The sequence below is a fragment of the Urtica dioica genome, chromosome 1 (assembly GCF_054948205.1).
Source record: "Urtica dioica subsp. dioica isolate 48M chromosome 1, U.dioica_male_clone48M_v1_H2, whole genome shotgun sequence".
Taxonomy (NCBI): Eukaryota; Viridiplantae; Streptophyta; class Magnoliopsida; order Rosales; family Urticaceae; genus Urtica; species Urtica dioica.
In genome coordinates, this window is record NC_142756.1 from 16,113,324 (window position 1) to 16,176,970 (window position 63,647).

At 39.7% G+C, this 63,647-nt stretch overlaps 4 protein-coding genes and 2 non-coding genes across 6 annotated transcripts; 3 read left to right on the forward strand and 3 right to left on the reverse strand.

Annotated features, from left to right (window-relative positions):
• The first annotated feature begins 17,499 nt into the window (after positions 1-17,499).
• LOC149407518 (small nucleolar RNA snoR2/U65) lies at positions 17,500-17,650 on the forward strand. Its single transcript, XR_016301880.1, has one exon. It is a non-coding gene; the product is annotated as a small nucleolar RNA snoR2/U65 (small nucleolar RNA).
• A 32-nt stretch (positions 17,651-17,682) lies between these two features.
• On the forward strand, positions 17,683-17,767 carry LOC149407519 (small nucleolar RNA snoR77Y). The gene has a single exon (XR_016301828.1). It is a non-coding gene; the product is annotated as a small nucleolar RNA snoR77Y (small nucleolar RNA).
• A 13,936-nt stretch (positions 17,768-31,703) lies between these two features.
• Positions 31,704-35,768, reverse strand: LOC149407520 (Xanthine/uracil permease family protein). The gene is made up of 14 exons (XM_089614289.1): positions 35,360-35,768; positions 34,566-34,663; positions 34,273-34,449; positions 34,001-34,101; positions 33,838-33,913; positions 33,698-33,757; positions 33,422-33,609; positions 33,254-33,350; positions 33,072-33,158; positions 32,933-32,991; positions 32,763-32,854; positions 32,585-32,662; positions 32,335-32,498; positions 31,704-32,244 (listed from the first exon to the last, which is right to left on the reverse strand). Exons 1-14 carry the CDS (start codon positions 35,433-35,435, stop codon positions 32,032-32,034), a joined length of 1,566 nt encoding a protein of 521 aa, XP_089470415.1. The 5' UTR covers positions 35,436-35,768; the 3' UTR covers positions 31,704-32,031.
• A 3,200-nt stretch (positions 35,769-38,968) lies between these two features.
• On the reverse strand, positions 38,969-42,833 carry LOC149407521 (Nodulin MtN21 /EamA-like transporter family protein). Its single transcript, XM_089614296.1, has 10 exons — positions 42,582-42,833; positions 42,187-42,340; positions 41,769-41,943; positions 41,573-41,688; positions 41,128-41,187; positions 40,828-40,978; positions 40,337-40,403; positions 39,971-40,042; positions 39,777-39,842; positions 38,969-39,414 (listed from the first exon to the last, which is right to left on the reverse strand). The coding sequence occupies exons 1-10, from the start codon at positions 42,735-42,737 to the stop codon at positions 39,280-39,282; spliced, it is 1,152 nt and encodes a 383-aa protein (XP_089470422.1). The 5' UTR covers positions 42,738-42,833; the 3' UTR covers positions 38,969-39,279.
• A 407-nt stretch (positions 42,834-43,240) lies between these two features.
• LOC149407522 (uncharacterized) lies at positions 43,241-47,437 on the forward strand. The gene is made up of 8 exons (XM_089620544.1): positions 43,241-43,252; positions 44,258-45,106; positions 45,189-45,458; positions 45,543-45,830; positions 45,921-46,511; positions 46,605-47,003; positions 47,070-47,218; positions 47,296-47,437. The coding sequence occupies exons 1-8, from the start codon at positions 43,241-43,243 to the stop codon at positions 47,435-47,437; spliced, it is 2,700 nt and encodes an 899-aa protein (XP_089476670.1).
• Positions 47,438-47,694: 257 nt separating this feature from the next.
• Positions 47,695-50,194, reverse strand: LOC149407523 (uncharacterized). The gene is made up of 5 exons (XM_089620556.1): positions 50,063-50,194; positions 49,606-50,005; positions 48,464-49,526; positions 47,892-48,387; positions 47,695-47,745 (listed from the first exon to the last, which is right to left on the reverse strand). The coding sequence occupies exons 1-5, from the start codon at positions 50,192-50,194 to the stop codon at positions 47,695-47,697; spliced, it is 2,142 nt and encodes a 713-aa protein (XP_089476682.1).
• Between the last annotated feature and the right edge of the window lie 13,453 nt (positions 50,195-63,647).

Genomic DNA, 63,647 nt, shown 5'->3' on the forward strand with positions numbered 1-63,647 from the left:
ATAACTGGACCGAGCTCACCTGGAAAAGACATGGACGTGTTCTTACAACCAGTAGTTGAAGAGTTGAAAGAATTGTAGGATACTGGGTTTCAAGTGCGAGATGGGGCGAACAATGAAGTGTTTTGGTTACGTGTCGTGCTTCTATGGACGATAAACGTCTTTCTGGCTCGATCGTATTTGTCGGATGGAGTGGCCAAGGGTATCTTACGTGCCCCACGTGCAACCTTGAGACTGTTGTCAATGGTGCCCACAAGAAGAGTAGTAGTGTCTATTTATGTACATTTGATGTCATATAGTCTTACGAAGACTCTTGCTTGTAATTGCTTATTCGTTAATAAAAAGTTGAAACGTTCATTCAATCTTCCTTGTCTGAAACTTTATGATAAAACCTTAGTCTTTTAGTCCATAAACAAACTTAATAACTTACGAAGAGACAAATGTAGATTTGCATGAACAAACTCTTCGTAGTTTGCTTAAAACGATATATTCGCAATCTTAGGGTCAAAGGACTATTGACCTCAGTATGATTGTTAGAAGAATCTATGATGTCTGGTTATGAGGCATTGAGAGTTGGGGACTCTATAGTTCTTCTAGGTATCTTCCGAAGGTACTGAATTGACCAGTGCACTTCTAGAGACAAAATAAGAACAAACCATTTAACCTCTTATGTCTCGAAGTCACTATGTATGAATTGCATCATGCTTACCTTAATCCTGAAATGAGACATGCCATTTCACACCTTAGTATTCTCATTTGAGAAAGTCAAAGTTCGGACTCACTATGTGATTCCGAACAAGGCCTATTGGTGAATTACTAAGTTGTGAGTATGTCATAAGTAACTTTGTGAAGTTCTCATAGATATGGAATTCATGTACAAGATTGCTGAAATGCAATGTATGTCACCTCATGCTTTGTTCCTTGGAGTGTGAATAAATGAACTGGCCAGTGTCCAAATTGAGTCCTGACTCTTTTGGATGAAACAATGTGACTTGTTAGCTCCTCGTCAATACATTGTTTCTAACTTATTCACAAGCGACAAAAGAGATGAGGAAATAACAGCTAGAAGGGTAAAATGGTAATTTAGTAAATCCCGACTAGCTGATGACATTCATGAAGGGTAAACATAGATAATATTCAGTGGATCCGCTCATCATAATTAGGTCGAATTCTTGAGTAGAAAATAAATTCATTTGAACCGAGAGATTTTCAGTGTCAGCTCTTTAGTGGAGTCAGTTGGCATTAAGCTAAACTTGGAAAAGGTTTGTGAACTTTTGAGTCCATGTGTTTAGCTCAAGCTTTGTTCATTTGGGTCCATGAGGTCACTGTCACGAATCACATCGATAGGAATAGTTAAACTGGAAGCTAAGTCAGAACAAGAACGAAAATTATCAAAAGGGTATTTTTGTCTTTTGAGACATAGGATGAAATGAATGTCAATAAATTTTTTGACAAGTTCATTTGATGACTTAATGTCACTCGGCCATGACTTGATTATTGGGCCTTGTGAATTAATTTCATTTCATAAGAATTTTATTGAAAATTCTTAATGGGCTTTTCTCATGTTGTCATGAACAAATGAAGAAGCTTCTAGAAGCTCCTTCTAGATGAGAGATGGGCGCCCAAAATACCCAAGAGAAAGAGAATATTTTGTGCATAAATGTATCAAGATACTTGCCAAAAGAAAAAGAGGAAACAAATTTGCATATGGATGCACATGGGATTTCGGCCAAACAAGCTTAGAGAGAGCAAGGAATAAAAGAGGAAACAAATCCAAGGTGTCATTAAGGCACATGTTGGCCGTGTGACTTGGATGGGAATGGGCAATAAAGATTGCTCATAAAGGCTTGGAAAATAAGAGGAAACTACTTCTTTCCAAGGCCAACCCTTCTCCTATAAATAGGACCCTCATTCCTCTCATTCTATTGATTCCACACAAGTTAGAGATTGAGAGCTTCTCTCTCTAGAACTTGTGGTTGCCGCCCCTCTTCTCTCTCTCTCTAAGTTTATTTTCGATTTTTCTTGTTTTGGCACCTAGGTCCTCACTCGACCTAGTGTTTAGCTCTGCGACTTCAAGACTCGTTCTTAAGTCGTAGTGTTTAAAAGTGCCCACTCACTAATTCCTTTATTTCGAGTGATTTAGTGATAGAAACTTTCGTGGTTGCTCGAGGTGCCGAGGAAAGGAAGAGAGACGTGCTGCGAGGGGAGACGAGCGTTGCAAACTTTCCAAAAGCTTCTTCATTGTTCAAGCTTCAAGAAAGGTTAGTAAACTCTTAGCTCATATTGGTTTTTAATTACATGTACTTGCTTCTTTGTCTAGGTTAGTAAAAACTGTTTTTACTTGAAAAGAAATTTTTTAAAATCCCGCCGCTTCCCGAAGCGTTTAATCTTTTTCTTAAACCCTAGATCAATTCCAACAGAGACGTCATCTACGAAAGTTAGAAACAAGATCATCTACTATGACCATCGTCGATTCTTGCCTATGTCTCACCGATTGAGAAAAAGCATTGATCACTACGTAGATTGCCACGAGAAGCACCGTAAACCTGTCAAGTTGACCGCGCAAGACATACTCGATTAGTTGGCTAGTGTTTCTTGCACGACAACTGGCGAAAATGCCGGTAAACAAAAACGTGCTGAGTGCGAATTGAATTGGACCAAAAAGAGCATCTTCTATGAGTTGTCTTACTAGTCAGAGTTGGAGTTGAAGCGCAACATGGACGTCATGCATATAGAGAAGAACGTGTGCGAGAATCTTCTCGGGCCGATGCTCAGCTTGAAAAAGAAGAACTATGATACGGAGAAGTCGAGATTTGACTTGATGGACTTGAAAATCAAGTCTTCTCTGCACTTGAGACACCAAAGGAATGGGTGGTACAAACCGCCAGCAGCGTACACGTTAACCCTTGAGCAGAGACAATGGTTTACCGAGTTCCTCCAATCTGTTAAATTCCCAGACGGGCTCGCTGGAAATTTGAAGAAAAATGTGACTGCTGACGGGAAGCTCACAGGTTTGAAGTCGCACGATTGTCACGTGATCATGCAGAGGCTGTTGGCTGATGGTATTCCCCATTTTGTGCCAAAACCGATACAGGAGACGATCTCCATTGACAATAGAATTGTCAAATATCGACCGTCTTAATCATCGACACGAAACTGCAACGGCCGAGCTTGTTACTGTTGTTGAAGATGATGAAGAAGTGGATGAAGAAGATGAGGCACGCGCCATTTTTTAGGGAGACGACATTGATGTCGATACTAACATTACATCTAGTGACGACGATGAATAACTAACACCATGTAATAACCACAGTCGTCGAATACTAATTAAATAGTAAATACTAACTACAATTCATTTTGGAGGATGTCGACTTCAGATCAGGACCCATCAGGAGGAGATCGTGATCCCCCGCAGATGCCGAAGAAGAAGCGGGGACCAACGACTGGCCTCGTTTCCGCGTGAGCTGGTGTTGGGACTCTTGGAGCGAACATGGTTCGTTACGATCAGACACAGCAGGCGTTCTACCAAGACGTCAGGGAGCAAAATCCATTGATCGAGACGTTCCAAAACCGAATAGGAAACTTGATCAAGAGTACCATTCAAGTCGACCTCGTAGACTGGAATCACGTGCCTGCTCAGAGTGTGGCGGCACTTATGAGCTCGATTCATAACGAGTACCGCTTAGTTTACGGTCATCCTGTCACTAGCGAGCTTGTGTCAGCAGATCCTATTCGCAACGAGATTGATATGGCTATCATTCGCGATGTGAAGAGGATGCGCTGTGGCCAAAAGTCGAGATTGTCATAGCTCTTCTTCAAGACGTTTTGCGGGAGTAAGGATCTTGCTGAAAATGAAACTCCTGAAGGCTATAACCAGGAAGCCTGGTTGAAGGCAATAGAGACGTTCGCCTCGCCGGAGCATAAGGTATGAGTGGAACTTCCAAGGGTTATTTGAATTTCTTAATATTGAACTTAACAAATTTATGTCTCGCAGGCGAAGTCTGTCCGCAACCGGGAAAATTCGAAGAAGAAGAAGACAAAGGCGAGACAACGGTCGCTTAATTTTTTTTTTGTCATCGCTCGAGGAACGTAAGTCACTTAATATTAAGATGCAACATATATGTGATTCATATTTTAACGTTGAAAAATTACAGCGAAAGGAAGATGGGAGTATGGGCTCGATTTTAACGATATGGTCAGAAAAACACCATGACGCTAAGAGATCGTGGACGGCGGACTTCGCAAAGTCGCAATTTGTAAGTTATTTGTTTTATTTATTATATTTAATTACTTAAATTATTCTTATCTGATAAGTTTTTGTGGTTTTTTTGTGAAGGATCAAATCACCGCCCAGACGATAGATATTTTGCGACAAGCGGAGGAGCAAAACACCGTGATCTCCCAAGATGATGCAGAGATGTACGCGATGCGCGACGTTTTAGGAGTACGCAGAGACTGGGAAGTCGGGATAGGGCCTTCGATCCCAAGGTCATCGCTGGGTGTGACCCAAGCGCTAGATAGAGGCTCGTCAAGTTCGTCATCTCAGACCGATCCATTCATTAGCGAGATGCGAGCTCAGATGGATGCCCAACAAGCCGAGCTGCAGGAGATGCGGTAACAGATCGCCTTCCTCACCCAGATACACAACCAGCCTCCCACGACTCCCCAACCTCCGCCTGCACCGCAACCAGGTGGCACAGATCAGCAGACGCCAGCTTCTACGCCGGGTTCTACGCCTGGTTCTATGGATTTCTTGCGAGATCATCCTTACGGAAGCAGCGGAACGAGCGACAGGCAGCGGCGGACGAGGATGAGGAAGCGGTTCCCGAAGTTCTGCAAACTTATTCGGTAGAGGGAATTCTACTATCGATAAGTTGTATTGGAAAAAAATTAGGAATTAACTTTTTCATTTTTGTTAGACTGTATTTGTATTTTTAATTAAGAATTCTATTTTCAGAATATTATTTATAATTTAGAAATTTGTTAATTAATTTTTATTTAATTATAGATTAATTTTGATTTACTTTTCTAATATATAAATTTGTAATTTTTTTTAATTAAAATAACATAATCAGTGCGACTTTGTCGCCGAATATATTGGCGGGAAGCTTATTCGGTGTGACAATGTCGCACCCGATATGAAATTACCCGCCAATTTATGTAATTTTGGTAGGAAAATAGGTGCGACATTAGGTGCGACATGTCACACTTAATATGGATACCTATAGGTGCGACATGTCGCACCTAATACCTTTAGCGACGGACTATGTCGCACCTAATAAACTATTAGGTGCGACTTTTGGGGCATTCGGTGCGACAATCGTCGCACCGGATGCCTCTATTTGTCCTAGTATAGTTATCGTGATTGTCAATTTTAAATTGTGTTTTTTCAACATGAATTGAATTGAATTGAAATTCAATAAAATTGAATATGATACATTATTATGATACTATAGTTATTGCGATTGTGAATCGTGATTGTCCGATATGAATTGAATTAAAATTGAAATAAAATAAAATTGAATTTAATACGTTATTATGAGACTATATGAATTATGATTGTTTGATATGAATTGTGATTCTTATCAATTTTATACTATTCATATACTATTGACTATATGTTATCATACGTTAATTGATATTTATACGAATATACTTTATTTTATTACATCATACTTTCTTGTATCAATTTTATGTTTATAATTACAATTTTATGTTTATAGTTATAAATATATAATTTTACATATATGATATTAATCGTGTTTAAATGGACCGTAATCGTGCTATTTCTCGTAATCGTGTTAATTAGATCATGTTCGTGTGGGTCGTAATCGTGTTTCGTATCGAACATTTAATAATTGTGTTAAGCGGTTTTTTATCGTGTTACCGTAATCGTGTCGTTTTAAACCATTATTTAATCGTGTTAGCGTGTTCGAAACCACCCCTTTATTAAGATCTAAATCTGCTTTAAATTGTGTCGTAACCGTTTCGTGTCCGGAATAAATTGCCACGCCTACTTGAAATATATATATATATATATATATATATATATATATATATATATATATATATATATATATATAGATAATAAAGAGGAACTCACTCCCCTCTTTCATTATGGGGCCGCCACGTTGCGTCGTCAGGAGACGACACGTGGCGGCCCCCTTTTTTTTTTTTTTTTGCTTTTTGCTTTTCGTTTTTTTTCCCTGCCTTTCAGGTTTTTTTTTTTTGCCTTTGCCTTTGCCTTTTTGGGGTTTTTTTTTCCAATCTATTTTGAAAAAAACAAATTATGTATATTGTTTTTTTTTCTCCCTCTCTCATCAATATATTTTGTATAATTTTTTATTTATTTTATAATCATAATTATTGATGCTATATTATACTATATCAATAACATACATTATCTTGAGTGTATATTAGCTCTTTCTTTTTTTCTTTGATATTTATTTCCCTTCACCTTATATGTGTCTCCATATTTCATTGGTTCGTTTTTTTTTTGTTTTTTTCCAATCTATTTTGTAATTTTTTTTTAAATATATTGTTTTTTTCCTCCCTCTCTCATCAATATATTTTGTGTAATTTTTATATGTATTTTATAATCATAATTACTAATGTTATATTATACTATGGCCCCGTTTGACATAGCTTTGTTTTTAAAAAAAGTACTTTTATTAAAAACTGTTTTTTTCAAAAAAATGACAAAGTGTTTGGTAAACTGTTTATAAAACAATTGTTGCTGGTAACAAAAACTGATTTAGCGTTTGGTAAAATAAATATATTATGGTAAAAAACTAAAATAGACATGTTCTTAATAATTAAATAATAATTATTGATATGCTTATTTATATACATATATATAAATAATATTTTGTACGATGATATTACAGTAATTTATATGCCAAACTTAAAAACACTTTTTCTAAAAGCTAAGAATCCTAGCTTTTCTACCTCATGTACAAAATCTAAAAACGTTTTTGAAATTTTTTGTAAAAACAGTTTTGCCAATCACCGGATAAACAGTTCACTACTACATATACTATTTTCCGGTGCGGAAGACATTCGGGTGCGACTTTTCGCACCCAAAATTCGCACCAAATGAGTCTTTTAGGTGCGACTTGTCGCACCCAAAACTCAAACAAGCATATAAAATTTTCGCTGATTTTTTTAAACTTTGGGTGCGACTTTTCGCACCCAAAAGTCCGTCAAAACTTTTGGGTTTGACTTAGTCGCACCCAATGCTTCATCAAAACTATTAGGTGCGACTTAGTCGCACCTATAGTCTTAAAACATTTGAGGGGTCAACTTTCCCCTTTTTTTGTGAAATACTATTAGGTGCGACTTTCCGCACCCAAAAGTACTATTAGGTGCGACGTTCCGCACCCAAAAGTACTATTGGGTGCGACTTTCCTCACCCAAAAGTCCAAAACATTTGAGCGGTCATTTAAATACCCTAGGTCATTTAAACACCCAAACTCTCTACTTTTTTTTTCTTCCTCGTTTTTCTTCTCTTCTTTCTTCCTCTTCATTTCGCTCGAGCGGCACCTGCAAGAGAGAAGAAAAAAAAAAAACAAACAGCAACAATCAACAAGAGAATCGGCCGATCATCCACCTCTCCTTCTTCATCTTCTTCTCATCCTCTCCTTCCTTGAGCGCGCGCTATCCAACCATCAAACCCGAGCACCGCGCGTCGTGGCCGAGGAGACGAGGACCGCCGCGAGCTCGCTGTGGCCGCCGCCCGAGGAAGAGACGCCGGGAAAGAGCGAGAACTCATCATGGAGGCCGAATTTCATAGCAACAAGGTGAGAGATGATCTTACCCGAGTTAGATTTGTGAATCTAGGGTTTGCAATTCATTTTGGGGGTTTTAATATTCTGGACGTGTGATTTAGTGATTTTGAGATGGTTTTGGTGTTCTTGGATTGATGGTATGCTTGAGATTATGTGTAAGATGGATTGTTTGATTTTTTTGGATAAATTGGACGTGAATTTTGGACTTGGCCGTGAGGTTGTTATTTTGGCCGTGTATGTATTCTTGGCCGTGTGTGATGTTGGTTTTAATTTCTGATGTTAAGTGGTTAATGAGTTTTGTTATCGAGGGTCTAGACTCGACTCGATTAGGACGGGCTACGCAGAGCCCACAGCGGCGGTTCGGGACGACGAAAGTCAAGACTTTTGGGTGCGACTTTTCGCACCCAAGACTTTTAGGTGCGACTTTTCGCACCCAAGACTTTTAGGTGCAGACTTTCGGGTGCGGAAAAGTCGCACTCAAAGTCGCACCTAAAGATATCTTTGGGTGCGAAAATTGACTTTTGGGTGCGAAAAAAGTCGCACCCAAAGGTCTTTTTTGTACTAGTGGTTTTGTTTTTTCTAAAAACAAAAACAAGGCTTTTTAATCCCAACCAAACGTAGCCTATATCAATAACATACATTATTTTGAGTGTATATTAGTTTTATATTTTCTTTATTAGTTTCTCTTTGATATTTATTTTCCTTCACCTTATATGTGTCTCCATATATATTTCATTGGAAAGCGAACGCAAGTCTTATTTACCTATGAAAATCTAATCAATGTACAAAATAAATTTTTTACATTTTATTATTCGTTTATGATTTTTAAGGGTTTTTTTTTCTTAATTGCTGGTTTCTTTGTTGCCTATTGTTTACAAATCTTGATAACACAAATTAACCTCTATAAATTTTACTTGTTATTATCATTTATAATATGCTAAAATCATTCGCATGTAGCGCGATGTTAAAAAACTAGTATATATATATATATATATATATATATATATATATATATATATATATATATGTGTGTGTGTGTGTAAATAAAGATGGTCATATTGGATCCACTAGACCCTATTTTCTGTTTTCTTGGTATCATCCACAAAATCATTAAAAAGGGTTTATTCTAAAAATGATTCTGGGACTGTTTTTTCCTGGTATCATACCGTACGGAAACGTGGTCTTCATTTCAACTCGTTGTTCCAGTGTCGAGTAACCATGTGATCAGCTTATAGGTGCAATGTAATACGGATTTGGTGAAAAGAAACATATTGATTTTCTAATAGTGTTACTTAAACCAATTTGACATTATACTCACGAATAAATAGATGAAAAAAGATAGGAACAATAACAAGGAGACACGTGGCATTGAGCTCAAGTTTATATATATATATAAAATAATGCCCGAACTCGATCTCGTTAAATGGGCAATAATATTTTAAAATAAAAATAACATTAGGTCAAGGGTTCTGATGTGATGTTTTGTCAGATATAAAAGCAAATATGAAATATAAGCACATATTTGTTTGTCTGTTTTGGGCAAATAATAACACCATGGCCAGAGGGGTTTAAGACAAAGGGCTTTTCTAGTCTGAGAAAATGGGTAATATTATTTTAAAATAAACAATAACATTGGGTCAAGGGTTCGTTCATCGCCCCTTCCCGTAGTCATCTCTCTCCTCTATTTGTTGAACTCCTCGCCGCGACCGAAGGACTCAAGTGGCCAAGGATCTGGGCTGCTCAAGAGTCCATATTCAATCCGATTGGGCTACAGCAGTGCAGCTGTTGAACTGGAATTGCCGTTGGATGAAAGAAGAAGGTCTCCTGGTGCATGAGGCACTGAATATCGCTCGGCAGTTTTTCTATGTTGAATTTTGCTTTTTTTTTTTTACCGAGAAAGGGTAATTCGATAGCTCATATTTTGGCCAAAAAAGCCTTCGTTTTTGTTGATCGTGCTACTTGGGTGGAGTCTGTTTCCCCAGAGGTGATGGATACTTGTTTTACAGAAGTGCCGTAATCTACTTCCTGGGTTCACCGGGTTTTCTCAAAAAAAAAAAAAAAAAAAAGCACATATTAGTTGGTCTGTTTTTGTAACAAATAGCAACCATGCTCTATTGCATAGCCATGTATATTTTTTAATTGGCATTATAATTTTAATTGATAAAAATAAATTATTAATAAAACCGTGCAGGGTATAAATAATAGTATTTATAGGTTCCGCCATTTTTTTGTGGTAACGTTACAAAACTGCGTTGGCAGAATTTGATAAAATTAGAAATCAAATTGATTTAGGACATGGTTAAATTGTTTAAATCAACATAATTAATCAATTACAATAATTATATAAATACAAAGAAACAAAATAAAATATATTACTAATTAAATATATTTATTAGTAATAAAATATATTTATTAGTAATTCTCACCCTATTAATCCGAGCACCAAAGTTACATGTGCAATAAATAACTTTTATGATCAAGAATAATAAGTTGAAGAACAAACTGCACACTATTCAATATTAAGCCAAGCATAAATCTCGCGTTTTTTTTATACTTGGAATATGTGTTTCTAGTTAATAAGCTTAGCATGAGCTTGCATTCCTCGTTTTCTATTTTTTTATGTAGTAGAAGTGGGTGATCAAGAGTTTAACTGAAAGATGCATAATAAACGCAACTTTTGGGGCTTTAAGCACGCCGTTTGTCGCGTCTAAATCCTCTTTTTGTCCTAACGTGTTAACTCCTCGTGGCCGTGAATCCTTGTAGTCGTGATCTCATAATGTCTGTGAACTCATTTTGGCTGTGAGGTCCGTGTCACCATGAACTCATTGTGGCTGTGAGCTCATTGTGGCCATGATATGGCCTTGAACTCAAGAATGATTGTGAACTCAAGATGACGTTCAACTCAAGATGGCCGTGAACTCAAGCTATGGCCTTGAACTCGAGATGGTCATGAGCTCAAGATACGATGGCTTTGAACTCAAGCTACGAACTCAAGATGGCCTCGAACTCATGGGTTGATAAAGGTTACTCGTATCGTGGACCCTTCTCCACCGTGGACTTGGTCATGTAGCCGATGATCTTACAATAATGGGCCTGTTTCATGGTCCTTATTTTTGAGCTTTGACCTTATTCTTGGACACGGGTCGTTTTTGAGTTGCGATGTCATTTTTCTTCTAAGAAAAACATGACATAACAAATGTTATAGAACTTTCATCGTCACTCATGATATGAATGACGATGTTAGGCCTCCGATATAGGTCACGTACCAGAGGCGCGCGTGACAGGTGACATGACAAGTCGAGGGTCCAGACTACTTAAGTCTTGCATTTTATTTCTTTTAGTTATCTTGGAAATTCATATGTTGAGTTTAGTTAGGAGAGAACAAGACCTCTCGAACGTCTCGTGTGTATCGAAGCTTTTGTACTTTCATGGCCGATTAGGTCAAAGCAATAAAACGTCCTCTCTTCCATATATTCAGAAATACAAAATATCATTCTTATTACAAAACACTTTCATAACCTTTGTATTACAAGACACAAGTGCATATAGAGTTAGGTTGAGAAATCCAAGTAGAGCTTGGTGTAGAACTCTTGCAAGTGGATTGATTATAGGTTTTGGCTCTCTCTTTATAAAAAAAAAAAAAAAAAACACATAATAATATATTTAACACTTAAGGCTTTGAATAATTAATGACATTGAAACAGAAATAATGACAAAATAATATTTTTTTTTAACATAATGTGCACTTAAATATAAAACCCATAAATATATCAGTCCAGCCTCATGCGTAAAAAAACAAAAACAAAAACAAAAACAAAAACAAAATAATCTTATTTTGTCATCACTTACGTTTAACAGTCATTAATTCTTCAAAGTTTTAAATGTTGATTTATTAGGCGTGTTAAATATATATATATACATATATATATATATATATATATATATATATATATATATATATATATATATACACACACACACAGACACATATATTAGACGTTAATAGTTGTTGCTGCATCTTTATTCTAATATGTGTGATAAAGTCCCACCATAAATAAAGAGAGAGCAATTTTTTTTTTTAATTTAAAAATAATTAAAATTACTTTTTTTTTTAATTTTATTTATTTATTATTTTTTTTTTAAGTTTTGAGCTGGTGACACGTGTCATTTCATCCAATTTAACGGGTCGGGTACTAATGCAGGAACAAATTCTTGACCTTGGATATTTTTTCCGCAACTTTTAAAGAATGAGTACTTAAGTGTTAAAATCCGTAAACATTGGGTCTTTTTGCCGCTATTTCCTCTTTAAAAATTAGTGATATGTGTAAAATTATACACACGAAACTGAAACGTGTACCTCAAGTGTAAGGAAAGACGTGTCGTCGGTATTTGCTTGTCTGTCCATTTTCAGATCTCAACAAAATCCGGGACCTTTCGGATTAGGTTGGCAAAGAGGTCGCTTGTGACGTAATGATAAAAACAAAATAAAAAAGGAAGTAGTATGAGTAAATGGTGATTTTGAAATGAGACCAAACTGTCAGAAACGAGTTTTTACAAGTATTTGTGAGTGTGTGTGAGGAAATTTTGAGTTTTACTGAGAAAATTTATATTTAGCTGCAAAATGAAGGGTTCTGTATCAAACTTGGACAGATAGCTAAATAGAGGGGCTAGTATGTAAATTTTTTGAATGTTTGGTCTTAAATGTAAATAGATAGCTAAATGGGCTCTATGCAGACAGGTAGACCCCCGTGCCTGTCCCCATCATCCCCGTCTCTCCTCCCATCTTAAGAGATTTTTACCATCCACATGAGACCTAACCTCGTATTCATTACCCCCTGGTTTTGAAAAATACTCATTTTATGTTGCATTAAATCAGTATAACTACGATCGTCACGTGGAGACTTATATGACTACATATGCTCATATGATGACTTTGTACGAGTATTGTCTGATGCAAGACCAATAACCTCATACATTTCAGGGCCCCGAGACTCTACCAATGAGTATCGACAATGACTATGAACTCTATTTTTTTTTTTTACTATGCTTTGGTTTGTAGTACGCTTATTATATTTTGTGTTGTTTAGCCTGATAACTCTCTACTACGTGTATCTTTATTTGTTTTCTTTATTTAGATATTAGTGTGGCTTTGTTTGAGAACTCTCTATTACATGTGTATTGATTTGTACTCTATTTAGAATTCTATGTGTGAAATGTTGAAAACTTTATTTTAAAATTTAATTTTTTGTGTATTTAGACAAAATGCTAATTAAAAAGTTATTCAAATACCCCATGGAATACCCGTTTTTGGGAGGTATAGCCCGAGGAATGCGGTTTACCACACGGTACGAGATACCCCAAACGTTCATCAATTACCATGGGATACCATGGTACGAGACGAGATACCCCAAAACTTAGAAGTCCGGTACGACCGCGAGATGCGAGATTTTAATCCTTGGTTAAAATGAAAATGGGACGGTTACATTTCTTGCGAGAAAATCTACAACACATTCGGGCTGATTTATACCAGGGTCTTGTTGATGATGTTCAACAAGGGTGCACAAGAGGTATGGAGGTTGGTAAGCGCATTGTTCTTCTAGGGACATTTATTGGTGGTTCAAGAGATATGCAGCGATGCTATCTTGACGCAAGCTCTAGTCCGTAAATTAGAAAACTCAGATATTTTTCTTACCATCACTTGTAATCCAAATTGGCCAGAAATCCAACGGTTAAAGCCATTTGAATTAGCTCACAATAGACTTGACCTGACATCTCGGATTTTCAGAGCAAAACTAGAACAATTAAAAAATATGTTGTTAAGGAAAAGTTTTTTTTGGCCCGGTTGCTGCATATGTTTACGTTGTTGAGTTTCAAAAAAGAGGCTTAATTGCCACACGCTTACTTCTTGATCATTTTAAAGGCTGGTTCGAAGATATACCGTGCTAAATAGATAGATCGTCTCGTTTGCGCAGAGATACCTCTTCAACACGAGCAACCATTTCTACATTCACTTGTCTTGAAGCACATGATGCATGGACACTGTAGGCATTTGAATCGAAAAAATGTTTTTATAAATCAAAACGGAGAGTGCAGAGATCAATACCCAAGACCGTCTCTTGATTCTTCATAATTTGGCGAAGACTCTTATCCTCTTTACAAGCGCCCTTCGAATGGACCAGTAGTAATTGTTCGAAAAAAAGAGCTCGATAATAGATGGGTTATTCCTTATAATCCATGACTATTGGCTAATATTGATTGTCATCTAAATGTCGAGATTTTCTCAACCATTAAGGCCGTGAAATAATTATACAAGTACGTGTATAAAGGTCATGATCGTATCATGTTCTCGCTTGAAAAGAGTCACGATGAAACCGATATTGACGAAACTAAACAACTTAAACAAGCAAGATGGATTGCTCCCCGTAAGCTGCTTGGAGAATTTTTCACTTCTTAACGAAATGTTTCTGCACGTCCTCCCACTTCAAATTCATTTACCGTATTCCATACAATCGTTTGGTTAAAAAAGAATGTTTTAACTTCCTGCACCATTTTAATTTATTATTTTAACACAACTATTTTTAATTAGGTCACTTTTCTAGAAAATGCAATTATTGAAGACGTTTTATCAGCTGCTCCATTATGCAAAAGTATGCTCACTGAATTCTTCAATCTAAACAAGGTAGATCAAGAAGCTAGGAAATTATTGTATAAGAAGATACCCGAACATTTTGTCTGGCACAAGGGGCAAAAATTTTGGATGAAAAGAAAAAAAAACTTGTCATTGGTAGAATGGCTTCGGTGGGCCCGACTGAAGGAGAGCTGTATTATTTGTGTTTACTATTATCTCATTGCAAATGACCTACCTCTTTGAAGATTTACGAAGTTTTAATGCAGTCACTGCTTGTATTATTGTATTATTTGCTTGTTTCCGTCCATCCCACACTCCGTATACAACATTTTTTTGTAATAGTTCTTCAAATGAGTACCATCGACGATAATAACAGGTCTTAGGTACTTCCACCTCGTTCTCCATGGGCCGAATGACATGAAAAAACTAACAAATACTCCACCCTCACCAGTGACAATGTCAAATAAAGAACCTGGATTCTTAGTCTCGATCATGTACCTTAGCTTAGGTAAGAATGCGTACGACTCTTGGGAATTGACCAAGATGGACTTTAGAGCTTGCTCTCTGGAACGCCAAGCTTTTATGTAAGACATAGACACCCCGTAATCCATTTGCATGTAGTTCATTATCTCTTTCGGTTTCCACATAGCCATGCTTGGATCAATACACTTATGCTTCACCACCTCTCCTATTAAAGAACTCGTTGCTTGCGGGTGATGTCTTTGCCTTATGTTTAGGGCACAACTGTAGTCATTGTCAAACCTAAAACATGAAAATTACAAACTTAGTTTCAAAACATTAATGTCAATTTTTGAGTTTAGATATCAACAATTACCATCATTTGTTGACATCTGCAAGTAATTAGCCCTCTGTTTGTTGACATAAGATGTCAACAATTGACATCTATTGTTGACATTAGATGTCAACAATCAGAGGGCTAATTACTCACAGATTCAATTTCATACATAATTTAATAAAGAGAATTTACCTTCTAATTTGAAAAATGAGCGTGTTAGCCTTTCTCACGCCCTGAACAGCCCAATTACAACGCTCTCCCACACAAACAACGTGCAAGGAGTTTTTCTCCGAGTTCTTTGCCTTATACGTGAAGTTGTTGTTTATGGCAAACAACATCAAGTGTTTATGTAAAGTCTTTTTATCCTTCTACAATGCATGAGCTCAATAAATACAGGGGAATGACCATCCAAAATAAGAGTGTCATCCATGTTTGCGCATTTCCTACTAGATGAGCTTGAGACGCTATGTGAATTCGACGGAGACGGTGATGGAGGATGGGAGTTCTGTGGGGGTGGATGAGGGGAGTTGCGTGGTGGAGGAGGGGATCGTGGTGGAGGACGGGGATTTATTGGTGGAGGAGAGTTGCGTTGTGGAGGATGGGATCGTGGTGAATGAAGGGATCGTGGTGAAGGAGGGGCGTTGCGTGGTGGAGGAGGGGATCGTGATGGAGGACGGGAATTTATTGGCGGAGGAGAGTTGCGTGGTGGAGGACAGGATCGTGGTGAATGAGGGGATCGTGGTGGAGGAGAGGAGTTGCGTGGTGGAGGTGAGTTGCGTGGTGGAGGAGGGGATCGTGGTGAAGGAGGGGATCGTGGTGGAGGACGAAAATTCATTGGTGGAGGAGAGTTGCGTGGTGGAGGAGGGGAATGTATTGGAGGAGGGGAGTTTCGTGGTGGAGAGCATTGTTGTTGTCGTTGTCGCTGTGTCTATAGTCTAACAACCTAATGTCATCCAATCCGAATGTACCACGAATTACTGATTCAGGAGTTGGGACCGAACCACAGCCCTCCTCGGGTATAGATGGCACGTCAGAAACTCTTTGAGGTGGATTTTCAACGCAACCACTATCACAGCTGTTGCGAATGGATCCATATTCTTGGCGAATCGAGCCCGGGTGGAATTTCTTTTACTTCCAATATCAATTGTAATTACTCCGTGTAATCTTCCATCCTCTTCCTCCAATATAAATAACCTTTCAACGTATCATCATTGATGATCTCAACAGGTTTCATGGCACCAGCCATCGCATATGCAACACCAACGGTATGAGTGGATGATGATTTGCCCAAATTTGCGTAAATGATTTGCATCAAACTAGCAAATTTAACTTCATTCGGCACCATAATTCCGAAAGATCCATTCTCATGATAATGACCAGGTTCAACCACACCACTGTGCTTAAATAATAAATAAATAGCCGCTATCACTACATACAAAAAAGCATATGCAGAGTTATTATTTGTTAACTTTAGACGTCGATGGAGTTCATTATATGTTGACTTCAGATGTCAACAGTTGACGTCCATTGTTGACATCTAAAGTCAACAAATGACGAACTCTGTTGACGATTTCAGACAAGCTAGTGAACATACCCAGACCAAACAAAACATTTTAATCTCTTTAAACAATCTATAAAATTGACATAGAACTTGTTAAACCACGAAATATTTGGAAAATGAAGAAACAAGATACGAAACTTGTGCGCAGGCTGGTCTTGGACAAACCCTCAACGCTTGGGTCTCGTAGGGGTAGAGAAGCCGAGGGTTTAGAGCGACGGAGAGAGAGAGAGAGAGAGAGAGAGAGAGAGAGAGAGAGAGAGAGAGAAAGAGAGAGAGAGAGAGAGAGAGAGAGAGAGAGAGAGAGAGAGAGAGAGAGAGAGAGAGAACTTAAATGCTCATTAACACAAGTTGGTGTGGGTTGTAAGAAAAAAATAAGTGTAGGGTAAAATGGTAATTGTACAAATGAGTTAGTGGCATTTTTGGCCAAATTATGGTTTTGGTGGGAAATTGAAAAAAGTTATTGTTTTGGCATTATATGAGGCAATTTCCCAAGAAAAAATGAAAAGAGAGAGAGAGATAGAGGAGGGATTAGGGTTTCGTGTCTATAATATGAACTTCTTCGGGAATTTACCAAATCCGTCAATCATCTGTAGTGGAACTTTCTTGGTTCGCAAATCGCATTAGGGTTAGGGTTAGGGTTGTAACTCACTATGAAGAAGCATTTCTGTGTGCTTGATTTTAAACGGGTCTCTGAGGGGCTTTTTGCTTTTATATTATTTATGTTTGGTTCCGATTGATGCCACGTCGACGGTAGCTCAGATGAGCATTGACCGGCGATGCTATGATTGGTCCAAAAACGATCTTGTGTTTCGCACCCTTGATAGGAACCTGTGGACCTCATTCCTCAATTGTCCCCGGAGCCGTCTTGTGCGATTACATCTCGATTAGTTAAATCTTAATTAATTAATTACTGAAGCCAATGAGGATTAGTAATTGTTGGAATTACCGACTCAAATCATGTTTCTGATGTCAAATTACTGGCTAAATTGAGGATTTAGTACAAAATTGTCTTTTATTAGATCATGAGTTGTGGACGAATTTAAAAAAAAAAATAATAACAAGCTCCTTACTGAAAATTTAAATCTTTCTTAAATTTTATATTCTTGACAATTTTTAAGTGTATGAACTTATGAAGACAGAATTGGAAGTTTGAAACTGAAAGAGAATGAAATATGTAAATGAAAACAGGCAAAAGGTTAAAATTCGAGTGTTACATGAACTTTATCGAAAGAAAAAGGCACTGGGTTAATTTTGGATGTCAAATCACAGTTTAAGGCGATTCACTGTAATTCAAGATTTAATTTTAGTTATACCATATACAATTCCTCAGCAATGAGAAGGTATGCATAAATATAGAAGCACAACTTCTTTTTATATTGAGATTATTCCTATTCTATGACTTATACAATGATTTTGGACCAAAATCAAATAAGTCCATTTTAATCCTAAAATATGACTACCTATTTTCTTTAAGTACAAAAATAACCTCATTTTTATTGACATTTTGTTTTCTTTTTTATTTTAGTATTTGACTTCTATTACTTTTTAATTGGGATTATTTTTTTTTATCGTATTATGATTTAGTCAGACTTCTCTCTCTCTCTCTTCCTCTTTCTCTCGCGTGTTTACAAGTACTCTCTCTTCCTCTGTTTTCATGTTCGTCTCTCTCTCTCTCTCAACTCGTGTCTCATCTCGTGTCTCTGTCTCTCATCTTCAACTCGTTTTTCAGTGGGTTCATGCTCGTGGAAAGAAGGTTTGTTATCATTTTCCTTCATCTATCACTTTGATTGTGGAAAAGCTTTGTCATGAAAAAAGTTTGTCACTTTGATTAGGGTTTAATGGTTTTCATGAAAAAAAAAGTTTATGGTCTTTGAAGTTAAAAAACAATGAAAGAACGATTCTTGGAAGCAAGGAAAATCTGGAAAAATTTCTGAAAATTTCTGGGAATCGTTGAAGATTTATTGACATTGTTGCATTTTTTTTTTAAACGTGGTCGGTGCCACGGAGATTTCATAAAAGCCCTCACGTATGGCGGAGGAAAACCGTGGTTACAAGAGATAGAGCGAAACAAACCCAAAACCACGCAACCAAAACAGGAAACCAACCGAAAACGCTATCCCAACGTGCGGGACTGGATCTCTCTATCATCGGCTCTAATAGCCTCTTCCGAGCAAGGAGGGACAAGCCCCATCCATCTCGAATTTGAACTTTGGATAACAGCAAAACGGGCTACGTTGTGAGCCGCAATATTACATAGACGAGGAATGTGCATAATTTTAAACTCAATCAAATTGCTTACCTCTCTCCTGATTTGATGCAAGATCGTCCCGAGTTCTGTCGTGGGAGTCTCCCCCCCGGCCACCGCCTTGACCACCTCCGAGCAATCCGAATGAAGCTCCAACCTCGACCCACTGATGCTACTAGCCAAAACTACGCCTTGGAGAACCGCAAACGCCTCCGCAAGCTGGGGGGTAAAACCCCGAGCTTGGGAAAATTTTTGCGAGGCTAACACCCTTCCGGTGTGGTCGCGAGCGATGCACCCCACACCGAACCCTCTCTGGTCCCGATCTAGCGCAGCATCCATAGTCACCGAGATTGTTCCTTGCGTCGAAGGGATCCATCTAGGCTTGGTCGTCCTCTTCTCTTCTCCCCGAACAGTAGTCTTGTTCACATCTCTGAACTCTTCGAGGAAACTCCCAGTCCACTGAACAAGCTCCTTCTGGTTCCAAGCTCTTTCCCCCGAGACGACATTGTTCCTGTGATTCCACAATTCCCAGATGATAGTTATATAGAATTCAAAATTACTTACCTCTAGGGAATCAGCCGTTCTGAGAATGTTGTCAAAAGCATCTCCCTCCCTGTGCGGCGTGAGGATCCCACCGAAACCCGCCTCTTTCCACACTTTCCTACTCCACTTGCAGCCCCAGAGAGGTGATGAACCGTCTCAGCCAATCCCGAACAGATAGGGCAGCGATCGTCAGTTATGATCTTCATCTTGATCAGCACGGTGCGAGTCGGGATCCGGCCCTTACAAACTCTCCAGATAAAGAGCTTCACCTTAGGAGGAACTTTAAGTTTCCAGAATTTCCTCAACCATTCCTCCATCAGGGACCGGTCGGACGCACTGGCTCCAGAGATGGCCTCCATAGCCACCCGGTACCCGCTCTTGACTGTGTACTCTCCATCTTCGGTATAGTGCTAGCATCGACGATCCGGGATCCCCCTCACCCCCGCACGGGAAACTCAGAATAACCCTGGCGTCTTCTTCAGCAAACATGGCCCGAATGAGCGTCTCGTCCCAATCACCATCTAACCTCATGAGCTCCGCAACTCTCATATCAGGGGGGATCAGGGGAGGGGGGGTCGAACCACGTGAAAGATCTAGGCCTAGGGATCCACTTATCACCCATAACCATGACCGACTCGCCATCCCCAATATTCCATCTCGTGCCAGCCAGGATGATCTCCCTTCCCCAAACCAGAATGCGCCACATAAAAGAGCTGTTCGACCCGCAATGACCACTCAAGATGTCCCCGTGTGGATAGTAACTCTCGCTGAAGACCTTGCCCACCAGACTGTCGGGCCATCTGAGGAATCTCCACACGTTCTTAGCAATCAGAGCTTGGTTGAACTTTTCCAAGTCTCTAAAACCCATGCCACCCTCTACCTTGTTCCGCACGAGGACCTCCCAAGCGACCCAGTGCGTCTTATTGGCCCCGTTGCAATTCCCTCACCAGAATTTGGCTGTAGCCGAATGAATCTCTGAGATCAGCGTCTTCGGGAGCTTGAGGCAAGAAGCCACATAACACGGGATAGCTTGAAGGATAGACTTAATAAGCACATCTTTGCTAGCCTGAGAGAAAAAAATACCGTTCCAACCCTTAATCTTCTCCCAGATGCGTTCTCTCACGTAATCGAAGAGCTCGACCTTTTTCCGACCTGTGAACGTGGAGAGGCCTAAGTAACGCTTATGGCAGGCCATCCTTCGAACTCCGAGGGTCTGGGAAAGGAGCTCATCCTCCTCTTCCATCCAAACGTCTTTACCAAAACAGACATCGGATTTATGAAAATTGACCAACTGACCAGAAGCCGTAGAGTACACCCGTATGGTCTCCGCCACAAACTCGCACTCCTCAGGACACACCTTAAAGAACATCAGGTTATCATCCACAAACAGGAGGTGAGACACACGGAGGTTTCCGAAGCGGACCCCACTAATAGAACCCGACTGCTCTCCCGCTCTAAAAAGCCTCGAAAGACCCTCAGAACAAAAAAGGAAGAGGAAGTGAGAAAGTGGGTCGCCTTGTCGAAGACCTCTCTGAGGAATAACAAGACCCCGAGTGGTTCCATTAATGTTAAAGGCAAAACGGACCGAGGAGACACATCTCATCACCTTTTCAACCTACTGGGTCGAGTACCCGAGTCTCAGCATCACCGCCTCCAAGTAGGTCCACTCGACCCGATCGTAGGCCTTCGTCATATCAAGCTTAAGGGACGCCCACCCCCCGTTCCCAAACCTGCCTCTCTTCATCGTGTGGAGCGCCTCAAAGCCCACCATAACGTTGTCAAAGATGAGCCTACCACCCACGAACGCGCTCTGATTCTCTGAAATGGCCACGCGCATAGTGCCTTTAAGACGATTCACAAGACACTTAGCGACGATCTTATAAACGACGTTGCAAAGGCTGATGGGCCGGAACTCACTCACCCTCTTAGGTTCCTTAATCTTAGGGATAAGCGTGATAAAAGTATCATTGATGCTTCCCACTTCTCTCCATTCGTTGAGGATTCCGAGACACGCCTCCGAAACAGACTCCCCTACCACATCCCAATATTTCTGATAGAAGATCACCGGGAAGCCATCCTTTCCCGGGGCCTTGATAGGGTCCGTTGCGAAGAGCGCGTTCTGTACTTCAGCAATTTCAAACGGGCGCTCGAGCTCATAATTCATCTCCTCCGAGATCCTGGGCTGGATGCTGTCAACCACTGCCCCAATATCCTGCAAAGACGGTCCCGCAGAAGTGAATAAGTCCTCAAAATATTTGGTAATCACTTCTTCAACCTCCGTCTCGCTGCATTGCCATACCTCTCTCTCATCAAAGAGGCCACTGATAGTATTCCTTTTCCTCCTTGTTGTCGCCTTACGGTGGAAGAGCTTCGTATTCTTATCTCCACACTTCATCCAAGTGGATCTGCTTCGCTGCCTCCAAAGCTGTTCTTCCTTCTCCAATAAGGCATTCAGCTGTCTCTCCTCCCGACGAAATGTATCCATACAGAAGTTCGGGCCGGACCTACCTACCATCTCAACAGACACTTTTTGTTTCTCAATCCGGTCCTTCATCCCCCTATTCTTCTGGTAGCCCCAACGGGCCAAGCCCTCTCTACACTGTCTGATCGAGTCCAGCATCATCAAACTCCGATTCCCCCCTCTGCCTCTCACCCAAGCTTCCCGAACCACCTCCTCGCACCCAGGCTCCCCACACTAAGCTTCTTCAAAGAAGAATATTTTCGGTCTCCTAGGTCGGCGCGTGGACCCTGTACCCTCCGTGCATAGTAGAAGAGGTCTGTGATCCGAGTTCCAGAACCTGAGGTGTTTGACTCTAGGCCCGGGGAAAGAGGTCCCACCAATCATGGCTAGCAAGACATCTATCAAGACGTTCCTCGATCCCCCTTCTCCGCCAAGTAAAGATATCCCCCTCAAACCCCAAGTCCTGAATATCACAATCCAAAATCATCTCTCGAAAGGCCAGCAGCTGACCAGGACCTCTATCCCGGCCCCCTCTAATCTCAGCGTTTATCGCCACCTCATTCATGTCCCCTCCTACCAACCAGGACCCCCTATGATTCCCGCGCAGCCTACGAAGCAGTTCCCAAGTATGTCTCCTCTGAGAAGTCACCAGATCGCCATAGATCCCCACAAACCTCCACATCTTTCCATTCTCACAAACCAAGTCTCCCTCAATATGAAACCTCGACGTAATCCCAAGTAGAAACTTCACCGGCTTTTTTCAAAGTAACATCAAGCCTCCGCTCCTACCAAGACATTCCACCATCACGCAACCCTCAAAACCAAGCATCACTCTCACCCTCTCAGCTCCGTCCTTCCGCAGCCTCGTTTCAGACAGAAACAGGAAATCCGGCCTATAGTCAAGAACGTGAGACCTGAGGGCTCCCTTCGTCCCGGGGTTTCCCAACCCCTGGACGTTCCAAATAACGCCTATCATTACGATCGGCGGCCCTCGTTCTTGAGGGGCGCCACTCTGTCATTCGTACCCACCTCAGTCGAATCCATCGAACCAGAAACCTCTAAGATACAATCCACCAAAACCAGTTCCCTGACCCCCTGCCCCTCACGATTATCCCCGAGAAAACTCAAACTAGGATAGGGAGAAGAAAGACTTACCTGGGCTTTCGGGGACGGGCGCATCGTCTTCTCCGGACCGTCTTTTCTACATCACTGGCTTCGAAAAGTCGCGCCATTCTTTTCACATTGCCGACTCGGAGCCGCTCGCTACACTTCCTTTTCCCCGATCCTCCTTCGCCGGTTCCCAGCTTCCCCGGCCTCGTGCCGGTGCCCATGATCCCTCCATCGCCTGAATCGAGCCCCCTGGTAACACTACCTTCGAAAATGAAAGTCCCCTCCGTAGGAATCCCCTGGTCAGGGTGGCCCAATGGATTTGGCTGATTATAGATGGGCCCATTTTTTGTAATAGCCGCGTCAGTAGAAAGCCCACCATCCACCAGAGCCCGGCCCACGTCGGCAGCAAGGGAGATTAGGCACGTGCGCCTTAGGAAAAGTCTCACTCTTCTACAGCAGTTGACTTGTTGCCACTCCTGCCTCTTTATCCTCGTGCCCCACGCCACCAAACCCATCTCCTTTTCCTTTTATTTCTCTTTTTTGATTCTGAGCTACTGAAACATAACCTACTCCCCCCAGTTCAGGATATATGTTCTCCTCAGAAACCGGGGTGGTACAGCTCATGTTTTGCCTAGAAGGGGAAGGCGCACCATGCTTTAAAGCTCCGATTCCAGGGCTCTCGGCCGTGGGTCCACTTGCCGCCCTACCCTCGCTTTTCCCCGAGAAATCCGTCTCCCCTTGGTTTGCCTCCGTTCTCACTGGCTGGGTCTTTAGCTCCGGAGACGTCTTCTCGCCGGACCGGGCTCTTCTTCGCCGGGGAATGGTGGTTCCCTTTCCCGTCGTCGGAGCCTCTCTTGGCATCGAGACCTGTTCTATTATTTCCTCAGTCGGAGTCAGGCCCTCGCCCACCGCGGAGGACGAGGCCTTGGCGAAGTCAGTTTTGCCCCCGTCAATTTCCATCTCCGCCGTACAGGGGGTCTCCGACTCCTTCGCCGCCGGGGGAGTACAGTTGTCTTTAGCCATCTCGGTTGGCGGAGTCCAAGGCGAAGCTTTTGTCGGAGGTTTCTCCGGTCGTTCCCATCCTTTCTCCATCATCGCACCAACGCCTTTGAAGCTTCTAAAACCACAAGCGGTTCGATTTGGGGCTTCCCCACGAAGCCACGTCCTAAACCTTAGTTTCCTGGTCTCCCCTGTAGACTCCTCATTTTTTTTGGCATTCAGAGCTCCCATGTCCAAGGCTTCCACATGTATAGCAGAAATCAGGGAGTTTCTCAAACTTAAACATCACCTACGTCTTCTCCACTCCGAGCATAACATGGATCCCTTTGACCAGCAGCTTCCCAATATCGATCGCCACACGAACACGTATAAACTCCTGTCTTATTCTATTTTCCTTGTCGACTTTTTCAATCCTTATCACTCTTCCAATTCTTTTACCCAGCAGTTCACCCATTTTAGCCGAACGATTCCTCAGCGGGATTCCGTGCATTTGAACCCAAAACTCCACAAATCTGAACTCTCCGCCGTCATCTTCTTTCAGCTCCGGGTCACTCAGAACCACCAACGACTTGTCAAAAGACCAGGGGACTAACTCCCAGACTCTTTTTTGTCCACCTCTAATTCGAACTTGAAGCAGAATCCTCCCCCGTCATAATCGCTAATCTCGAGCTTTCCCTTGGGCCTCCAGATTCCAGCCATGACATATTTGAGCGCGTTGCGATTGAAGGGTTTCCTCCTCAGCAGCTTCCCGAGGAGGCCTCGTGAGAGATCGACAGAGGTACTCTCGAGTTCGTCCTCTCCGAGTATTAGCACCTTACCCTCTTCATCCTCTCCAATATCTAGTTCGGACCATTTATCACATAGGTCTTCCATCGCCGGGACGTCCATGAAGAACCAGTGAGAGACTCTGACTCAGGCGAGAGGAGCAGAGAGAACTATGCACTAGTTCAATAAAAAATGTTTGGATTTTATATAGCTCTATGACATTGTTGCATTTTTATTGACATTAATGTCAATAAATCTTCAACGGCTCCGAGAAAATTCTTTGAAGATTTATTGACATCAATGTCAATAAAAATGCAATTTTATTGATACCAATGTCAATAAATCTTCACAGTTTTTTAATTTTTTTTGTTATGATTTTAAATGTTTATAAATGAATTTTAAACGTTTAAAATATGAAATTAACATCCCGATTACACTTTTTTTATGCAGTAATGGGTGATATTTTAGTGTATGTCAAACATAGTGGTACATGGGTTAAACCATGTGTATACAAGGAGGGTGCATCGTTTGTACTTGTGCTTTCGGATGGTTTTGAGTACAACCATCTCATGGACGCCTTGTACGCTGAGATGAGGCTCTTACCGTCCACTCATTCCATTGTGGTCAAATATGAGACACCATTTTCGGCATTGTCAATAAAGATTACAAACGATAGCCACGTCAAAAGTTACTTGTATTTGAGGAGCCGAGACCTTTCCATGTCAAATTATCATCTTGTTATTGAGATAGTTAAGCTAACGCCCGATGAGGCAGCAAATTAGCCGTCCTCGTCTCGCCTAGAATCAAGTCCAATGAAGGGGGAGTCTAGATTTGAAGAGTTTGCATCTCCGTCCACACTTGGATTGGAAGAATACACATTGAACAGCCTCGTGCATTGGCATCACATCCCTCTTCCCCGCCACAGAGACCGTTGTAGCCAATTCCACCGACACATAAACCATCTCCACAACCTCATTCCTCTACACAAGGACCCTCTCAACCCATTCCCTCGACACAACGACCTCCACAACCCTTTCCAAACCGTCCAGGATTGGCTGTGATCACATTGGGGAGAATGAAGTGATGGATTTGAACTCGCCTATCAGAGTCAAGCTCACTATAAGTACTTGTTCATTGTAGGTGAGACCTTCTTCTGTTTTCGAGTTTGAGATTTTAGATAAAGATGGAGAGAGATGGGCTGTGAATTTGCAGCATAAAACATGCTCATGTTTATAATTTCAAACAGATAGTTTTGTATGCGCTCATGCGATTGCGGCATGTCATATTCGTAACCTTCCACCTGTGGACTTTTGTTCTGCCTACTATACCACCGAGTACTGGAAATGGTGTTATTTAGGTAACTACCACACACAAAAGTTACCCACGTGTAACTACCATACATGTTCAGTCAAATCCTACCTAATATCATAGTTATGGGATAGCAAAATAAAAACATACATATCAATGTCGCTAATACTACACATCACATATCATTGTCGGACATGCATCTATTCTCTTGCTTCAAACTGTCGTGCCTATAAAGATCGATCACTAGCTTTTGGCGGTACATGCCCATGTTGTCTTGCTTCAAATCCGTCAATGGAAGTCCGTGCATCAAGAACTCTGCGGTCTTAATGACAAACATCCCGCAGTCTCCGCTGCCAATATAATACACAATATTAAATTTAAAAATATATTTAGTATCTAAAAGTAGACAAACATCCTTACCCGTTATGTTGTTGAGGTATATCATCGGCGAATATAATTTTGAATGGCTCGGAAGTCTGAGCCTCAATTTTCAAGCTTCCAAATGCACCAATTGAGCCTAGCAAGATGGGAAGGAATTCAGCCAAACCGGCTATACTGTCTCTAGTTCCCTTTCGATAGCTCAATGAGTCATAAACAGTGATTGACTTGGCGGGGAGGGAGATAACCAAAAGAATCCAATGATCCTTTGAGTGAAACAGGACGTAAATAATACCAACGTCTACCCATGGACAAACACAATTGCCTGCTGATTTCATCCCTAAAACGATCTTATGCGCAGTTGATTGCTTGGACCAGTCAAACTTGTCGGGATTCTCACAAGATTTCCATTCGTTGTATAGTTCTTCCACATATTTCGTGAAATGCGTGTTGGTGGTCGTGTATGCATGGCTGACTTTCGTGTACTTCCTCTTCTTCCTAAGGTAGTAGAATAGTACACTCATGTGCTGCAAACAAATCGAATTCAGATGATTTATTGAAATGAATAGATATAAATTAGATTATTTATTGACATGAATGTCAATAAACACTTCTGTTTATTGACATGAATGTCAAAAAATGATACCTCATCGGCTAGTCATTCGTCTGCCGTCCACAAGGTGTAAAACCATGTCTTCGAGCTAATGCATACGTCCCGGAAGTCCCAAGATGGAGACAACGACTCTTCAAAGTCATTGTATTTAATCTTGACATTTGTCTTCTTGTATCCGGGTTTTAGACCAACTTCCAACCACTTTTTCATCACATCAACATCATCAACGGAAGGCGGTGCCATTGGATCCGAGAGTGGATAAGGAGAGGGCATTTTCTTCGGGCCAGTGGTGAAAAGAACATATGGCCGCGACTTCGGTGTAGGAGTGTATGTTGCCGGGGGCCTCCGGGTCCAATGTTTTTCCGGCGAATCGGAAATGATGATAGCTTGCTCTTTGACCCAGTCTACAATATCCTGGGTAACAACTACATCGTCATCGTACATGCCGGCCTCTTCTTCCACTTCAATATCTCTCAGTTCTTGTGAAGTATGGTTCAAAAAACCCCATTCTCCATAAACAACTACCTGGAATTGAATAAACAAATATAAATAAATTAATAAATAAATAACTTTGGAATATTTGAGTAAAAATGACTACCTGAGATTGAGTAAAAATGTCGTTCTCTCCGTATACCCCCTTCTCTTTGTTCTCCCTGTCTCCCTCGCTGGCTTGAGTGTCATCATCTTCTTGCTCTCTTTCTTTTTCTTCTTCACGTGTCTCTCCTTTCTCGTCATCATGTGTCATTGGTCCTCTCTCATCATAATCTCGTGGGTCTTTATTCTTCGAAAAGATCAATTGGATCTTCTCGTCAAGGCCCTTGACATGTTGGCTTAACTCGTCAATTTTGCCATATATGTCCTTGAGATCAGACTTTACAGTAGCCATTTGATTCTCCAAAGCTTGCAACCGCTGCTCCTAATAGAATGAAAAAACATTTCAGTATACATCAATTATTAATACTAATGTCAATAAAGACATGTTTTTTTATTTAAATTCATGTCAATAAAAACCTGTGTTTATTGACATGAATGTCAATTTTCATGTCAATAAAAACTTGTATTTATTGACATGAATGTCAATAATTACAGGTTTTATTGACATTCATGTCAATATTCATGTCAATTATGTCAATAAAAACTTGTGTTTATTGACATGAATGTCAATAATAACAGGTTTTTATTGACATGAATGTCAATAAACACAGGTTTTTATTGACATGAATGTCAAAAAACACATGTTTTTATTGACATGAATATAATAAAAAGACGTGTGATATTTACCTGGGAATGCTTGTCAGTACTCGTCGGTAGCACCTTCGAGGCTTCTTTCGCCGCCACAGTGGATTTCATTGACTTTTTTTCACGACTTTCGACAACTCTTCCTTTCGCCGACACAGTAGATGAGCAAAGTGGAGTGTAAACAATCTGATACATTAATTCAAGAACATGATGAATAAACAATGGTGATACATTAATCAAAGGACATGTTACTAGATTTACCTGCGAGCTTGAGAAATCGATTTCTCGCATTTTCCATCGGAGCATCAGAGGAATGATGGTGTCGGAGACTTTGTGGCAGATTTTTTGCTCCGAGAGGATGGGAAAAGACTCGAATGCCCAAATTTGAAGAGGCAAAAAGAAACCTGGCAGTCTCACCTTATTCGTGTCCCTTGACCTTGACTTCTCAATGAAGGTTGTAATCTTTTCATGGAGGAAATTCCAAGACACATTTCCCCAAGGGTATCGGTTGAACTCGTCCAAGTTATCCACCAACTTGACATAGTTCATGTTCGGTACCTAAATAAAACACAATCAAGTTAGACATTAAAAAAGGTTTATCGAAATGCAATACTCATAATTATTGTCATTACCAGACAATTCGAGTTGTCGGGGATGAGCACGTTCAATAAGAAATACAGTATTTTAAACTTCGCCTTCTTCTCTGTCTGCCATTCTTCGCTCTCGGAGACCAAGGACTGCACGACGTCCCTCTTATTTAAGGCACCCTTGTGGAAGGCAGTTTCGTTGAGGTCATCCATAACAACTTCTGAATAAGAACATTTGGTGTAGTCGTCAACAAACCGCAAGCCGGTGATCTCCGCAAAATTCTCCTTACTGAATGACCGAGGTTCACCGCCAATTTCAAAAAACAAAGCGTCAGAAGATGAGTCGTATTGTCCAGCCCGCGAGATAATATGGTTGACTATCGCTGAAGAATTGGCTATCTCGGGGACGTCAAGGAAATGCCCAAAACAAGACTTCCTAAATATGTGGTCCTATTCCTTGGACATTGATTTCTTGATGACTTCATTGAACTTCTGAATACCGCCCAAAAAGTTGAACGTAACCCCGGCAATTTGGTCATCTTCCAAGACTCTGCTCCATCCCTAAATGACAAAAAAATAACTTAGAACATGATAACTTTGAAGCAACAATGTATAACCGGCCAGTTTATTGACATTGATGTCAATAAACTGTCTGGTTTATTGACATCAATGTCAATAAACCAGACAGTTTATTGACGGTTATTTCAATAAACCAGCTACTGTCAACGACACCAACAAAACACATGTTATCAAAATTGGGAAACAACAGCATTGTGTAAACACTTGTTTTTAGTAACATCTCCCTTTATATAATCAACATCAACGGATTTTTCAACAACACAATGATGGTTTTTCTTCAACAACATAAAGCTATAATCAACATCAACATTATAATCAACTTCAAAAATAATCACTAACCTTTTGTTTTTTATCGGCTGACTTTGTGATTCTGGGCTTCGCCGATGGTTTTTTTTATGACGAAATCGTCATATTCGGCTTCGGATACCACATTCGTATCTATCTTTGGTCGCTTGGCCGGAGAATTCGGCGACTTTGAGATGGTGGTCTTCCTCTTCTTCTTTGAAACAGGCGGATTCTTCTTCGCAGCGCTCGGATTCTTCTTCGCCACGCTCGGATTTGACCATCGACGCTGGGATGGGACACCCGAGGACTTCTACGCACCACTGGGGGCGATTTCTCAGGCGACGGTTTGGGTTTCTTGGCGGGGGATTTCTTCTTAGTGTTTGAGTTTGGGTCCGGTATTTGGGTTTGGGTTTCGGACAACATGGGTCTCGTTTTAGGGTTTTGGTCTCGGTGTTCGTCGATGGGGGTCTGGGTGTTTGTCATTTTGGGTGGTTTTTGCCGAAGAAATGGAGAAGAACTGGAGACAGAGAGAGAGGCGCGATGGGTTTCGGTGAAGTCTGGGTGAGAGGCGCGGTGGGTTTCGGCCGAAGAAATGTAGAAGAAGAATTGGAGAAAGAGAGAGAGGGAGAGAGAGGCGCGATGTGTTTGTTTTAGGGTTTCGGTGAGAGAGAGCACAATGGAGAGAGAGACAACGAAATGGAGAGGTGAAGAAGATGAAGAGAGGCGCGGGGGTGGGTTTGGACTCACTGTAGAAAGAGTGATTTTGGACGAAGAAGAAGATGGGAAATGATGTTGGCGGTTTCAAATTACATTCCAAATAAAATAAAAATAAAAAGGTTTTAATTTTCTTCATAATTATCTAATAAAAAAAACTAAATTGAAAGGATATAAATGTAATAACTCACTTCATGTAGTCATGTTTTAGGATTAAAATGGACTTATTTGATTTTGGTCCAAAATCATTGTACAAGTCATAGAATAAGAATAATCCCTTTTATATTCATTAAGTTGTAAGTTGTATTAAAAATGAATTGAAGGCTTTTTTAGTTAACATATTAGTATTATCGTAAGAGTTACAAATTATACTAAACGGCTATTGTATTTTAAAGGGTCAAGCGGCTATATAGCCAGATAGAACTTAAGCTTTTGCAAAATAGCCATAGTTTGTCAACTATAAGCAAACTAGCCAAAGTAAGATTAATCTAGGTTGGATTAAATTTAATTCCAACGAACTATAAAGACATAATGTAATGTTTATGAGGGCTGGATTAAAATTAATCGAGGCATGATTAAATTTAATGACAATCTGGAAATCGAGGATCTGAAGCAGAACCGAAACATCTCCTTCTTCGGCGACGCGATTCTTGCGTCCTCGACGCTTGCGATGTTCCCGATCGCTCCGTCGATCTTAACTCCCGTCGGACTCTCCATCACGGCGGCGAAGGCGAGGAGATCGACGGAGATTCGGGACTCTCCGTCACGCTACGGCGACGAGGGCTTCCTCGCTGGAAAGGTTCGTCGGACTTTGCCTCCGGCGGCGGTGCCGGCGTTCTTCTTCGGAGTGATGAGTCCGAAGTTGCAGAGAAGAGCTCTTGGAAAAACCTGGCGGTGGTGCCGGCGTTCTTCTTCGTTCTGTGGATTATTTTTTTTTCTTCCTATTAAAGGTGGCTATTTTGCCTAACCTAATGAAACTATGGCTATTTTGCAAAAATCATAGTTTGAATCGGCTAGTTCATGCCATTTTTTCTATTTTAAATGGGGTGCTAAATTATCGATAACTAACACTGTTCTTCCAAAGAAAGAGTATACTCTAAACTCTCGAGACAACCAAAATCGATCTTTTAAATAATAATCAGAAATATACAACAGTTAGTTTTTGTATTACACTTCCAACTGTCGTATATCAATTCAAAATATTTTCAAAAAAGGATACGAAGAAAATATAAATGAAAAAGGTAATTAACTAAATTATTATATATAGAGTCAATTGCATCTACCAAAAAAACATGTTGATCTCTACAAAATCCTAACCTTTTACCCAAAGATTTAACCAATCAAGCCTGTGCCTAAAAAGAGAGAAAAATGAAGTGATGTTGTTAAGTAAGAATTATGATTTGGGGTTTTTTGGGATTTAGAGTTTTGTGTGTTGGTTAAGTAGGTGGGAAAAATCTGTTGAGATTGAAAGGAAGAGTGTAAAACTCTTCATTCCTGTTGTCTCCTCTGAAAGTCCGGAACTTGACCCACCACGGCATTCCTCTGTCCTTTTTAGACTTTTCCACGTCCATTGTGTTGTCCAAAAACACCGCCACAATCAGCCCAACCGTCGCCGGAGAAGAAAACACCGTGTTCAAGAACGCGTTAAACTGTGAAAAAAAAACCCGACACATTTGGTCAATGAACATGTTTTTCTTCAAAGTCAAACTAAGTTTTAGGTTTGGGTTTTGACTTATTACCCATCCAGCGTTGGTGTGAACGAGGCCGCCCCGGTGCCCATGGATCCAATACTCGTTGAAGAACTGAGGGACCGATATGCCGAGGAAGAGCGAGAGCCCCGTGATTATCAAATTCCTCATCGAGTTCATGTTCGTGAATTGAAGGAACGAGAGTCCCACGGAAGCTGTGAATCAAAACAAAACACAAACCGTTTAACCGAGAAAAAGTACATATAATAAGAATTGCTCGTTTTTTTGTTTGGTTACATACCGACGAGGCCAAAGAGAATACAGTACAACGCTGCATATATCGGGAAGGGTATGGACGCAAAAACCGCTCCGAATTTACCTGCAGAGAAAGCAGACGAGATTTTTTAATATTATCAAACAAAGTAACTTCCTTTCTCCGGATTTTCTTGGAAAGTTTCGACCTTTTTTCGTTTACTGACCTAAAGTGGAGAAGAATATCATGAAGCCAGCTGAGATTTGAACGACTCTGCGACTTCCTACTCGGGTCAGCCCTAGAAGACCCACATTTTCCCTAACATATTTACCGAGTGAAATCAGTAATTTTACCTTCTTCGATTCCAAAAAAGTATTAAAGCTTTGCAAAGCTTACACAGAGACAGTAGAGCCAGTGCCCGTTCCGAAGAGACCATCAAGAAGAACACCGATCCCCTACAAATTCAAAATAAACAAAGTAAATAAATAAGTCTTTACAAAGTTCTAGCTTCTGCAGAGAGTAAATATTCTCTCACCTGCCAGCCGATTCCTCGGCTCAATACATAAGCCGGAGGAGGGGTTGCGATAGCCAGCCTCGATGCTGCCTTGTACGCACCCGTCGACTGTTATTTATCACAAAAATAACCAAATAATTAATCACCCACTATCGAAAGAAGAGATAAATAATAATAATAAATTTACAATACCATCAAAGTACCTCGACCATCGATACGAGAACCGCCGACATCATCGCGAACGAATGGCCTGCCGAGAATGTCGGAGGCCCCCACTGCAGAGGATACGGGAACTTGAACCTGAAAAAGTGAAAGAGAAATCAGCTAAATAAATTTATAAAAAAAAAAGAAAATGATTTTAATGACTTTACCATGGGGCGGTAGAGATGAGATTGGCTCGGTCGGTTCTACAGCTGGCTTGGGTTGGGTTAGGCTTGTCTCTGTATGCCCCGCTGGCAGTCAATATTAGGGAATATATCCACACGAGTGTCACGCATATCAAAACCGGAAACCTTTCGAATATCGGGACGTCTCTAAACGGTCTCACGTGCTTCAGATACTGCATTTGAAAAGAAAAAAATGACTTGAATATTGTTGGCCTTGGAACTATACATGATTGAGTTGATCGTGTCAATTCAAGCACTTACTTGCGATAATCCGATGACCAGCAACAGCGTTGGGATTCCAATCTCTACGCAATTTCCCAACTGTGACGGACATGGAAAGAACAAAACTTGTCGATATATTAATTAATTAGGGATTAAAGAAGAGACTCGTCGAGACTTACCGTGGGAAATCCCCGTTGAAATAATCCGAGCCCGACCAACCCGACCACCGGTGCCATTCCAAGTGGACTGAAAAATCTGAAGAGGAAAAAAAGGGAAAAAAAAGTGAGAATTCTCGGTGAAACGAATAATTACAAAAACCAGTGGTTTTTTTAAGAGTTTTACCGTGAAAAGAGACCCCAGACTTGACTGTAGCCGAGGATGATCTGAATGCTCGAAGCTACGATCAAAGCTCCTTGAATAGCTCGCATCGTCTGTATAAATCTCTGCAAACCAATGACAGGGCAACATCTCTTTCAATACCCTACCAAATAATAAAGAGAACTTTCTTAAGTGCATGACCCGAAAAAAAGGGAATATCTCATCTACACCAAGCATGAAGATACGTTATTACAAATATAGAAATAAATTAATAATTTTGAAGTTGGCTGGCTTACATCGTGGGGCTCGACGATGTGTCTCAACGAGTCGTCACTGATGATGTAAGCGATGGGAATGACATAGGCGAAAGAGCCTCCGACGACCGCGGGCAATCTAGTTCCAAAAAGTGCTTGGAGAAGCGTGTTGAGACCCGAAACGAAGAGGAGAGTCTGTATTACCCGCGCTTTGTCACCCTGTTTGTTTGTTTTTTTTTTTTTTTTTTTTTAAATAATAAAGAATGAGTAAATGGGGTTTAAAAATGCAATATCAAATCAGAGTTATATGAAGAAGACGTGGCGAGCGAGCTTACATCGGTCCCTCCCATGGCAGGCACGAGCATAGAAGGAATCATCACACTCGTCCCCAACATCAGTATGTAGTTTTGAAATGCTAATAGGATTGTTTCCGCTGCAATAATCATAAAATAAATATGAACAATGCCAATGGATTTGCAATTTTGTCACCTATGCCTTTTACTCTAAGCTCTCAGACATAAAACACTGATCTTTATACAAGGGTATACACGGCCAAGGCTAAATTTGACAATGCTCGCGAGAAAAGCATAATCACTTCTAAACATGAACCCAAAATGAAGAAAATGAAAAAAGCTATTGCTTATTCTTCTTTCTTTCTTTTGTTCTTCTTTTTCCATGATTGGTTAAAATGCTTTTATTACATACAGAGCAACTACATTACTAATATGAAGTGGAAACACAGACACCTGACATTTATAAAGATGCTTCAACACACAACAACAATATATATATATATATATATATATATATATATATATTTTTTTTTAATTTTAAAAAGCTTAAAACTTTAACCCTCACATACACTTCAATGGACCCAAGAAAAAAAAGACAGAGAGAGATAACTTGTATAATTATTTATTCTCTGTGTCGAACGAAGAAAAAGAAAGTGTGAAAAGGAAAGCCAGTTTGAGTCTTTTGTATTATTGAGTGCAATAACAATGGCCGCTCTACATTGTTACGCTAGCTCGCTGAACATCACAGCCAAATACCCCATTACTCATTCACGTAACAAATAACTTAATACATATATATACACTTATATGTATGGAGGGAGAGAGAGAGAGCGTACGCCAAGGAGGGTTCGAGTCTATGCAATATTCGAGGTCTTGAAGCTGTTCCATGGGAGGGTGACTTATGTCCGCCATTGTTGAAGACGCCTGAGAGTCTTTAGAACTCTGAAGAAGTGAAACCCCTTCAAAACCCCAGGAGGAGAGACAAAGAAAGAAGACGAATAACTGAGAGAGAGGGAACAAAGTAAAGTATAGAATAGAAGGAGAGAGAGAAGAGAGATAAAAAGGAAAGAAAGAAAATAAAAAATAAAAAGAAATAAAAAGAAAAAGAAGAGAGAGAAGAAGAAAATAAAAAAAGGAAAGCAAAAACAATGACTCTCTCTCTCTTTCTCTGAGAGACTGAGACGCTCTATTTTGCTGTCGTCGATTGTGTTTTGTGTCAACTTTGTGTTTTGTTTCTGTATCTTCTTCTTCAATCTCCTCACAAACTTCCCATTTTGCCCCCTTTCAGTCTCTCAACCACAAAACCGCCATTGCCAATAATAATACACCTACAGGCTAAATATGAATATCATATCAACGTACATATTTCTTTTATTTTTTGGATTCAGAAAATCTTCGCTTTATATCGTTTTTATTTTTGGCATCTTTTTCTTTTTCACAATTTAGGTGGCTGTAGTAGCAGCAAATAATTTTGTTATATTGATTATTTTATTATTTTATCAAAGTTCAAAATTTTCGCAGAATTAATAAATGGGCTCCAACATTAAATCTTAAATTTGAATATAAGAAATACTTTTTTAAATAGCAATGGAACCTGTTTCAAAAAAAAAAAATAGCAATGAAACCATTAAAATTCCAAGCAAGCATGATATCAATTATCAAGCATGAAGAAAAACAACAACCAGTCTAAATATTAAATGAAACACAAGAGGAAAAACTTGTATATTATTTGAAAGGAAAAAAATAGCGTATAACTGCAAAATCATTTTATAAAGCTCATTCTTGATCACCAATGTTTCCTCGTATTATTTAAATATTGATTGTATCATATTTATAGAATGTAATTCATTAACCTAGTCACACATTTAATGTTATGATTATCGGGAAATACTTGAAACTCTCTTTTTTTTTTTTTTTTAAGAAAATACTTAGAAAGTCTTGACTAAATCCGAGTCCATTGGTAAAATATGATGACTCACGAAACTAACTTAAACGTAAATTTTTTTTTAAAACGATAAAAAGTCTAATATATCCCTGAATTGGTTAAAATGTAACAAACCACGTTAATGTGGAGAGAGACGTGAAGAAAGTAAATTTAAAATATAAATATAGCTAGTCTATATTAAATGCTATGTAGTAGTGTGTATATTTTAACATATTTGAACCCAGGTGTATTTATATACAGAAACCAATTGATGAAAAGCATTTAATGAGTTATAGGATATAGTTGTCTTGTGTACATTAATTTTGGTCACAATCCCTACAACTATTTTAAAATTGATGTTCTTTCTTTTTCTCTTGGGAATAAAGGGCCAGGAATATCACGTAAAAGAAGGTTCGTATGGTTTTTTTAATTGGAAGGGCAATAATGTAAAATAAGTATTGGGATAAATAAAAAGTTAGTGCAAAAGTCAAATACCAAAGCTCTAAAAGGTGACTTGCACGTGCCATGCAAAGAGCTTTCGGCTATTTCTTTATTTACATGCATACATTGTTATATATTTATATATATTATGAACTCTTATTCCTTTCAAGAATGTGACATGAATTCCCCCACAAAATCCGATTCCCATGCGAAATAGAATAACAACACAATAAACTAAGAAACAAACTCTCTCTCTCTCTCTCTCTCTCTCTCTCTCTCTCTCTCTCTCTCTCTCTCTCACACACACACACACACTACACACACACACACACACACACACACACACACACACACACACAAGTAGACAAGTAGGCTAGTTTTCAGACTTCAGAAGATAAGAATCGCATGCATTATTTGTTATTGCACACTTCCTTTTCTTATATCTCTACCGTTTTAATTGGGACCTTGGATTTCTATGTATTTTCCAGCCTAAAAGCCAACCCTTCTTCAAACCTGATAATGTAACTCTATATACTACTCATGCTTGCTAGCTTGTTCTGTATACATATATAATACACATACACGTACGAAGTACCCAAAAAAAGCATATCCTTTACATTTTTTTTTTTTTTTTTTTTTGCATATGAGCAAAACTCTTTATTATCCACAAGCTATTACGGCTCTTTAGGGTTTTTATTTTATTTTTTTACACCTCCTTTTTTTTTTATTATTATTGTTCTTTTTCATCTCTTTCTTTTTCTGTTTTGTTTTTTTGAAATTTTTTTCTCTTTCTCACACACTCTTCCCCACGAGCGCAGCGCGTTTCTGAAATTAGTAGCACAAGACGTTTCATGAACTTTGATGAGGACTCAAGCTCACACTTGCTTCCGGTGGGATCTGAAGATTAACAAATATAATTAATGAATTTAAGCTGTTTTGAAGATAAAGTGTATTAATGGTCGAGGTAGATAATTTGTTATATATCATATAGATCCTTAACATTTCAAGGTAGAAGCAAATATATACTTTTGGAGTAAAAAAAAATCATATCTTTATTTGCTTATTTTATTTCCTGCCCTATCTTTCTTTTGTATGTAACTAGAGAGACTATAAAATCTAATAAGATATAGACAAATCAAACTTTTATCAATAATATTTTGGAGTTTATAATCTATCTTTTGTTTGTATTCAAGATCCTTATATGGTTGGCGCCTTGGCGGTGGCAACTTCGTAATAAACTCTCATATTTTAGATATTCTGGGTATATGACAACCTCGTAATCTCATATGCCAATTCTAAAATGTGTTTATGTTGTTGTTCAATGCTTCGGAATAAATGCTATGCACTCCAAATTTGGAGCTTTGTTGATAACCTTAAAAAAAAAAAGAGAATGGGATAAATGGGAATTATTTGATTATATCCATTCCTCCCATCAATATATGTAGTTTAAAGCAAATATTGACTTCCACGAAAAAAGATGAAGAAAAAAGAAAAGAAAAAGGATGATACATTCTTCTGTCCCGTGTCACAATCAATTGAATTTCTAGCCAACACAGTTAAAAAATAAGTATAACCAGTAAATTCGGCAATTTCAATACTTTCTCTATTTAGATTATTTTTTTCAATCGATTTTAATGTGATTGATTGTGCACAATTGGTTTAAAGTTCAAAATTAATTTTTGTGGAATTTAATTGTCGAGTTTTATAACGGTTTGATTACATAGGAGATACATTGTGGCATAAACTTAAATTAACTAGGAAATGGAATAAAGCCAGCTTGTTCTGCAGATTTTCAGCAGATGAACACAGCAGAAGGTTTTTGGCTATGAGTTAAATTGTGGTAGTTTTTCACCATGAGTTGTCACTCTCTAATCTCTATTATACATTAATGGATGAAAAGTGACATATCGACATTGACACCATAAACATTTTTTGGTATTGTAAGATTCTTCGCTTCTTTTGCCCTCTAAAATGATAGGATACAACGAGTTGGAGCAGAATCTAACTTTTTAAAATTATGGAATACTACTTTTCACTGGAAAATAAATTAGTCCCTAAAGGTTTAGCCAACTCAACTTGTAGAAACCAAATAATGTCTAATTCAGAGAAAAGGCATGCGTTTGTTATTTAATTTCTTTTTTACATTTCTAAAAAAATATATTTCTTACACAGAGACATCTTTCAATCTTCAAAGTTACATAATATTCCATGGCAAACTTCCAAGAAGTTGCATCAGGCAATATAAACTCAACATTTCCATATCGCCGCTTTTTCGAAAACGGATTTTTTTTCTGTGTGCGCCTCTGTGAGCTATGAAAATTGGGTGCACCAATTTTGGTGCATTTGCTTTTCAAGAAAAAGGAAGAATCGGCATAATATATCTTTTGTCCATCATTCGGTCTCTTTATCAGGTCCAATATACAAAGTGCAACACACTGAGACAAAAATTAGAAGACATCCAACGAGTCGACCGAAAGACGGAGCTAAGCTCAACCAACCAATGCCCCACAATTGCGATAGGGCTGCCTGAAAAAAATAATAAGGATAAGAGAATCGGCAATCATTTTTTTTGGGGGGTAATGTGCTACTTTTAAAGATGTCAAGTGTTACACATTGATTTTTGTGTAATTGGAAGCTTATCAGAGATCCACCGTTCATATTTTAGTGGTTCATGTTGATAAACGGGGATACCAAGCTATTTTAAGTATATATCGAACAAAGAAAAAGACAGTTTTTGCGTCTTGACCTATGACTGTAATTTGAAGACCTTCAGGCTTATTATTATTATTTATCTTTTGTTATATCATCAGACTTAGCATATTGGAAAATATCATCAGAGTTAGCATATTGGAAAAATATGCTGTATTTTCGAGAGAGTAGAGCAGTACCTCGATGAATTGAATATTTGCAACTTTACTGGTTTTCTCAAGCTGAAGTGCTCGGGCTAAAAATACCTGAAATTCAATACGGAATGCGAAAATACAAGCCTACGCATCAGGGCATGGTTAGTAATTATTATCAATGAATATATGGAAATTAATAACTCCAATACAAAAGTGTTGAATTTTGTTCAGATGGGCACCTCGGCAAGAAAAGCCATAAGTCCAAGTACAAGCATAAGCGTAAACGAATAAAAATCTGGAACAACAAATCTCTGCATAATAGGGTAAACGGGATAAAAGTAAGTAATAAGAATCAAAACAAATGCTCTGAGCTGGTTGAAGCAAAGCCTATTTAAAAGGTATCCAATTCTTATCTTTTATAAATGACTGATCGTCACACTAGTCGTGCATTCATAAGTTTCAAAGTCGCCTAATTTCCTAGTAATTAAAGTTTCATAATATACAACCAGTTCACAATTATACATCCCTTGGAGCAAGAAAGTATAACTTCTCCTCAAACTAAAAATATTGAGAAAAAAGAGTCGCAGCGGCCAAGTTTAATTTACCTCAAACACGAAAGTGAAAATTCCAGAAGCGGGACTAGATAATATCGCAAATGAAAAAACGGTTGCCCTGGACATCAGACATGAATTTTATTAAGAGACATGATAAATGTAGCTGTTTTTCAAGCCCCTTGCAATATAATAAAAACCTTTTACATAGAAAATCTATTTTGCCCTTGGAACTCTGCAATTACACACAGCGCACAAAATTTTCCAGACCTACCTATTTGAACAAACCAGATCATTGCTTAACTTTCCACATTAAGCTTTTACACGACACAAGTTTCCACTAATTTTTCTTTACAAAAATGTGTGCTTTTTATAGCTTATAACAGAAGGACCAAATGTTTAATCCCACACCTTATCAGAAGAAAAGCTGAGAAAGACAAAAAATAATGGATAGACAATGACACGAATCAATATCAACGAAATTGGTCATATAGGCCTTTCCTTGGGGAGATATTTAATAAAAAGCAATAAGAGGCAGGCCTTACATTGGTTGATCCGATGCCTTAGCTCCGGCTCTTATAAGGCAGAAGCTAACTCCTCCAGTTATGGCTGAAAACAAACCAACTAAGATCACATTTACGTGATTACTTCCCTTGATTTGTACTATGCTTAATTCTCCTTCGTTTACCAATCCACCTGCAAGCACATCAGGCTAATGGTATCAAGATTCAATTTTATGTTTCTATAATGAACTCATTCATTATGTTTGTTTGGGAGAGAATCACAAGGCCAAAAACACACCCATACCAGCATAGACGCTTTCGTTTTTACCAAGTTCAACATACCTTGTGTGGTAAGCAATTGACGGAAAATGAAGAGGAGCCCAAAGAAACTACAAGCTAAACCTGAAAGGTTAGAAATAGACATAGGCTTTAAAATGTAGCTTAAGTTACACATATCTCAAGACTGAGAGGAAACTTGTAGAATCAAGAGATCTCTAAATCTAACCTAATAACTCTTACTTCCTACTAAAACAATAAAATGATTTCTGCACAACACATAGAAGTGCTCACAAACCCTGATTGATTGATCTCCAAAAACAAAAAAATAAAAGAAAAAATTCCTGATTGGTTGAAAACGTAGAGCGTAAAGTAAAACATTTGACTGCTGATCCTCATAAAACTCTACCAACAACCACAAGTAATCAGATACTGATCGATACTCATACACAAAGTGAAGATGAAACGTTGCAAGAATAGAATTGAAATGAGTATAGGAATCAACAAATACCTCCGATATCTGAAATTCTCAATTTCTCATGTAAAATGACTCGCGCCATAATTGTAGCCATTATTGGAGTTGTAAAGCTAATAACTACAGCCTGAGATAGAGGTAACCTTTGAATGCTGAAACAAAATGGCGTATATTTTAAAGAAACTCATTTACTCGTAAGCAACGAGAGAGCCAAACAGATAAACGAACTTACCAGAAAATAAAACTCATCATCGAGAGATATCCCATGAGAGCTCTTGAAATCAGAAGAAATTTGAAATTTGTCAGCCCAGCTATTGACTGTCCACTTCTCCTTAACCAGAAATATGAAGCAATTAAGATCACTGTACATCTCACAAGTGCAGACTCAAACAGAGGGATTTTCTGAACTGCCACGAAAAAAAATGTTTATGATATAAGGAATTGACTCTTGTACACAATATCGATTCGTATTTAAGTTCACAAAGCATTCCTTCGGTAACAACTAATCACACAATCGATACTCGTGATATCGACAAGAAGTTTCTTATGTCAAACAATGCCAGCTCAATTATTATACGAGGAGAAGAAATAATCGCAAATCTCTAGTCCACTGAGTTTCGAAACAGAAAGCGAATTAGGGAGTCACTAACCACAGAAAACATCGGAAACAACTCCCATGAGGAAGTAGATAATCGACGAGACGACCATACAGAGGAGACCAGAGTATCTCGATCCACTCCAAAGCCACGAAACAAATTGCGTGACCGGCGATATCTCCAATTCCACTAACCTCACCACTCGGTCCTACAATGGATTCATTTCACACACCAAAACAAAACCACATTAAGATTCCAGTTTCCATTGTTTGGTCAAAGATTTGAAACTTTACGCGACTATCAAATTCATTTGGATTCCACAGGTAAATCCAGCTCAATTTCAAAGAAGTTGTCACAGAGTTTGATCTTTTGAAATCTCACAGCGATTAGACATGTGAAACCTCGTACACAAATTCAATTAATTCAGGAATGACAAGTCGATGTCTCACCGTGGGTTTTCTCGTTGGATAAGAGAGTTTGAAGATGTTGATTTTGGGCCTCTCGGGTTGGGGTAAGAGAGGGCTGATCTCCTCTGAAGCCGATGCCTCGCGAACGCCGAGTTCGATGACACGGTCAACAATCACACCAGTCTCCGGAGATGACATTGTTGAGTCCCTAAGCTCCTGTACGGAAACCCTAGTTTCCGAACGGAAGATCGAGGCTGGATTTCGTCAGAGACGCCATTAGAGAATAGTCAAATTTAATTTAATTTCAAGAAGAAGAAAAAACAAACACTTAAAATACATGTAAATTTAATTTTGTAAAGAGAAATTTCATTTTCTAGACCTAAAAGTTATGAAAATATCTCAATTAGACCCGTTAAGTAAAAAATATCCAAAATTGGACTTTTGTACCAATTTTGGACAAAAATACCCTCAATTCAAAATAAACCTCATCTTCTTCAATTCTCACTTCCTCACTTTCTCACTTTCTCTCACTTTCTCTCAACACAAAAAAACCTTTTCTCCATCTCCACCAAATCCGACGCCATCCTCCACCAATCCGACGCCATCCTCATCAAATCCGACGCCGACCTCGACACCTCCGACGCCCACCACCAACTCCGACGCCGACCCCGACCTCCATCAACCTCCATAGCTACCTCAAAATGACAAAAAAGGTATGTTTTTTAATGGTTTTTTTAATGGTTTTTCATGGTTTCTTAGTGTACCATAGATAAGAAATAAGATTAGAGTGGTTTCATAGTGATTTTTTTTTGTTTTAAAATCTGGAAATGTTTGGATTTTTTTTTTTTTTTTTTAAATCCTGACGGAGACGGTCGGATCCCGTCGGATCCCATCGGACTCGGTCGGAATCCGACCGAATCCGATGGGATCCGACGGGATCCGACCGTCTCCGTCTTCAAGTTATTTTTTTTTTTTAAATTTCGTCGGATCCCGTCGGATCCCATCGGATTCGGTCGGATTCCGACCGAGTCCGATGGGATCCGACGGGATCCGACCGTCTCCAGCAGGATTTTTAAAAAAAAAAAAAAATCCAAACATTGAATCCCGTCGGCTTCAAAGTGAATTTTTTTTGTTTTTTTTTTTCTAACGAGAGATGGGTTTAGATTTGAATGATATGTAATTGTGTTTTTAGTTGTGTTTTGAATGATATTTAATTTTAGTTGTGTTTTGAATGATATTTGTTTTGTTTTAAAATTTATTAGTGATTGAACTTGTTATAACTCGTGTTTTAGGAGAATGTAACGTGGTTGCTATGTGATTAAACTTGTTACAATTTTTTAATTTTTTTTTTCAGATTTTAGTTGTGTTTATTGTTGGATTGTTTTGAATGATATGTAATTGTGTTTTTAGTTGTGTTTTGAATGATATTTAGTTTTAGTTGTGTTTTGAATGATATTTAGTTTTAGTTGTGTTTTGAATGATATTTGTTTTGTTTTAAAATTTATTAGTGATTAAAGTTGTTATAACTCGTGTTTTAGGAGAATGTAACGTGGTTGCTATGTGATTAAACTTGTTATAATTTTTTTTTTTTTTTTTTCAGATTTTAGTTGTGTTTATTGTTGGATTGTTTTGAATGATATTTAGTTGTGTTTTTAGTTGTGTTTTGAATGATATTTATAATTTATTAGTGATTAAACTTGTTATAACTCGTGTTGTAGGAGAATTTGACGTTGCTATGTGAGAGTAATTTTCCGGGTCGAATCACGTATAGTGGTTCGGGAATGTTGAAGCTTGTGAAAGAAAAATTCACAGCTCTGGATCTACTTCAAAGGATAGCAGAGACTCCGTTCGCTCAATTCTTCGAGGCGACGACGTTAAATTTCTCTTCAGTACTTTTACACTCTCTGCTTCTTCGAAAGGTGGAGTCCACGAAAAGGGGTGAGATTCACTTCGGTATCGGAAATAAACGCGTGAGATTCGGTAAACTCGAATACGCGTTGATCACCGGATTCAGTATGGAAGACGGTCCGACGGCGGAGGAGCAGAACGAGCGAAGAAGTAATAGGCTCGTGACCGATCACTTAAACGGCGTGCGAAACGCCAAGTTCGAAGTCTTGACGAACGCGTTCAAGACATGTCAAGATCCGGAGGACGCGTACAAGCTCGGATTGTGCGTGTTTGTCATTGGGTATCTCCTCGGAGTAGAACACAACCGAGTCATTAACGACAAGTATCTCTACATGGTTGAGGACTTGTCATTCTTCTATTCTCTGCCGTGGGGGAACATCACGTGGACAGAGACGTTCTCCGCCCTCTCTGTGGACATGAAACGCTACTGTCTAAAACAAAAGGACAAATCCGCCAACGAGAACATTCTTCAGAAGGAGGCAAAGTATTCCTTACCGGGGAATTTGCACGCCGTGCAATATTGGGCGTTCGAGGCTATTCCGGAGATTGGTCAGCAGTTCGGGAATAATATCGGTGTTCGAGTACCGAGGATGCTTTCGTGGTCAAGCGTTCGAGTGGTGACACGCAAGGACGTCGAGAAGGTTTTCCTTAAAAAAACGGTAATTTATAATTTATATCTTTTATACATAAATTATACACTTATCTAGATGTTAAGTACTTACATTTTTTTTCCTCTTGTAGCTCGGTGTTCTTCAGATGTTGAGACCAAGGACCGGTGAGCGCGAGTTCTTTCAGCAACTAGAAACGCAACTCAGTCAATCGCTCTATCCGACTGAAGACGAAAACGTGGTTGAGCCACGTAATATCGAGGAAGAGATTGATTTAGTACAATCAATCGCGAAAGAAGCCGACGGACTCAGAGAAGCGGAAAAGGACGAAGAGGAGAACTTGTGGAGTGATGAAGACGATGATGATGATCATGTTTCAGATACACCGCGAGAACCTCGTCAGGTAAATTCTATTTAGTAATTACTAGTTTTAGAGTAGTTATTAGTTTCAATCATGTGAAGTAGTTATTAGTTTCAATCATTTCAGCCCACACTTCGCGCACCTCTCAGTCGTCCCGATCATCCCGCTCGTCCCGCTCATCCCGCTCGCCCCGATCGTCCCGGTCGTCCCGATCATCCGGCTCGTCCCGATCATCTCCCTATGTGGTCTTTGACGGAGGATATGTGGAATAATATGATCGAGACTCAGAATCAACTTCTAAAATCTAATAATGAACTTCGAAAATCTCAGAGTCAGTTGGTACGATCTCAGGCAACCGTCTTGAGGGCTCTAAGTACAAACGGTCGGAGGCTAGAGAGAATGAGGCGATCTCAGGTTAGTTTTTTTTTTTTTTTTTTTAAATAAATTAGTCATTTCTATAAAAAATTAGTTTCTTATTCAGTATTTTGTGTCATCAACTTACAGCTTGACATGTTCGAGAAGATAAACTACATTTTCTCGGACGTGACGGGTTTATGTCCCGGGCCGTTACCAACTACACAAGCATGTAAACCTCGTCCACCTCAACCTAGTCCTCCGGCCCCTCCTAATCCTCCGGCCCCTCCTAGTCCTCCTGCCCCTCCTAGTCCTCGTTCACATGCGGCGTCACAGCCGTCGTCTTCGCATCCCTCGTGTACGACGAGGAAGCCGGTTTCACCTAGTAAAAAACGTCTCCGGCGGAACGATGCATCAGATAAGACGCTCCCGTTGTCCACCCTAGCACAGAAGAAGGCGAAAGAGAAGGTACGAACACCATCTCAAAAGCGTATTCGAAAAGATACTTTCTCCGCCGATTTCACGGATCCGACGCGGCCGAAGTATGGAACAAATAAGCGGGTGTCGCCGTTCAAACCGTTGAAGGAGCCAATACTTAAAGATTGGGAAGCCGTCGTGAAGTGGAGTAAAACGCGAAAACTTGATGGTCATTTTATGCCGAGGATTTATGTGAAGATCGCTAGCGTGGAAGAAAATTTTTTCAAGCTCCTTCTCGAGAACGGAAAATGGTTAGACGACACGGTATGTATAACTACTTTACGTTTAATATGTTTTTTCATCTAAAAGTTAATTATTATGACTTAAATATATTTGTTAATCCAAATACGTTGACAGCATATTGATGCTATTATACATATGCTACGGAGACGCCAACGACAATATGACGGGTATCGTCAAGACGTCTGCATCATGGATACCCAATGGGTCCAACATGTATATGGGCGTTATACGAAAGAACAAGAGTTCAAGAAGATTGCCGACGAAACAGGCAATGAGGCGGAGATCGTAGACTGGGATCAACGACTCGTGTTTGATCCTATGACTGGATACAGGAACTCTCAAGTCTTGCCGTGGAATTGTGCCGTGGAGATTTTGTTCGTCGTGAACTTCAAACAGATGCATTGGTTCACGTTCCGAGTCGACCTCAAAGAGCTGACCATAACCGTCTTGGACTGCCAAAATGATATTGTGAAGATGAGAGAACATGCCAACAACTTCAGAACGATGATGGATGTTAGTAAACTTTAAAGTTTATAGTAAATCATATATTTATTTTCTTACATTCTCATGTTAACGTAGGATTGGTGTCAAGCGATATCGAAGGTTATGGCAATGTCGAGATTATTCAACGAGCATCCGAAGGCGGAGCGAGAGCTAGATGGCGGGGAAATTCGACTTCCACCGTTCGGATGGGTAGTTGACGATACCATCCCACAATGTGTGACAAGGTATGTAAAAAAAATTATGAAGTTTTATTTAAGAGTTATGTTATTTGTGTATAACATTTTTTGATTTTGTCTTTCAGTGGTGATTGTGGGATGTTCGCAATCAAATACATGGAGCATATCCTTGTCAACGCCAGTTTTGATACACTACGAAGCGAGAACATGAAGACGTTCAGGAAGAAATGGTCTACGGACCTATTTTTCCAATTAGAAGAGCGATGATATTTATTAATTATTAGGATATCTCTATTTTTATTTCATTAAATATTTTTGATATTTCTACTTTGATGACATTAAATATATTGGATATCTTTAGTTTCATTTTATGTTATAGTTTCATGTCATTAAATTTATATTTAATTATTTTAAAGTAATAAATAAAAATATAAACATAAACATAAACATAACCACAAACATGTTCAACTCAAAATTAAACGTCAATTTTTCAACAAAATAAGTTTAAAAAAAAAAGATAATGATCAACTTAATGAAAATAAACAAGTTTTCACTCTCTCCATGTGCATGTCTTCCTATTATGTCCCATACCACCACATTTACCACATTTCCGATGGATAACAACTTTTTCTCCTTGAGATGGGTATCGATTGACTCTTCGCCTTCCTTGTTTACTTTTCTTCGGCCGACCGGCTTGTTTCTTTTCAACTGGTGCCAACACCTTCATGTTTTTTATGTCATCCGGAACGTTCCACTGTTCTTCATTCCCAACAGGATATATAGACTCCTTGTACATCTCAATCCATATCTCTTTCGAATAGAAAGGACTGCACAACGAATAAATGTCCACACTCCTGTGTTGTGCGGATGCGATGGCATGCTCGCACGGGATTCCAAGTAGTTGTGGTAGTCCACAAGTGCATGTGTTATTCATCAAATGCACATCAAAGTCACCTCTCTCGTCTCTAACATTACATTCAAACATCCCGAGTCCGTAGGTATTCACGTATTGTGCTTTGCCGTTCAGATGTTCGAGATTATCTTGAAACTTCGGGGACAGTCTTGTATCACATTTTCTAGCAATTTCTTCTCGATTAAAAAACCATGTTTGAAGTGTGAATCTAATGAACTCAAGCAAAGTGGTGATGGGAAACGTTCTAGCATTCCTCGTCTTATTGTTGAAGCTTTCTGCATTATTGCTTGTCATTATATCATACCTATAGAAACAGTTACATATTAGCGACGTTCTGGTTAAAACACTTGTAATGATAAAGGGAAAAGTTTTAGTCTTACCGTTTTCCAGGAAAAAATGCTCTTGCCCACCGATCAAAACCGACTTCCTCGAGATACTTAGCCATCTCGACATCTTTTCTCCTCAACTGCTGAAAATGAGCTACGAAAGCCCGCTTATTGAAGGCATAAGCGGCATCATACAGTTCAATTCCACAATGATCAGTCTTGAATTTGTGTTGGACATTTAGTTTGAGATGATGGAAGCATGCTCCATGAGGGATACCGGGAAACACCACTTCGACGCCATGTATGATGCTAACATGTCGATCGGATATGAACACCAACTCTTCAACGTCTTCACCGATAGCTTCTCTCAACTTTCTCAAAAACCAAATCCACGAAGCGTGACACTCGCTATCTACTACCCCGAATGCAAGTGGATACAACTGAGAATTAGCATCCATCGCAATTGCGCATAGCAACTGTCCACCGTATTTTGTCTTCAAAAATGCACCGTCTAATGATATGACGGGTCGACAAGACTTGAACCCTCTACGACACGCCCCAATAGAAAAGAACGCGTATTTGAATCTATCGCCATCTTTCACAAACGCCGTAAGAGTCCCTGGATTCTTCTGCTCCAACATGTATAACCAAGATGGTAACTTCTGATAAGATTCTTCTGGCGTACCTCTTACGTAAGAAATTGCTTTCTCCCTTGTTCTCCACGCTTTCAAGTACGATATGCCAACACCCCATCTTGTCTTGACTTCCTCTCTTACGTTATGCGCTGAATATTCAGCCATAGAGCTAATGTTGTACTTATCTTTGAAGACGTGCCCAATAACCCAAGGTGCAACTCCTCTATGACCTTCTGTTCGAACCACACGCGCGCAAGAATGTCTACTCTCATACGACGTTATCTGCCACATGTCAGACCACTGCACAACACCCCTCAGCTTCCAAGTGCACATCTCATTTTTGCATATGACATACCATCTCTTTTTCGAAGACGATTTCACTCTAAACTCAAAATTATTTTTTAGAGCAAAAACATGAATCTGTTGCTTCATCTGTTTCTTTGACTCAAACTCTTTCCCAAGGTATATATCTTCTGTGCTACCTATTGCATGTAATCAATGGTTATAAAATATATAACATAACATTTTCCATATATAAGTAGATATCATTGTTTTTATTACCTGTGGAAGAATGTGACAATAGAGTTGGACCTTCATTACGTTCTTCTTTGACAACATCAGCCGCTGTGAAGTCAGGGGCTTCCCATGAATAACGCACGAAATCCGTTTGTGAAACATCTTTACGAGGGTCACGTGACGGTTCACCTTGTTTTGATTGTTCCCCGTGTCCTGATGGTACTGCAAAATGTTTAACAAAATCTTTATATTCTTCATGATTTACAAACTCTTCGAATTCTGTTTCTTTGTCACTGTTGAGTCCATCTTCTCCCTTGTCACTTTTATCTTCGTCAACTTTGTTATTTTGTTCTTCATCATCTTCTTCCTCGTTGTTGTGATAATTATGTCTATCATGCACGTATACTTCATCATCTCGATCGGTGATTATCAAATTCTTTCGTCTCTTGTTGAGTTCAACACGAGGCAACTCTTCATTGATAACATTTTTTCCTTTATCTACTTTGTTTGCACTGAACGCTGTGATTTCTTTCGATATCAAAGTTACACAAAGTGCATATTTTCTACGACTTTTGCACTTCGTGTAATACTTAACATCAATATCGTCCTTCAACAAAGCAGGCTCAATCGGCATATTACCCGCTTCATATGGAACTTCTAACTTTAAGTCATACTTTGATCTGTCTATATCGACTCTATTGTACACCTTGTCGACTAACCCCGTGTATGTCGTCTCTTTCGAAACTTCAAGCGGAAATGTTCTTGCATTTTTGAACACGTATAAGTGTCCATTTCTCTCCCATGTGCCGTTAACCATCAACAAAACTGCAACAAATATAACATAAAATACATTAAATAAAAAAAAAAAAGTTTTTTTTTATTTTTTCTACATACACTATCGGATCCGGCCAGATCCGGTCGGATCCGGCCAGATCCGGTCGGATCCTGCCAGATCCGGTCGGATTCTGGCAGTTTGCCAGATCCGGTCGGATCCTGCCAGATCCGGTCGGATCCGGTCGGATCCTGACCATGCCAGATCTGGTCGGATCTTGCCAGATCCGGTCGGATTTTGCCAGATCCGGTCCGAATTTTATCTTAAATTTCATCGGAAATCGTACTTAAATTTCATCCTAAATTATCGGATTTCATCGGAAATAACGTTAAATTCCCGGATATTTGACCTAAATCTACTAACTTCTTTTTTTCTACACAAACTATATAAACATAACTATAAAAGATGAATGAATGAGCATACTAACCCATTTCGACGAGATTGATTGAAGTGGATACTCAAAAATGATGAAACGAGAGGAAATGAGAGAGGATGAGAGATGAAAAGAAGTATAGAATGAAGTGAAGATGGTTATATTACCTTGAAAGTGTATTTTTGTCCGAAATTGGTACAAAAGTCTAATTTTAGATATTTATGAACTAGTGAGTCTAACTGAGATATTTTCATAACTTCGAGGTCTAGAAAATGAAATTTCTCTTTGTAAATGTAGTCTCGTGCTTGGTTAACCTTGTCCTAAATAAATTGTTAAAATAGAAATTGCTCGAACTACCACCTTATTACTAATTTTTTCCAAAAATCCATCAAAGCATAATTTTGGCCAAAAATACAAGTTGACCACTTATGAAAAACCAAATTTACCCTCCTCCTTAAATTTTCTTTTAATCTCACACTTACCCTCTCATACCTCATTTAATACCATCTTTTAATCCATTTTGAATTAAACTTTTTTTTTATATCTCTCTCTCTCTCTCTCTCTCTCTCTCTCTCTCTATATCTCGTCAGAAAAAAGCTCAAAACTCAAAACCAAAAGAGAACCAAAACCCTAGATTTGAGCTCACCCAATCCTTGCCAAAGTTGAGCTGACCCAAGCCTTTGGATTTGAGCTCCGACACGCTCAAGGAAGCACGACCAAAGCTCATAGATCCGGTCACGACGAAGAATGTAGCTCCGACCAAGCACGTAGCTCCGATCCTCGCCCAAGGTTAGTTTTGTTTTTTGTTGTATCAAACTTTTCTTTGGTTTTTTGGTATGTTTTATTCTGGGTATGTTTGAGATTGGCCAAAAAAGAGACTTTTTTTTATTCTGGGCAATTTTTATTGTTTTCTCTTGTTTTTAGGCGAAGTTCATGAGTTGTTGACATCATATGTCAACAGTTGACGCAACTGTTGACATCTGATGTCAACAACTCATGAACTTCGTGCTGTCAATGGTGCCCACAAGAAGAGTTGTAGTCTTTATTTTGTACATTTGATGTAATAAAGTCTCACGAAGACTCTTGCTTGTAATTGCTTATTCATTAATAAAAAGTTGAAACGTTCATTCATTCTTCCTTGTCTGTTTGAAGCTTTATGATAAAACATTAGTCTTTAGTCCATAAACAAACTTAACAACTTACGAAGAGACAAATGTAGATTTGCATGAACAAACTCTTCATAGTTTGCTTAAAACGATATATTCGCAATCTAAGGGTCAAAGGACTATTGACCTCAGTACGATTGTTAGGAGAATCTATGATGTCTGGTTATGGGGCACTGAGAGTTGGAGACTCTATAGTTCTTCTAGGTATCTTCCGAATGTACTGAATTGACCAATGCACTTCTAGAGACAAGATAAGAACAAACCATTTAGCCTCTTATGTCTCGAAGTCACTACGTATGAATTGCATCATGCTTACCTTAAACCTGAAATGAGACATGCCATTTCACAGCTTACGTATTCTCATTTGAGAAAGTCAGAGTTCGGACTCACTATGTGATCCGAACAGGACCTATTGGTGAAGTACTAAGTTGTGAAGATGTCATGAAGTTCTCATAGATATGGAATTCATGTACAAGATTGCTGAAATGCAATGTATATCACCTCATGCTTTGTTCCTTGGAGTGTGAATAAATGAACTGGCCAGTGTCCAAATTGAGTCTTGACTGTTTTGGATGAAACAATATGACTTGTTAGCTCCCCGTCAATATATTGTTTCTGACTTATTCACAAGCGACAAAAGAGTTGAGGAAATAACAGCTAGAAGGGTAAAATGGTAATTTCGTAAATCCCGACTAGCTGATGATATTCATGAAGGGTAAACATAGATCATATTCAGTGGATCCGCTCATCATAATTTGGTTGAATTCTTGAGTAGAAAATAAATTCATTTGAACCGAGAGATTTTCAGTGTCAACTCTTTAGTGGAGTCAGTTGACATTAAGCTAAACTTGGAAAAAGTTTGTGAACTTTTGAGTCCAAGTGTTTAGCTCAAGCTTTGTTCATTTGGATCCATGAGGTCACTATCACAAATCACATCGAGTAGGAATAGTTAAACTAGAAGCTAAGTCAAAACAAGAACGAGACAAGTTTTGTGAAAATTGTCAAAATGTGATTTTTGTCTTTTGAGACATAGGATGAAATGAATGTCAATAAATTTTTTGACATGGTCATTTGATGACATGCATCACTCGGCCAAAATTAGATTTATTGGGCCTTGTGGATTAATTTCATTTTATAAGAATTTTATTGAAAATTCTTAATGGGCCTTTTTCATGTTGTCATGAACAAATGAAGGAACTTCTAGAAGCCCATTCTAGAGAGCATATGGGCGCCTACTACCCAAGAGAAAAGAGAGAATATTTTGTGCATAAATGTATCAAGATACTTGCCAAAAGAAAAAGAGGAAACAAATTTCCCATGCATGCATACGGGAATTTGGCCAAGTGAGTCAAAGGCAAGGCAAGGAACAAAAAAAGAAACAAATCCAAGCCTTCTAGAAGGCTGCCTTGGCCGTGTGACATAAGTGGGAAGGAGGCAATATTTGCTCATGAATATGTGATATTCTATAGAAGAGGAAACTACCTTATTGAAGGTGAGACCTCTCCTATAAATAGGAGCCTCATTCTTCACATTTGATTCATCCAAGTTTTAGAGATTTGAGAGCTTCTCTCTCTAGCTTGGCCGACTCCTCTCTTTCTCTCTCTCTCTCTCTCTATTCAATTTCGTTTTTGATTTTGGCACCTAGGTCCTCATTTGACCCAGTGTTTTAGCTCTTCGACTTCAAGACTTGTTCTTAAGTCGTAGTGTTTAAAAGTCACTAGTACAAAATATAGCATCAGGTGCGACAAAAGTCGCACCTGAAAGCACCACAGTCGCACCTGAAAGTGTCATCAGGTGCGACTTTAGATGCGACAAAGTCGCATCTGAAAGTCCGCACCTGATGATTTTAGGTGCGACTTATCGCACCTGAAAGTCATCACTATCAGGTGCGACAGTTTAGGTGCGACTTCTCGCACCAAAAGTCGCACCTAAATATACTCCAAAATAAGATATTAAAGCGGGAAAAGTATCAGATGCGACTAGTCGCACCTGATAGTAATTCTCCGCCTAATATTTTGGCGGGTTACAGTACAATCAGATGCGACTAGTCGCATCTGATACTTTTCCCGCGAAAGTATTAGATGCGACTAGTCGCATCTGATTGTCTGTAGTTTTTTTTTAAATGCTGAGAATCAGCTTATAAAAAATTCTATTAGAATCAATATTTTTTTTGTTAAATTAATTAAATAATTTTAATAATAATAATTATATAATATTAATTAGAATAATTATATAAATAATTTAATAGAAATTCTAATATTAAATTCATAAAATTTGATAATTTATGTTCAATAAATTAAAAAAATTACAATCTATTCCTTTTGTTTCCATTTTTCACTCGAAGTCTTCCAATTCTTGAATGCACGGCCTCCTCTTCCACCAGATCTTCCTCGTGCGCTGCCGCTCGAACGATGTCGCTGAAATTCTACCGAATCTGGTGTCTGAGCATTCGGCATTGAAGCTGGTGGCGGCGTCTGAGCATCCGACATTGAAGCAGATGGCGGCGTCTGAACATTCGGCATTGAAGCTGATGGCGGCGTCGTCCCAGGGTGCATCATCGCGGGGGATGCCTGCATGGGAGACGGATGCTGTTGTGTGTAGGCAAAGAACTGTCGCTGAAACGCCTTCATCTGAGCTCGTTGCTCACACCTCATCTCTTCCATTGCGACCTGTTGTGCGGCCAACGCTGCTTGTAGCTCGCTAACCACTGGATCTGGAACACGCCTCGATGAAGAACCTGATGACGAGCTGTCGTCCTGAGCCTGAGCCAAGAGATACGAGGATCTCGGGATCGAGGGACCTATCCCGACATACCAATCTCGACGTTGCCCGAGAACAGTACCCATCGCGTACTGCTCCGCCTGGTCTATGTCAAACGTTTGGCCTGACTCCGCTGCTTGTCGCTGAATATCCTCAACTTGAGTCATAATTCGCGCCTTCAAACATATGTTAAAAAAATTATTAATATTATCGAAACTTGATTATTCAGTAATTAACACAAGTAACTTACAAATGCTTGTTGCGCCAAATCTATCGTCCAATTGCCTTGATCATCTTGATGTTTTTTCTCCCACGTGTTTAACGCCGAGGCCAAAGTCTCATCTTCCCTACTCTGCAGTTCTTATGAAAATATGAGTAATGTATTTATTGCAAAAAAAATATTACAAAATTAGAATAAACTTACGTTCAAATGTCGATGGGCCAAGAAAGAAATTGACCCTTGTGTGGACTTCATTTTCTTGTTATTTGAATTGTCCCTATTGCGAGTAGACTTTTTTTGCACATATTAAATTGCGTTATAATTCGATTTCATAGAAGATAACATAATTTTTTTGAATTATACATTACCTTCCAATCGTCAGTTGCGAACTCCTTTATCACCTTCTCCCAATCGTCTTTTTGATATCCTTTTGGGATTTCTTTCTTGGCGACATTTATTTGCCCACAACATTTGCCTAAGAAAGTCCCTGATAATCTAGACTTTTGGTTGCGCCTCATTCGCTTTGAATCGCGAATTATAGTCTGGTCAATCTGATGACGAAAGCAATCCGCCGGAAGCAGCTCCTCGGTCTCATCATCCTTATGCACGAAAGTGTACTCGAAATGAAGTGCGCTCAGAATATTGCCCAACATCTGGGGCGTCACTTCGTTCCAATCACGAAGTGTGACCGGGATATGGACTTTCACCAAAGTGCCGACACGGTTGTTGAATACTCCTACATTTTTTATTGTTTTCCTTACATCCTGGTAGAAGGTTTGGTTGATTGGGTCATACCTAACAACTTTCGCATCGGGTACCCCAAGCGCTGCTTTTGCCGAAGTAGAGCCGGTTGTTGGTCCCCTTGTTTTCTTAGGACCTTGGGAACCCGGTGTCTCTAGCGGAGACTCATCTCCACCTGCTCATGAACGGTGTAGCGGAGACTCATCTCCACCTGCATCTGACATCTTGTAAGATGTGAACAATATTAGTGAATAAATATTAGTTTTCTGTTTAAAAAAAACGTGGACGGCACCACGGATTTTATTATTAACAAACCTCACATGTGGCGGAGGAAAACCGTGGTTACATACTATAGTAAATAAACATACAAAAAAGATATTACTCATTCATCGTCATCTATGCCTATAATGTTAATATCATCTTCTATATCGACATCAACATCTTCTCCCTCAAAAACGACCCGTCTCCAATTTTCCTCATCGTCTTCTTCATCATCGTCAACGACAGTCACTGATGATAGGTGCGTTAATCACGCGTAAAACTTCTATTTCCCGAACCGAAAATCGACGAGTCCTCGAGTATTTTAATGGTTTTTAGTAGGTTTTTGAGTAGTTTCAGGTTCAAATGAGCAATAGAGCGTCTACAATCAATTTCGTGGAAAAATGACGGGATTTGGAGACAAAACGGTCGAAATAGAGTAAAAAAGCGATAAGCAAGAAATTGGCGACAACCGCGCGCCGCGCGCATCCCTTCGCGCCGCGCGATGACATACTTTGAGACCGCCCGCCGCACATCGACAATCGCGCGCCGCGCATACTGGGAGCGCAAATCGTGAAAATGCACAGAGTCTTATGCGCGCTCCGCGCATAACTTGGAGTTCGGACCGCGCGCCGCGCATGGACGACCGCGCGCCGCACCCTCCTTCGGGTTTTGACGGACTTACTTTCCGTTTTTGATGATTTTGGGCGAATTAAACCATTCCAAAGGCCCAATATGCTCCGAAAATCACCCCTTGACCTATTTATGTGACTCTAAGCTCTGAAAACCACATCTTCCCTTTTGTTTTTAGTTTCTATTTTATTGTTTGGTTGTTCTAGAGAGCTTTTGGAAGAGGAAAAGGGCGTTCTTCAACGGAATTGACAACCCGACGAGTTCTCCTTCTCCGAATTCATTCGTTCTTCTTTCTTCTCTTATTTTATTTACTTTATTGATCTAAATTATTGTTGAACATCAATTTTATTTAATATGAATTATGTGTTGGTTTCAATCTTTATTTTAGTGCTTTTAATTATTCTGTTATGTTTAGCGTTGATTATGAACACCATTAGAGGCTAAGTTTCTTATGGGGTTGCGATGTAGCTGGGATTGATAATGGTTGGGGGGCTCGTTAGGGTTAGATAATTATTGTTTGCTTCATTATTATGGAGTGCTTGATATGAATTGTTCATTATGCTTTCTAGTGCTTGATCACCATTAGAATTGTTATCTAGGATTATTTAGCTACTCGAGAGAGAGTAAATAATCGTGCTTTTGTTCATGTCATCATAGTTGATCCTAGGTTAGAAAACCTAGGCAATTTATGTAATCGTTTGAACTCTTGTTTCATTGCGTGTGATTGTTTTAATAGGATTAGATGCCGAGAGGATAATAATCCGTCAATTACATAGGTTTGCTAGAACACTCGAGAGAGGCTAGTGAATAATTTTGATAGAGTGAGATTAGCATCCATAGGAGTAGATTTTGTTGTTCAAACCCGAAACCCCCGACCTAGTTAGCTCCGGCGAAGTCGTGGCCCCTACTTTCTCTTCTTGCAAAACTCGTATTTAACTCTCTGCTTTAGTTTTATTATTGCTTTAGTTACAACCATCTTCTTAATTTTACTTGGAATTAATTAGCATCAAGTTTTAGAAAATCGCTAGAGTAACTAGTCTCTGTGGGATCGATATCCGTTACTTACGTAACACTATTACTTGTTCGATACGTCCGCTTGCGTGCTAGTTATAAAAATATCGCAACAAGTTTTTGGCGCCGTTGCCGGGGACTAGTCTACAATAGCGATTGAATTTACTTGCTCTTGCTATTTAATTTCCTAATTTTTGTTTTCTAACTTTTTGTGTCACTTTCTTGCTTTTGAAGGTGTATGCGAAAAGACGGGTCATCAGCTCTCGTTCCAATCAACCCTGAGATCGAAAAATCTTGCAGGAAAAATCGAAAAGAATCAAAGGAACGAGCAATGGAAGAAAATAGGAACAACGCCGAGGAGCCCAAGACCCTATTCCAATACGGGTTACCTCCGACCGATGCCACACAATCGGCCATTGTTCTTCCAGTTCTTGCGGGTAATCAGAATTTCAAAATTAAGACCGGCGTGATCCATATGGTGCAACAATCCCAATTTTCGGGATCACCGGGCGAAGACCCGCAAGACCATCTCACAAACTTCGTCGAGATCAGCAACACGTTCAAGCTCAACAACATCTCAGACGAAGCGATCCGCCTCCGCCTTTTCCCATTCTCACTCCGGGATCGAGCCAAAACTTGGCTCAACTCGCTCCCTCCTGGATCCATCACTTCGTGGGCGGACTTGCGCGTGAAGTTCATCTCGAAGTTCTTCCCATTCGAGAAGATGCATAAGAGGCGTAACGAAATCCATCGTTCTCCCAGTTCGAGGGTGAGTCTTTATTTGAAGCTTGGGGACGCTTCAAGGAGCTGCAGCGGAAGTGTCCTAACCATGGCATCCAAGGGTGGATGATGGTGCAAATCTTCTACGGCGGCCTTTCTCCTTCATCGCGCACCCTCGTCAACACCGCCGCAGGAGGATCCTTCTTCCAAAAGACCGAGGAAGAAGCTCATGCCATCCTCGAGGAGCTCGCGTACAACAACGACCAATTTCCTTTCGAGCGAAGAATTCAGAAGCGCGAGTCCGTCACGCCCGAGATGGAATTGATAAAAGTTCTCGCAGCACAGGTGGCCGACCTCACCAAAACGCTCCACGAGCAGAAAGCTACAATTCATGCTATCCAAGCCCCTATTCCCGAGCCGTGCTTCTGGTGTGCCGGCCCTCATTCTAGCGATGAGTGCGCGCAAGGGAACAAGGGCCAACAAGCAAATTTCGTCAACAATCGGCCGCCCAACCAAAATTACAACAATTACAATCAAGGCCCGATGAGTAACCTATCAGAATGGGGGATGACGCGGTCACCAGAATAACATGCCGATGCAACCCGCACCGCAAGCTCAGCCTCGACCGCCTCGGAATCAGCCCCGACCACCGCCATATCAAGCCCCACCATTGCGAGCTTACAAGAACGAGACTAATCTGGAGGAGCTCGTAGCTAATCTGGCCACGTCGACGACTGCCTTCGTGAATACCACCACCGATTTCATGAACGAAACAAAGACGGCACTCTCGAACCAATCGGCTCAGATCCGAAATCTCGAGACGCAGGTGGGGCAACTCGCATCCACCATCCACACACGACCCCAAGGCACACTTCCAAGCACCTCCGAAGTGAATCCAAGGGAGCATTGCAACGCCATTTCTCATCAACATGTGGAAGTCACTGAGAGCCCGAAGAAAGAAGAAGCAGAGGCTGCCTTGGTCAACAAAGCTCATACGCCGCCCTCGTCGGTCCGCATCTATGAGATGCCACTTCCGTTCCCGCAACGGCTCACGGTAGCGCTTTTCGCCAAGTGTAGTGCACTTCTGAAATAAGAGCTCCCGCCAAAATTAGAAGATCCGGGCAAGTTCACATTGCCGTGCACTATTGGAGACGTCTTTATCGAGAACGCCTTGTGTGATCTAGGTTCGGGCATCAACCTCATGCCGTCGGCCGTCTTCAACAAACTCGGGGTGGGTGAACTAAAGCCTACGCGCACCACTCTCCAACTAGCAGATCGGATCGTAAGGCACCCGCGCGGCTTCGTGGAAGACCTCCTCGTAAAAGTCGGAAAATTCACTTTTCCGGCCGATTTTTACGTCATCGACATGGACGAGGATCGCGATATCCCCATTCTCTTTGGAAGGGCTTTCTTAGCCACTTGCGGTGTTCGCATAGACGTGCAAAGAGGCGAGCTGATGATGCGCATGAAGAACGAGGAGGAGACGTTCGGGATCTGTAAAACCCGAAAGCGCAAGAAGGAAAAAGAAGAGGTCTACGTCCTCGAGATGTACGAAATCGCCACTCCACCACCCACACCTCCGCCACGGGCTCCTAAAGAAGAATCAACAAAAAATGCGAGCAAGCATGCAAAGCCGAAGTGTCCATTCAAGCCATGGCGAGGACGTTGGCCGAAACCATTCAAAGAGGTATGGATGAAGAAAGAGCGCGTAAAAGAAGATCCACCGCCGCCCGAGCGCGGTGGCGACGAGTAAGGGGAGTTCTACCACCCCCGCGAGGTAAGTTCTCTGTCTCCCATGTTTTTTTTATGGATCTACATTGAGGACAATGTAGAGATTGAGTTTGGGGGGGTGAACTACTTTGTGGGGGATTTCTGTTAGATTAGGTTGTCTTTATTTAATTTTTATTTTTCTTAATTTTGTTTGGTGATTGCTTATAAGTGATAATATTAAAGTGTTTTCTCTCGTTACTTGCCAATGATACCATGTATTTTCGAAGAAATCCGAGTTTGAGTCAATTTTAAAAAAAAAATTGGTGCTTCATTGTGATTGACTAGTGGTTTGAGTAACACAATTTCGGTTGATTTTTCCCACTTATGCACACACGTCGTCCCGGGGTTTGAGTAGTCCTTAGAGGTTCGATCACATCTTTAAATGTCTTTTAGCTCACGAACACTAAGAACCGCTCTAGCCCTCATCGAGGCGAAATGACATGACACGAACCTAGGAAAAATGACATAGGCCTTCATTTGGACCGATCAGAGCCAAAAAGCCAACCCTTAATACTTCCTTGAGCACCCTTTCAGAAAAAGCCGAACGATTAATCCTTTCTCGATACGTAGTCAGAAAAAGCCGAGCCAATAATATTTCAAATCCCACAAAGAACCCCGTTAACTTAGCGACTCTTGAGTGAATTCTTTCGATTTTGTGACATGTTTTTCGAATAGTCTCTACGTGTTTTATAGTTCATTAGACACCACGCCGGTGATTGTTCGTTTTTATTTTTACTGTTTTGTATCAAAAAGAAAAAAAAGAAAAAAAAAGAAAAAGAAGAAAGAAAAAAAAGAGAAAAAGAAAAAGAAAACTACAAAAAAAGAGTGTTTAATTTATGCGTTTGATTATTTATTTATATTAGTTTTTGGCGTGGTATTCTGTGACATTAGCTTTAGAGACTAGATGTTGCATAGTCAAAGTTTGGGGGAAAACATTGGGAAGTAAAGGCTTAGGAAAGAAAACGTTCGCGAAAGGTGAAATGTTATACCATGAACGTGGGAATGAGTGAGTAAGAAATATCATGTGAAAGTTGGTAAGATTGAGTCGCTAGGTTGACGTTTTAGCCACATTTTGACCATATCCTACCATTGACCCTAGCCTAACATTACAAGCCGACAAAGCCCTATTGATTTCCTTGGTAAGTGTCTTGCATTAGTGGAGAGTGAGCGGCGAAAAGCATTATGGTGTTCGATTCACATTCATCTCATTATCATTTGAGCATTCTACATTAGAAGATGTGAACGTACATATTGAGTTGACTTCTCTCTCTTTCGGGACATATTTCATACACGGGGGATTTTGATCGGGAATGTGTTGCAAAAGGCCATTTAGTCAATCTAATTATTTTTTTTCTTTGTTTCATATGATGATTGACTTGGATTCGGAAATTTTTGTAGGTTGAGGCATGTAACTAACACTTGACATTGTTGCTAAACTTGGTGATCACCATTCGTTTTTAGTGTAACTTCTTTGATGTGTTTATTTTATCGTCTAGTCTTTTGTGTTGCTTAAGGACAAGCAACGGTTTAAGTTTGAGGGGATTTGATAGGTGCGTTAATCACGCGTAAAACTCCTATTTCCCGAACCAAAAACCGACGAGTCCTCGAGTATTTTAATGGTTTTTAGTAGGTTTTTGAGTAGTTTAAGGTTCAAATGAGCAATAGAGCGTCTACAATCAATTTCGTGGAAAAAGGACGGGATTTGGAGACAAAACGGTCGAAATAGAGTCAAAAAGCGATAAGCAAGAAATTGGCGACAACCGCGCACCGCGCGCATCACTTCGCGCGCCGCGCGATGACATACTTCGAGACCGCGCGCCGCGCATCGACAATCGCGCGTCGCGCATACTGGGAGCGTAAATCGTGAAAATGCACAGAGTCTTATGCGCGCTCCGCGCATAACTTGGAGTTCGGACCGCGCGCCGCGCATGGACGACCGCGCGCCGCGCCCTCCTTCGGGTTTTGACGGACTTACTTTCCGTTTTTGATGTTTTTGGGCGAATTAAACCATTCCAAAGGCCCAATATGCTCCGAAAATCACCCCTTGACCTATTTATGTGACTCTAAGCTCTGAAAACCACATCTTCCCTTTTGTTTTTAGTTTCTATTTTATTGTTTGGTTGTTCTAGAGAGCTTTTGGAAGAGGAAAAAGGGCGTTCTTCAACGGAATTGACAACCCGACGAGTTCTCCTTCTCCGAATTCATTCGTTCTTCTTTCTTCTCTTATTTTATTTATTTTATTGATCTAAATTATTGTTGAACATCAATTTTATTTAATATGAATTATGTGTTGGTTTCAATCTTTATTTTAGTGCTTTTAATTATTCTGTTATGTTTAGCGTTGATTATGAACACCATTAGAGGCTAAGTTTCTTATGAGGTTGCGATGTAGCTGGGATTGATAATGGTTGGGGGGCTCGTTAGGGTTAGATAATTATTGTTTGCTTCATTATTATGGATTGCTTGATATGAATTGTTCATTATGCTTTCTAGTGCTTGATCACCATTAGAATTGTTATCTAGGATTGTTTAGCTACTCGAGAGAGAGTAAATAATCGTGCTTTTGGTCATGTCATCATAGTTGATCCTAGGTTAGAAAACCTAGGCAATTTATGTAATCGTTTGAACTCTTGTTTCATTGCGTGTGATTGTTTTAATAGGATTAGATGCCGAGAGGATAATAATCCGTCAATTACATAGGTTTGCTAGAACACTCGAGAGAGGCTAGTGAATAATTTTGATAGAGTGAGATTAGCATCCATAGGAGTAGATTTTGTTGTTCAAACCCGAAACCCCCGACCTAGTTAGCTCCGGTGAGGTCGTGACCCCTACTTTCTCTTCTTGCAAAACTCGTATTTAACTCTCTGGTTTAGTTTTATTATTGCTTTAGTTACAACCATCTTCTTAATTTTACTTGAAATTAATTAGCATCAAGTTTTAGAAAATCTCTAGAGTAACTAGTCTCTGTGGGATCGATATCCGTTACTTACATAACACTATTACTTGTTCGATACGTTCGCTTGCGTGCTAGTTATAAAAATATCGCAACAACTAAGTTGGGAGTTTTTAGACTAATTAATTCGAAACTCTACCAAAATTTCGGCAGAGTTTCCCCTATTATACTGACAAACCAAAAACCTGCGAAATTATTTAAAAACATACACAAACCATCCAGAACTATCCTATAAATTAGCTCAGCCCTAAACCAAACCTCCTTGGTTCGATCACAACATTTATAAATGAAAAACCGAAATAAACAAAATATCACAAACTATCAAAACATGTCACAAACTATCAAAGCATGTCACAAAACTATTTTTCTTATTTAAATTACAATTTCATTACATGTTAAATCAACTACACAAACTTATCACAAATTAATTAACTAATTATAAACTAAGCAACATAAATGTAATTATTAAACTAATTACAATTTCTAGGTAATAATATTTTACTTACAATTAATCTAAATTAATTAAAAGTCAAAAAACATGTCAAAAAACAACTAAAACTTAATTTTTACCTAATATAAACTAATCACATTATTAAACATGTGAAATTATCATATTAATACTAACTAATTTACAATCAACACTACTACAA

Bases quoted from the DNA above. Each gene is read 5' to 3' on its own strand.
- LOC149407520 (XM_089614289.1), bottom strand. From the start codon at position 35,435: ATGGCGGACATAAGTCACCCTCCCATGGAACAGCTTCAAGACCTCGAA. The intron at 33,758-33,837 runs GTAAGTCTCGAC...TGTCCGTCACAG, and splicing joins TTCAACGGGGATTTCCCACG to TTGGGAAATTGCGTAGAGAT. The intron at 33,610-33,697 runs GTAAGTGCTTGA...TTTCAAATGCAG, and splicing joins TGGTCATCGGATTATCGCAA to TATCTGAAGCACGTGAGACC.
- LOC149407521 (XM_089614296.1), bottom strand. From the start codon at position 42,737: ATGTCATCTCCGGAGACTGGTGTGATTGTTGACCGTGTCATCGAACTC. The intron at 39,843-39,970 runs GTGCCCATCTGA...ATTGAATTTCAG, and splicing joins TTATGGCTTTTCTTGCCGAG to GTATTTTTAGCCCGAGCACT. The intron at 39,415-39,776 runs GTACTGCTCTAC...TATTTTTTTCAG, and splicing joins CAAATATTCAATTCATCGAG to GCAGCCCTATCGCAATTGTG.
- LOC149407522 (XM_089620544.1), top strand. The intron at 45,107-45,188 runs GTAATTTATAAT...TTCCTCTTGTAG, and splicing joins AGGTTTTCCTTAAAAAAACG to CTCGGTGTTCTTCAGATGTT. The intron at 47,219-47,295 runs GTATGTAAAAAA...TTTGTCTTTCAG, and splicing joins ATCCCACAATGTGTGACAAG to TGGTGATTGTGGGATGTTCG.
- LOC149407523 (XM_089620556.1), bottom strand. From the start codon at position 50,194: ATGCCGATTGAGCCTGCTTTGTTGAAGGACGATATTGATGTTAAGTAT. The intron at 48,388-48,463 runs GTAAGACTAAAA...CTGTTTCTATAG, and splicing joins GCATTTTTTCCTGGAAAACG to GTATGATATAATGACAAGCA. The intron at 47,746-47,891 runs GTGTTGGCACCA...GGGACATAATAG, and splicing joins ATGACATAAAAAACATGAAG to GAAGACATGCACATGGAGAG.